Genomic DNA, 72,089 nt, shown 5'->3' with positions numbered 1-72,089 from the left:
TTAGATAATTAATAATTAATATTACTAATAATTATTATTAATAATATTAGAGTAAGTAATATTATAGAGTAATAACCTGCAGTTCAAAAAAGCTCCCCTCCGACAGCCAAACCCATCTGTTCTCTGATTGGATTGTTACATTTGTGATTGACATGACATTGACCAATCAGATGAAAGGAAGAAAAATAGGGTCAAAATTCGTACTTGTAACTTGCAGAGATTCACACGGGGTTTTTTTTGGCTAAGTCCACATACAAATCTTTTTTACACACACACAAATTCTTTTTACACATACAAAAGTAGAAGTACAAAACATTTATAACCACATTCTGAGCCCACAAAGCTGTACGTGAGCTCCACTGCAGTGGCTCGTGCACCGCTGCGTTCACGGCGTTTGCTGTAAATTACACAGCAGTGACATATGTATGTAAAATGTTTACTGAAGTTAGTGAAACAGTGTTTGTAAGGACTATAAGGTCCATAATTACTGAGGCAGTTGGGCTCAGTACACACACACACACACACACACACACACCATTTTTATCTGTATCTAACATTTCCGAGCAGCATGTCTTCATTATCTGTGTGTCTGCACTCTGCAAACACTCTGATTTCTGTGGTTTCAGATCCATTTCTCTCTCAAGGGAAATAAAGGGATTACACGGCCGTCTTTTCCTGTTTCATATGTTAGGCTATGGCTGTATCCTAATTCAGGGTCTGCAGCCTTAAAGGCCGCATTTTAAGGCCGATTACGTCACAGCGACGCGACGAAGGCTGTCCCACTTCGAAGGCTGCTCGAAATCCGGCCCTCAAATGCGTCCTTCATTTTCCTGAATTTTAAGGATGTGGCGGTGTAGACTTCGTGGCCCAATATATCCCAGAATGCATAGCGCGGCAGTGGGTGTGGATAATTTTGGCGGAAAAAAACGGGGGATGAGGGGCGCCCGAAGAGTAAACTTTAAGGCTTTGTGAACTAGGGGGGTTAAGAAAGATATAGATTCACTAAAAATGTCGCTTTTAGTTATTATAATGTTAAATTATTATATTTTAATTTATTTACGTTATTTTACTTTATTCAGAATTAACCTGGCGGTTAACTTTCTTTTCTAGATTTTGGGGGGTTAAAATTAAGCATAGCAGTGATTAAACAGCTCATGTACTCTTTATTAAGCAGCACCTTAATAAAAGAAAGTGCTGATATTGAAAGAACAGAACTACAAAACAAAGTGGTCATGTCTCCATGTTACACTCTCTCTCTTTTTTTTTTTCCTTCTTTTTTCTTCTTTTTCTTTTTTTCTTTTATGGCTTATTAATGCAACTTGCACTTACTATCTTAAACAGTGTTTTTACTTTTACTGTTTTTAACTAATTTCATTTTTACTTTTCTGTTTTTGCTACTGTTATAAATACATACATTCCTCCACTATCACATAGTATGAGGAGGCCATTACCAGGCGACTGTGGCACTTTTTTTTAAACTCTGTTGTTTATTTGTTGTTTATTGTAGAGTGTACTATTTTTTTTACTGCCTATCATGCTTCTGTAACATAAAATTCACTTGTAGGATTAATAAAGGGCTTATCTATCTAGTTAAATACTTGACAACTAGTTTCTTAATATAAAAATTATGTTGGACTTGGACATTTTTTGGGTATATATATATATATATATATATATATATATATATATATATATATATATATATATATATATATGTATATATACTCAAAAAACAAAAAAACTGAGAGAGAGTGAAATGTCAGACTGCAGGCCTCAGCATTTTAAATGCTTAACTGTACAGTTACAAAAAGGACTTTAAAAGTATTGAAAAAAAACTCAAAACAAATGTCAAGATAAAGAAAACACAAGATATCTGGAACAAAACCAGCACATAAGCACAAAAACCCTATACTAACCATCAAGCACAGTGGTAGATGCGCGATGATTTGGCTGTGTTTTGCAGCCCCGGGACCTTGCAGCCATTGAATTAACAAACTCATCTTTATACTGAAGGATTATGAACTGAAATTGAGGCCATCTGTCTATAAGCTAAAAGTACAATGATCCCACACCACACACCAAAAAGTCTACATTAGACCGAATCAAAGGCTTTCAGTGATCCAGTCAAAGTGCTAATCCTAACCCAACCCACCTGCAATGCCATGGTAAAAGCTTAAGAGAGCTATGCATAAATGAATGACCACGAGTCTCAGTGAACTGCAGCAGCATTGTAAAAAATGGATGTTGTTATATGCAAGGATAGATGGAACTGTTGTTTGTCTGTCTCTTGTTTTCCTGGTGTAGGGCCTCCACCTATTGGCCCATTCAAACTTGATTGGTACATGCCTATATGCCTACTGATCTGGACACAGGTGTGAACAGATGTAAAAAACTGATAAAGTTATAGAAACAACAGTTACTTTAACGTATTGCTGATCATTGTAGTTTTGCAAAATGTTGAATGGGTCTACGTGGGTTTTCACACATAGCTTTACTTTTTTTGTAAAATAAATAATGACACTGTGTAAAATTTCATTGTTGTTGTTCAACAGAGGGTGTATGTACCTACGTTTAAGACCTGCTAAGGACTGGATCATTTCTAATTATGTGCTGATGCATAAAAACTTATGTTGATTCCATCCATTTCCCGACAGTGATAAGGCATAATTGTGAGTCCAATGATCTTGGCAAACAAGTATTCCTCAGATTTAGTTGGGATTTCTCTTCCAGTGTTTTGGTTCTAGACTAATTTACACAGAGCTGCCATAATTAAAGGTTGAGATAAGATCTGTTTTGCCCAAAGGTATGGAAAGGATTTAATAATGAGATGTGGTTTGAATGTGTGTGTGAGAACAATAGCAAGCACAAATCTGAATCAACCCTAACAAAATCAGTGATGGAAGAAGATATTTAAGAGCAAATAATCAGGAAAAAAGAACAGGAAACAGATTTATACAGCAACATGTTCTCTGTGGTGCTGATGAAGGTGAGTTCTAATACTCAGAAATCTTGTTTTGTGTTGTTGTCATAAAATCTCGCCATTAGGAATAGATGACTCACAGTTGACACACCATAGCAACACAGAGAGTTATTACACACATGGTGATCAAACTTTAACAACAGCATTTTTGTAGTCATCATGTGGTTAATGTTTTTCTTTCTTTCTTTCTTTTTCTTTCTTTCTTTCTTGCTTGCTTGCTTGCTTGCTTGATGTCTATGGAAAAGCTCAGTCACTCTAGTGAAGTATAGAACTGTGTAAAAGCTTTGAATCATCCCTCATTTCAAAATTTTGCTGTGAAAACGTTGATGTCCAGGCTCTGGGGAGGCCAATCCATGACTGATAGTGTTCCACTGCATTTTTCTATCTGTCTATATTTTTACTGCATTGGGATTTTGTTTGGGATCATTATCATGCTGAAGAATGAAGCTGTTGGTAATCAGCTGCTCTCCAGATGGTCTTGCACGGTGGCTCAAAATTTGATTGTTCTTTTCTGTGCTCATCATTTTAGCAGTTTTGGCAAAATCTCCAACATCTCATCAATGCAGCCGAAACCATGACAGAGTCTCCACTGTGTTTTACAGGTGGTTTTAGACACTCACTGTTGTACCTCTCTCCTGACATCCTCTGTGCATAGTAATAATTAATGCAATTTTTCAAATTTGCATCATCACTCCATCAAACCTCTTCAGACCAGTTCTTGTGTAATTTGGCCTTTCTCCCGGCCTTTCTCCCTGTTTTCCTTCCTTAAGAATAAGTTCTTGACAGCTACCCTTCCACAGAGACCATTTCTGATGGGGCTTCAACTGAAGGACCAGATGTGTCTTTCAGATCCTTTATTGGTCTCTGCTGAAATTGTTTTCTATTTCTTGAGGACATGCCTTTCAAATACTGTTCATCCACTTTAAATAGATTCTTTAGGCCTGCCATTTCTACTTTTGTCTTCCATTTGCCCAGTTTCATCAGTTTTGTAAGACTACACTTCACACCATACCAAGTTATATATCAAGTTTTTGGCTATTGTCTCTTTTGGAATCACTTTGTTGGTGCAAAAATGCTATATTATGATGGTCAAACTGTGTTATCTTTGGTAAAATGGGTTCTTGGCTAAGTTGTGTGTCATGTATATGATTCCTAGGTCAGTGTTAAATGACTTCACAAACAAACAAAAAGTTACTCCCCTGAAAATGGTCAGATATAAGGACTGGGCTAAAAATAAGCAGCCACTGTCCAAAGAAAACCTTTTTTTTTTTTTTTGCCTGTCCCGTTTGGCTCTTTTGCCATCAGAATTGTTGTCTAAAGGCAAAGAAAGATGCCCAACGGATTTACTTTTCCAAACTGACCATCCCAGCCTTGCCGTAATGGTCCATTTGATTCACCTTTTATTGTTTATTTTATTTTCACTTAATGAATACGGGACAGACTTGACTGGAGGAAAGAAGGGGAGAAAGAAAGAGGGAAAGAAACAGCTGAGAAGAGGGACAGGGGAGAAGGGCAAAAGACAAAAACCAACAGAACGGGCAGAGAAAAAAAAATGCATATATCAATCACCTGGATCACCTGCTGAGAAAGAAAAAAGAAAGCAAGCAGAAGAGAACAAGAGTAATAGAATAAACAACATCACAATGATATATGGGAATATGACAGTAAATACTAAATGTTAAACATTATTGTGCAGCACATAAGATCAACAGAACACAGTGTGCTTTGAGGTAGGAGCCAAAAAGGGTGTAGTTTGTGGGTGTGATCGCCCGTGTGTACACCTGTGAGCACGGACGCGCTTGTTTTTTGTTTTTTTAAAAGGTTCCTTCATGTAATAATCTGCTAGAGGGTGTGGGGGGGCCACAGCCCCGTCCTCCAGGGCATGAAGCAGGTGTGGAGGAGATCAAAACTCCAGACATCCAGAGGCCCCCAGAACACAAGAGACCAAGGAAGACCAACAGAGGGGCAGCTGCGCCACTGTCCCGGAAAGAGCTGAGGAGAGTCCCAGATGAGGGCTCACTCAGCAGCCGCGGAGCAGAAGCCAGGGGGAGTTGCAGTGACGCGCCCGTGAGCTCCGCCGGCAGCCAGCTGCGCCTGAGTGACCGAGCCCCAGGCCGAGAGGCCGGGGGCACCCCACCTCCGAAGTGGCCCGAGCGAGCCCCAGGCTCCAGGCCCCGATAAGCGGCCGCCAAGGAGTGAGCCGGTGTGTACCCGGACGCCCATCCCCGGACACAAAGAACCACCAACGCACCGATGTCTGAGGGGGTCCGCCACTGGCAGGGGAAGTGGTGGTAGGGGGAGATAGGCCTCCAAACCTTGGAGGGCCTGAGATGTCCCCAGAAAGGTGGCGCCTGACACCCAACCTGACATATAGACACAGACATACAGGCACACACAGACACAAACATCCATTCCCACCCTCATGCTCTCATATGCACTTACTCCACACTCAACCAACGTGGAGACAGACATAAAGAGACGCTGTACACACGATCACACTCCCCAAGCGTACTCTACAAACCGGGTCTAGGTGCCCCCGCCCCTGGAGGGGGGAACTGCACCCAGACCCAGGTGGTGTTTCCCTTTTCCCTGCGGTGGGGGGAGGCAGACCGCCCCGACTCCGCAGCAGCAGGAAGGCTCCACACTCCAGACCACAGTCGGACGGCCAACTCCTCCTCCTAGTCCTAGCCCCCCTGCTCCAGCAGGTCGCAGAGAACGGGGGTGAGAGAAGACTCCGAACCTCCCTCCACCCGCTCATTGTAATGTTGATGCATGTGTGTTCTAAGGTGCATTTAAAACCCAGGAGGGCATGGAGCTACCTGCCAGAGAGCAGCAGGTAAGCGCATGGTCCCTCCTGCTAGCCCTCAATGTCTACGTGTATTTAAAATGTTACACTCTCACATAGCATTAAAACATATTTTCAAACACATTTATTTAAAGTTGAAAAATATACACAGGAATGTGTAACAAGATTTGGTAGAACAACGTAACAGTGCTTCTGAGCGAACTTGCATAACTTTGATGATTTCATTGCAATGAACCTACTCCTCACCTTCCTCATCTCCCTCCCCATCAACAGAGTCAACTCCAACCTCTTCATAATCCTTCTCTAGAGCTGCCATGTCCTCTCTAGCCTCAGAAAACTCACCCTCCTCCATTCCCTCACCCACATACCAGTGAACAAATGCACGCTTGCCGTACATCAAGCCCAGGCCTCAGCGATGGCGGTGGTGTTGCTCAGCATACACACAGCCCTCTGGACCTTGGCCAGGTCTCCACCAGGAAATGTGGATTTGAAGGGACATTAGTGGAAGTTCAGTGTAAAATGCTGGTAGAAAGAATAGCTGTAAGTGTAGCAGGTAAAACAGGTAAAGCGAAGCAGAGGAAGGAATTGCAGTTAGCAGTTGCTAAGTTGTGGCTGGAGCAGGCTCAGAAGAGGAGAGAAGAGCAGAATGTTAGCAGAAAGTAGAGCCAGAGAAGAGCGTGAGAGAGCAGAGGCAGAGGTGGAGGAGAGACTATAGGCTGAGTCAGCATTGAGTCCAAGGCAGACTAGGCAGGGTAGGAAACAGAAAGTAAAGTTAGTGAACACAAACGTTACAACTACATATCCATCCCTGACACAACACAAAAAAAAAACATATGGTTTTTCTGTAACAGAGTGTGAAGGGCTCTGCTGGGCACACTGGGCTGTCCGCTGGTTAGCAATGTTAATCCAGGTTTTCTCATGCACCTTCACAAGGAAAGGGAGGCGTTGGCAGCATCTGACCAATCAAAAAAAGGGAAATTCACAGATAATATGACTTGTCTTGATGCCTAATAGTGATGGGATTTCCGGCTCTTTTTAGAGATCCGGCTCTTTCGGTTCGGCTCACTAAAAAGAGCCGGCTCTTTCGGCTCCGAACCGGCTCTTCAGGTTGTTTTGTTGCTTTAATTAATTTATTATTAACAATAATATAAAATTATGCACAAAAGGAATTACTAACGTAAAAACAAGTGGTTTTATTTATATATGTTTATATATAAATATATGCGGTGGCCCCTAGAGACAAAACACGTACAAACTCCAAAACACATTTCTAGCATGAACTGAACTTCCAAAGCAGAGCTACTAGATCACTTAAATTACACAATTGAAAGCATGTGTGTATTGTTTGTGTATTTATACACAGGCACTCATATATATATTCAAATAATTTAAAAAAAAGTTCATTTACCTGTTATTACCACACACCAAATCCGGTCGTTGGTACTTGCTGGCTTGTGTAGCCACAAGATAACAAAGGCTCAACACTGCGCCCAGCATCCTGGAGCACTTCTGTTGTCTTTTGTACGTGTTTTGAGTTTTTATGTGCTTCTGAGTTTTTATATGCTTCTGAGTTTTTACGTGCTTCGGAGTTTGTACGTGTTTTTACGTGTTTTTGGAGTTTTTACGTGTTTTGGAGTTTGTACGTGTTTTTACGTGTTTTGGAGTTTGTACATGCTTCAGAGTTCGTACGTGATTTGAAGTTTGTATGTGCTTTGTCTCTAGGGGCCACCGTAAATATACTTTTATTTATTCACTCCACATAAAATGTAATAAATAAATCATATAATACAAAAATCAACTATTCACATTTCAAGTTTTAACTATTTAAATTTTCAGCTTTTTCCTTTCACAAATTTAAAGTGAAAAGAACACAAAACACTGCAAACCACAACACAATTAAATATAAATTATAATATGAAAACTAAAAGAACATGCATATTCACCTGCATGAATAAACTTTCTCAATCCTTTATCATCTGCAACCGAAAATAGTTGTGGATGATTACTATACCTTTCTAATGTTGTTGTCCCTGCCTCTCTTTCTCTCTCTCTGGCTCTGTTCCTGTGCTACTGAGTGTAACTACCGCCCCTCCCCCCTCTGCCCAGCGTAAAGCACAAGGCTCGCGTGCAGAGTGAAGCGGAAAAAAAGTGCGAGAGAGAGGCTGAGAGAAAGAAAAAAAAAAAAAAAAACCCACGTGACGGCTCGCGATAAGGAGCCGGCTCGCGTCGTTCACGTCAAAGAGCCGGCTCTAAGAGCCATTTCGTTCGCGAACGACCCATCACTAATGCCTAAAATGTTTTTATGCTTGATTCAATTTAGCTGTTAAGTGTCTTTTACTCTGCTGGTGCCGGTTAGGTTCCAGATTAGAGATCAGCAGGTATGAAATCACGACGTACTGACCAATCAATCCTCCAGAAAATAGTGTCACTATTCCTGGAAGATCCCTTTGACTTCTGTTGGGGGAGGAGAGGGTCTAAAGTTTCATTTTTGTCTAATGTCTTTGTGTTTCACTAATGAGCATCAGTAAGAAAAAAACGTGTTCTTAGATGCAACTTTTCTCCTTTGATGTTTTTTTGTTGTCAGCAAACAACCACACGATCTGCGTTACAGTTTTTTACAGACGCTAGGGCACATTTCTCAATACTTAGGTCACTTGTGCAAAACTCTTCACACAATTCTCCTAACTGACCCTCAGCTTGGCAAAGCAGTTCATTTCACATTCAAAATGCACTACAACTACCAAAACACTTCATTCAGGTGTCAAATAAACTCATTCTTCCAGAACACTAGCAAAGGTTGACAGCCGACAAACACACTTTGTCACCCACAAAACAATGACCTAAAAAACACTAACAACATGTAGCATTACACAGTGTTTTCCTGTGTAAAACAAGGACACATCTCTGTTTATAATTTCAATATATGTTACTGGAATGAATCAGACATCATGCAGACGTCGGTAATATTTGTTTATGTATTTTTATTTTTTTGCACTAAGTAATCCCAAAATACAAGAATTTGTGTACACGCCATCCACTGATACACATACAATAGTAATGCTAATCTACTCGGTCTTCTCCATTTGGCCACAGGTTCTCATCCACATCACATCTTATGTCATCTAGGGCAATACACCTAGGAAAGAATCTTCTGGCTGCCAGAATTGAAGGAGTTGAAAAATTGAAGGAGTAACACCTGTGTAGATGTTCATCTACAATGAGAATCAGCTGTGGCTGGTTAAACTGCATTTTTAGATTTAAAATATGTTTCAATAAAATATTGCTGTTGGATTTTGCTGTCTTTTCAAGTTTTGCATTGTGTTATTGTTTTGACCATGAGTTTAACAGTTTTGAAAACAGTATGTAAGCACATGCAAAATGTCCTGTCCGTACAAAGATTTTTGGCAGTTGTTGTGTCTGAGTGAGAAGATGATTCATGAAATTTGAGAGATGTAGTCATTGAATGCATTTTGTGCCAAAACAATGATAACTGATCCTCAGTTTAGCCCACATAGACTTCTGTTGTGCTCACTGTGTGAGGAGTTTTGCAAACGTGACCAAAGTATTGAGACATGTGTCCTAGCGTCTGTAAAAAACTGTAATTCACTAACGGAGATTTGCCGCGTGGCGTTAACGTCATTTTAATGAGATTAACGCTGACAGCACTAGTTTTAATATTTAATATATTTAAGGATTTAATTTTGAAATCTTTTTTTCATTTATGTATTTATTTTATTGTTATTTAACTTTCTTTGTCTATTTATGTTTTTTTTTACTTTTATCTCAGTTTTTGTGATGGAAAGCACTTTATTCAACCATGTTGGTTTTAACGTACTCTATAAATAAAGTTGGATTGGATTGGACTAATATGATGAAAGCAAGCCCAAGCCTGAAATCGACTCCTGATCTTTGATCCGTCCTCACCTGGTCGTGAACGTGATGGTCAGCCAGGTATCCAGTTTACCTTTGAGTGTCAGATTTAGGCAGATTTGATTGCTTCCGTTTCATAGTGACAGATTTAAGTGAACTCCTCTGTCTCCATTCCCAGACTTCTACTTTTGAATAAACTTTCCTTTAACTTGCTCCGAGTGCTCTTTTGTCTGCATGGTGTAACTGCAGCCTGGCATGCTGAATAACCAGTGAGTGGACCTTCCAGAAATATGTGATTTTGGCTGTTGAAGCAGGTCAGTCACCTTTGAATGGCTGAATATTTATGGACTCATCAGTTGACGTTCGTTTGTGGAAGTCTGTTTTCACTCTGATAATAAAGAGGATTTATTTATTTCATTGACCAATAATAAAAAGACTGTTATTATATTTTTAACATTATATGATTATATTCACAGTGATGCTTTGAGGAAGACTGCACTGTTTGTCCCAGAATAATCAAACTGCCATGAAATACATTCACTAATTTATTATTTGGAACTAACACACTATTAGTACATCTCAGAGACACCTTCTTTCTCACATGAAGAGTAACAGATTACATCTCTCACTGTGTCCGACCAAACAACTGCTGTGGAAAGTCAGTTATTAGCAGTAACTACACCCGTAAATGAACGTTTGACTGAATGCTGATAAGTGAATACTGAGAAGTTAGGAGGAAATGTTTTCAAATTTTCCTGCAGAGAATCTGATTAAAATGTTTTTTGTGAGCAAGAATCAGTTTGATCAGTGACCTTTTTTCAGCCAGAAACCTTTAAGGTCACACATCCGCTGTAATATTATCATTTGCTGTTCTTTTTTTTAATACACCTTTGTAGAGAAGAAAAACATCTGGATGCCAGAAGTTTTTCTTTCCAAGTTCTTTACAGTGGCTTGCAAAAGTGTTTGGCCCCCTTAAACTTTTCCACATTTTGTCACATTACAGCCGCAAACATGAATCAATTTTATTGGAATTCCACGTGAAAGACCAACACAAAGTGGTAAACATGTGAGAAGTGGAACAAAAATCATACGATTCCAAACATTTTTTACAAATAAATAACTGTAAAGTGCGGTGTAAGTAATATTAGATTAGTATATTATTAGATAATTAATAATTAATATTACTAATAATTATTATTAATAATATTAGAGTAAGTAATATTATAGAGTAATAACCCGCAGTTCAAAAAAGCTCCCCTCCGACAGCCAAACCCATCTGTTCTCTGATTGGATTGTTACATTTGTGATTGACATGACATTGACCAATCAGATGAAAGGAAGAAAAATAGGGTCAAAATTCGTACTTGTAACTTGCAGAGATTCACACGGGTTTTTTTTTGGCTAAGTCCACATACAAATCTTTTTTACACACACACAAATTCTTTTTACACATACAAAAGTAGAAGTACAAAACATTTATAACCACATTCTGAGCCCACAAAGCTGTACGTGAGCTCCACTGCAGTGGCTCGTGCACCGCTGCGTTCACGGCGTTTGCTGTAAATTACACAGCAGTGACATATGTATGTAAAATGTTTACTGAAGTTAGTGAAACAGTGTTTGTAAGGACTATAAGGTCCATAATTACTGAGGCAGTTGGGCTCAGTACACACACACACACACACACACACACACACACACACACTCCATTTTTATCTGTATCTAACATTTCCGAGCAGCATGTCTTCATTATCTGTGTGTCTGCACTCTGCAAACACTCTGATTTCTGTGGTTTCAGATCCATTTCTCTCTCAAGGGAAATAAAGGGATTACACGGCCGTCTTTTCCTGTTTCATATGTTAGGCTATCCGGTTGTTCAGTCTGACGTCACTAGCCGTGTCTGGGTCTAAACTCCGCTGCAGGTCCATATATCAAACGATCACTGTGGCATTACTGAGAGTTGAAAAACTGTCTAAAGTCTTTCATCTTTAATAAAATGATCAGCGTTCTGCTCTACCAGGTGTAACAATTGAGTTTAACATCCAGGCATCCATGAAAACGGAATTTATGACATTTAACGGAGTTAGAAGTTAGCAGGGAGTTAGCTCGCTAGCTTCTATCTAAATACAATATAGCATGTCCTGACTGCGGGGTTTTGGAAACAAATTAAAACATACAGCTCTGCTATCACTTCCAGCATAAATGAAGACAGAAAACTAAACAGCAGTGACGTTTGTAGGGTTACTGAAGTTGGGCTAGCTGGTATATAATGATGTGCTACGTGACCGCTAGCGACATAGCTATGTTAGCATAATATAAACAAGCTAACTTTTTTTTCCACTCGATAAAAGTTAACGTGAGTGTTCTCGGTGGTCAGAAACAAATGTAATCGCATGGCAGGATGCTGTAAAAGGACCAAACTTCAGCCAGGAGAACAACTGAGATAATCCATCCACAATACGAGGTTAGTCATTCATATACTGCTGCATGGGCTGGGCTGTAGTTACATCGTAAGGTTTTAAAAACTGAGCTTAAATAAATGATTAGCGGTAATAAAAGCCGAGGGAGGTCAACAGGGATCACTGACTGTTTTAGGAGCTTTTTGAGATCAAATAGAAGAAAATACATAACATTAAACATGTTAACAACACAAAAGCCATATTAAACGCAGACTACTTTAGACCCGGAAGTAGGATTCGTCGCGTCATCACTGAACAACCGGATGGCTGTATCCTAATTCAGGGTCTGCAGCCTTAAAGGCCGCATTTTAAGGCCGATTACGTCACAGCGACGCGACGAAGGCTGTCCCACTTCGAAGGCTGCTCGAAATCCGGCCCTCAAATGCGTCCTTCATTTCCCTGAATTTTAAGGATGTGGCGGTGTAGACTTTGTGGCCCAACATATCCCAGAATGCTCAGCGCGGCAGTGGGTGTGGATAATTTTGGCGGAAAAAAACGGGGGATGAGGGGCGCCCGAAGAGTAAACTTTAAGGCTTTGTGAACTAGGGGGGTTAAGAAAGATATAGATTCACTAAAAATGTCGCTTTTAGTTATTATAATGTTAAATTATTATATTTGTAATTTATTTACGTTATTTTACTTTATTCAGAATTAACCTAGCGGTTAACTTTCTTTTCTAGATTTTGGAGGGTTAAAATTAAGCATAGCAGTGATTAAACAGCTCATGTACTCTTTATTAAGCAGCACCTTAATAAAAGAAAGTGCTGATATTGAAAGAACAGAACTACAAAACAAAGTGGTCATGTCTCCATGTTACACTCTCACATAGCATTAAAACACATTTTCAAACACATTTATTTAAAGTTGAAAAATATACACAGGAATGTGTAACAAGATTTGGTAGAACGTAACAGTGCTTCTGAGCGAACTTGCATAACTTTGATGATTTTATTGCAATGAACCTACTCCTCACCTTCCTCATCTCCCTCCCCATCAACAGAGTCAACTCCAACCTCTTCATAATCCTTCTCTAGAGCTGCCATGTCCTCTCTAGCCTCAGAAAACTCACGCTCCTCCATTCCCTCACCCACATACCAGTGAACAAATGCACGCTTGGCGTACATCAAGTCAAACTTGTGGTCAAGTCGTGCCCAGGCCTCAGCGATGGCGGTGGTGTTGCTCAGCATACACACAGCCCTCTGGACCTTGGCCAGGTCTCCACCAGGAACCACAGTGGGTGGCTGGTAGTTGATGCCGACCTTGAAACCGGTGGGGCACCAGTCCACGAACTGGATGGTGCGCTTGGTTTTGATGGTAGCAATGGCAGCGTTGACATCTTTGGGCACCACATCGCCACGGTACAAAAGGCAGCAGGCCATGTACTTGCCGTGGCGAGGGTCACATTTCACCATCTGATTGGCTGGCTCGAAGCAAGCGTTTGTGATTTCTGATACAGTTAACTGCTCGTGATAAGCTTTCTCTGCAGAGATGACGGGGGCGTAGGTGGCCAGGGGGAAATGGATACGAGGGTAGGGCACCAAGTTGGTCTGGAACTCTGTCAGATCAACATTGAGGGCGCCATCGAAGCGGAGCGAAGCAGTGATGGAGGACACAATCTGGCTGATCAACCTGTTCAGGTTGGTGTAGGAAGGACGCTCGATATCGAGGTTCCTACGGCAGATGTCATAGATTGCCTCGTTATCTACCATGAAGGCACAGTCAGAGTGCTCTAGGGTGGTGTGGGTGGTCAGGATGGAGTTGTATGGCTCAACCACAGCAGTGGACACTTGGGGAGCTGGGTAGATGGAAAACTCCACCTCCTGTGCAAATCTCCCATCCGGACGTTTATGCCTAAAGGGTTGTATGGTCTAAAGAGATTGTTGATTGAGCATTAAACACCAAGTGTTGTTCTTCTTTCAGCCCAAAGATCAAAGAATTGGGGTATTTAACAGGATCCAACCATCGCCCTGATCAGACATATTCTAACAGGATTGCACACAGGATGCTGCAGAAGCAAAATCAGTTTCCAAAACGTCAATCTGGATATCAGCCTGTTTTCTTTTCCTCATTACATCATGAGCTTTAGAGTATCTGCTGAGCTACTGGGCACAACTTAATATAAGCTGTTTATATTTATTTCTGATCTACAACAAGCAGCACAACTGTTAGAACTGTCACAGCTGGCATTAACTTAGATGGAAACCTACTTCCACGACAGAGTTTACCTCCTATGGTGTCAATATAAGCTCAGACGCATGTTGAATAACAAATATCCACTTTCCCTGCTGCCACCTGCATGAACATTACAGCCAACAGGTGGATTTTCCCGTTTCACAGCTAGCCAAACAACGAGGAAACACTGACTGTTTAGGAGACACAGAGTGAAAGTGGACAGTACATCTTTGGTTTCTTAACATGAAACTCTTTGCTGTAGCCAGGGGGAGCACCAAAGTGACCCCCCCTTAGACTTGTTAGTTTTAATCTTGTTTTCCACTGAGGTTCACTGGTTTTCTAATATAATGTAAGTCTATGAGCCGCAGCCAACCCACCAACCTGATGACGTCACGTTCTGTTGTAAAAACTTCAAGGACTTCTCTCTTAAATCTAACTTCACAGACAATGTTACATCTATGCAAGTTTGTGACAGCAGGGCTTCATGGTGCAAATTAATCTTTATACATGTGGTGTTTAATGTCCACTTTAACTCCAAGTGGAAATTTTTTTAATGACTTTATTTTAGGGCAAATTCAAAACACGTTTGGCAGTTTATTTAAATAATATTAAAATCCCCCATAAGTAGGATGGCAAAGGGTCCAATTTGTCCCAGTGGATGGAAATGCAAGGTGTGAAACTGCAGCGTGGATCATTGTTTTCTATTTTTACATAACTGGGAATGCCCAGCAGGCAGACCCAGGACACGCTGGAGAGATTATATCTCTCGGCTGGCCTGGGAACGCTTTGGTGTTCCCCCGGATAAGCTGGAGGAGGTGGCTGGGGAGAGGGAGGTCTGGGCCTTTCTGCTTAGGCTGCTGCCCCCGCGACCCGGCCTCGGATAAAGTGGATGAAGATGGATGGATGGTGTTGATATTGAAAGAGTCAGTGAAAATAAATTTCTGGGGGTAATAATAGATGAAAAACTGGAGTGCTCACGTAAGATATATTCATTCCAAAGTATCACGAAGCATTGCAGTACTAAACAAGGCAAAGCAGGTATCACACGGGACATCACTTCATATTCTCTACTGTTCACCGGTTCAACTGCCAGATTATATTCAGAGTATGATTTTTTTAAAGGAGTAAGTTATAATTTAAGGGGTTTTTGTAACTTCAAAACAGGGAAGGTACGTGCAACAGGAAAAAGCTTTTGTGTTTCTGTGCATGGAGTGAAGCTGTGGAACAGTTTGAATATGAAATTGAAGCAATATCCAAACATAAAACAGTTCAAAAAGAGTTATAAAGATATGATCTTCTTGAGCTATAAAGAAAAGGGAAAATGTTGAAATTAAGTGAATTGTCACTATTTAGAAAATTTCCTGATGTGATATTATAGTATATATTATATCAGAAATCTGTTCACTATTTTTATTACAGATTATATCAGTAAGGAAGCTGACTAAATGTTGACGGATAACTTATGGCAAAGGGGTGCGATTAAATAAGTGTGTACTTCTTCCCTCTCCCTTTCGACATGTAACTGAATCACAACAGAAGCAATATTGAAATGTATTAACTTTATTTTGTATAGTATTTTTTTCTCTAATTTTCTTTGCTAAATGTACCTGTATATTGTTTACATGATTGAAATAAATTAACAAACAGACCCAAATACAGGAGAAGGACGGCTGAGAGTGAAAAAAAAATCACAAAAATAAATACTGCCAGATTTTCAACTTCGGTCTACAAGAAAATAAGAAGATCATGGGATTAGCCTCGATTGCACTTTGGACCTATTGACGGGATGCGCTCTGTCCCTTGATGCATGTACACTTTCAATTTCTGGTTGGGCTGCTTGGGTGCAAAGTAAGTTTCATCATCAGATGATGAGCTTCATGTAAACATCTGCATGGAAACTGGATGCCTGGACTTCTCTGCTTACTTAGACCAAACCAAACCCTGAATTATGTTTCAAAATATGTGATGTTTTATGAAGGATCACATAGGAAACAACATTTTTTTAGTTGTTTTTGAAACTAAAAAACTATTCAAAAAGTTTTAAATAGTTTAGAAAGGATTTTCATAAATATTCATGGCTGTGTGGTAAAGCTGACTTTATCTCACTTGTAATGGTTCAGATTGGACACTGTGACTGGCCGGTTCTGTGCTCCAGGCCACATGTTTGATACCCCTGGACCCATGCAACGAAGTGTAAAAAAAAACGTGTCCACACTTTGGCTTGTGAAGAGTGAAAGCAGATATACGGCGTGATATCGACCCAAATGCTTCAAAGTGTTCCTTGATGATGTGATAAAGAAGTGGCGTTCCTCCTCCAACCACAAACAGGAAGCTCATGAAGCGAGCAGTGTCAGTGCTTGTACGACACTCACCAGGAGACCTCTGAGCAGGATGGCTGCAGTCGCACAGCTCTGCTTCTCCCTGCTGTTCACTCTCATCAGCAACATTCATGCAGAAGAATTTATCGCCATAAGAGAAGAAGGAGGCTCTTTACAGTTCAAGCTCCCAGATCAAAACAGCTCCTGCATCACCTCCAGACGTGTTGGTGAAGATACTCTGGTCCTGTGGAACATCTCTGACCCCTGGAACAGAAACTTCACAGTACATGAAGACCTGACAGGACGACTCTCATTTCCTGAGACATTTCATGGTTCTCCTTCATTTACTCTCAACAACCTGACCCACTCAGACTCTGGACTGTACCAAGATGTGTGCTGGACTCAGGGCAGCGTGACATATGAGAGAAACATCAGCCTGACTGTGTGTAAGACAGTAAGGGGGGAAGAATCTATCATAGCTTCTGATTCTACTGTAGACGTACAATGTAAAGGAGCAGGTGAGAATCTGACGGTGCGTTGGATCAGACATTACGGGGAGTGGCAACAACAAGCCGGGCTGAGTAGTTTCGAAGACAGAATTTTGAAGGTGAATAAAGTCCAAGAAAGTTTCCTGCAGGTGACAAACACATCACTTCTTCATGTCAACACACAACCAACGTCTTACATCTGCCTGTTGATGAACCAACAGCAGTGTGTGAGCACTTACTCTGTACGTTTGACCAAACATACAAAGCTACGTTATGCTTCAGAGGGAGACACAGCTGTGCTGGAGTGTCCCTTCATGGACCCCATTCATGACCAGCCCCCAGTTTGGTGGATGGATGCAGTTCCCGACATTATTGATCAAGAACTTGGTCAAAACGTCTCGCTGGTACTTCCATCACTAATGTTAAATGATTCAGGTATCTACAGCTGTGTAGGTGAAAAAGTAATACATTCGTACTGGCTTTTGGTGTGCCCTAAATTTGGTCCACCTGCAGTAAAGGTTTTCTCAGAGGGAGATGAAGTCACTATGAGATGCTCTGATGATTGGGAAAATAGTACTTCGGGCTTTATGTTCATTAAGTTGATCCAAACAGAAGGCAAAATTGTGTACGATATTGACTTCTGCAGTGACAATAGAATCACTTGTTCCCGTGACAGCCTGATAATCTCTAATGTCTCACTGGAAGATGCAGGAGAGTATGTGTGTGCAGGTTTTAAGTCAGAGTATGAGTGTGTGTCAGCAGAAACATTTGTTCTGATCCACAGAGAGCCCTTTGGGGTTTACTCGACCTTCTACAGAGTCAGGTGGATACTGCTCAGCGGTCTGCAGGTGATGCTTTGTGTTGTTGTGGTCTGTGTGATACAGAAAACCAGGAGAGGAGAGCAGCTTTCAGCACAAACACACACTTAATATGCTTATAATAATAATAATAATAATAATAATAATAATAATAATACATAGAAGTGATTAAATCAAAATAAAAACAAACAAAAATATTATTGTAGATATGAATCTGTGACCTGACTGGACGGTTCAGTCTCTTATGTGATTATATATTTTAAACATTTAGCCTTTTTCTATCTTTTGACTTAATTCTTCTATATTTCTGCTCATATTTTATTTCAGTTATAGTGATTTTGTGCTTTTTGTTTTATGTGATTTGATGTTTATCCATATCTCATTCATGTATCTCTCAGAGTATCATTTTGAATATTCTTCTGTTTCTATCAGTGATCAGTTCGATCTATAAGAAATGTTAGAAACCAGTTGTAAATGTATTCGTTCTTCACTCTGATGTGAATCATTATCATCTCTCTTGGAAAATGTATTTTGTTAATGTGTTTAAGAGCAGATTCATTACAGCACCATGTTTATCTGCACTATATTGTTTTCATTGTTGTGAATCATTTATATTTGCATTTCAATTGTTGTGATGCAGCAGACTGGAAACATGATTGTCTGATACAGCAAACACTTCATAATATGGACTTTACTGCTTTGATTGTGTTTTTATATTCTCCATTTTTATTAGGAATCATTTCTGAAATAAAAATATCTAAATATAATTTAACAGGCTGAACATTGATGCTCTTCTGTCAATGACTCCGTGATGATTTTTAATTTTAATAAACACACAATCCTCATATTTCAGTGCAGGATGTAGAGCAGAGTATATCAGTCAACTGGATCAGAGCTCATCAGCATTTTGAACTTAATATGCAGCCAACACACTTTAACACGTGTCTGATGTTGAGTGAAACACATCAGGGAAAAATGGAAGACGAGAGAAGCTGCACATGGTTATCATCATTTATTTATTTATTTATTTGCCTGTCCCATTTGGATCTTTAGCCATCAGAATTGTTGTTTGAAGGCCAAGAAAGATGCCATGTTGGTCCATTTGATTGACCTTTATTATAATTGTGTATTTATTTTATTTTATTATCAGTTGTTACAGACGGGACAGACATGACTGGGGGAAAGGACAGGGAGAAGGAAAGAATGAAAGAAAGAGGGAGAGAAAGAAAAACAGAGGGGAGAAGAGATGATGAGAAAGGGGGGAAGGAACAAAAAGAAAAACAAACAAAACACCTGGATCACCTGTATGGAGAAAAAAAACAGAAGAGAAATCAAACAAAGAGCAACATAATCAATACATGTTATCATCATTTATTATTGTGTGGATGCCCTCAATGGGCATCCACACTATTGAGTTCCTGTTTCTCTTTATTCTTTATTATTCCGGGTGTTTCCGTACACTTTTCGCCGTGGAACTACTCCCACAGTTTTCATCCGATTTTCGCCATTCAAACTTTAAAAAATTCTGCTCTTTCTGCTAATGCCGGCTATGACTTTTGTTGCTCATAACTTCTATACTTTTTGAGATATTGAATTTTTTTTGCAATATTTTTTGCCCATTTCTGCCATATCATCAGTGGCCTCACTGATTTTCCTTGCCGGCTTGACCTGTGTTTTAGCTCAGTGAGATGAGCGTCCGTTCTCAGACTGGGTGGCCCGGGTTCAAATCCCGCTTATGGCAACATTTCTTTCAGTCAATACTTAAACTTTTTTAACTCTTTTCAACACAAATTTAAGCTTTTTCACCCCTTTTCAGCACAATTTTGAGTTTTTTCACCACTTATCCTCTTTTCAGCAGAATTCTTCTGATTGAACTCTTTTCAGCAAAATTTGGAGTTTTTTCTGCTGTTTTCAGCACAAATACCAGCTTTTTCAGCTGTTTTCAGCAAAAACCTCTTTTCAGCAGAATTCTGCTCATTCAACTCTTTTCAGCAAAATTTTCAGTTTTTTCTGCTGTTTTCAGAAAAAAACATTTTTCAGCAAAATTCTGCTGATTGAACTCTTTTCAGAAGAAATTTTGCTGATTGAACCCTTTTCAGCAAAATATTCAGAGTTTTCACCTCTTTTCTGCCCAAATTCTGCTTATTCACCTCTTCTGAAACATTTTCAGCCTTTCCACCTCTTATCAGCACAATTCTAAGCCTCTTCTGCTCATTTCAGCACAATTGTCAGTCTCTCCACCTCTTCTTTGTGAGAATTTCTGTGGCGCAGTGAGATGAGAACCTCCCTTGAGTACCAGAAGGGCCAGGTTCGAATCCTGCTCAGGGCAATTTTTTTTTGTTTTTTTTTTCAACTTTTTCAGCTTTTTTCAGCAGACATCCTCAGCATAAAGGCATCCACACAGCATTTTCGCAGGAAATGCAATTTTTTTCTAGTTATTTTTATTTTTTGATTTTTGGTGGTAGAGTTTAAATTTTTTTTTTTAAATATTTTATTTTAATTAAAATATTTTAATGAAAAACTTTGAATTTTTAAGCATTATTTTTTAAAATCTTTTTTAATCATTAACTCTGTTTTCCTGGGTCTTTTCTCATGTGTTTTGAATAACTCTTCTTTTTTTGGCAGCGGTACTGGTTTTATTTTGTTGTATTTATCCTCGACACCTTAAAGGCCGGTCCTTGAGAATATTGTAGGTCCGTGGCACAAAAAAGGTTGGGGACGCTGGTTTACAGGACTGACGGGACTCCAGGAAACACAAACAACGTCAGTGTTTAAGTGGAGACTCATCAACAGACCCGGGCTATCTTTCCATCATCTGGATTCACGTACCCTAACGTTTGTTATCAGGATAAACTGTCACACAGTTTGTTATCAGTTCTCTAACACAGGGTCTTCCCTGCAAGCTTACATGAAAGGGGCGGAGTTTGGCAGGATTGAGAAAAAGATGCCAGCCAGCAGATTCGGATACAACACAACCCACAATGCACTGTTAGCACAATTTGAGTCTACAGCAGCGATAATGTGCAGAGTCTGCAGTGGCGGTACGCTGGACCTGACTTCCCTAAAGGGACCCCACATGACTCCACTCACTCACCTCTGGCAAGCAGAGTGTGTGATTCAGTTGAAACAGCCGTCATGTCAGCTCTGCTGGGCACACTGGGCTGTCAGGTGTCCCTGTCCCTTTTTGCCTGGGCTCCAACAGACTAGTGATGGGTCGTTCGCGAACGAAATGGCTCTTAGAGCCGGTTCTTTGACGTGAACGACGCGTGGGTTTTTTTCTGTCTCTCAGCCTCTCTCTTTTTTTCTGCTTCACTCAGCAAGCGAGCCTTGTGCTTTACGCTGGGCAGAGGGGGGGAGGGGCGGTAATTACACTCAGTAGCACAGGAACAGATCCAGAGGGGGAGAGAGAGAAAGAGAGCCAGGAACAACAACGTCACATTAGAAAGGTATAGTAATCATTAGTGATGGTAAATTTGATTCTTTTTACTGAATCGAGTGTTAATGAGTCACTCACCAAAGTGAATCGGGTGTTTTGAGTCATTTGATTCACTGAGTCAGTTGACCAGAGAGTGCAAACATTTTACATTTTCACTCAAACTTAATTGGTTTCCCTTTTCATGTAAATCCCACTGCTAAGGTGAATGATTAAAAAAAACAAAAACAAAAAACCAACTATTTTATAGAGAACAAAGAGCAAAATCATTTCTAAAATTAAGCAATTTCTTATCAAAAGTGCTTAATAAACATTTATTTTGTTTATTTGTATTTTATTAGTATTTTCCTTAAGTGTGTCAAATATATATTTTCTCATCTAAATGTCCACTGCGCTGTGAGCCAGGGGGCGGTAATGCGCCTTAACATTGGTTGCCAACCAAGAAGAAGAAGAAGCTGTGAGCAAGGAGGGAGGGGGTTGTTACTACCCGATCCGTACCGGAAACCCGATCGGTACCCCGCATGCGCAAATCTTACGTCACTTCCTCTCTTTGCCAACATTGCGACATTCAATATATTTGAATGGTACGGTTAGCGCCCAGTTAGCTCCTAGCATTTCTCAACAGCTCTGCCTCCTTTTCGACTGCCCGGGACATTTAAACAATGGACACCTCCGTATACAAACAAATTCATGCTTTTCTCCTCAACAGAGAGCGTCCCCCGATTGAACAACAGCGCCGTAAAATAAGAAGAATCGCGCCTAATTACAGACTTAATAACATTGACGTGAAGATTCATCAGCCGGATTAAGTGTTTACTGACAATTGACAGTGATAGCGGACATCATCATCACTATTCCAGTCAATCCTCTCCACACAGACAAGCATAAACACACTCGACTTTCACTAAATCAAATTTAACACACGTTTGTAATGACGCCAATTCAGTTTACAATAGGGTTCATTTGCTCGGTCAGCAGGTGGCAGTATCCTCGTACACTGGGGAGTAAACTGCCATTAAACGAACAGAAGAAGAAGAAAACATCTGCACATGCGCGGTACGGATCGGGTAGACCCGATTTGTACGGTCCGACTTTGCACATGCGCAGTAAGGATCGGGGAGTCCCGATCCGTAACTATCTTTTTATTTTTTCGTTTTTGTCTACATTGTACCGAAATGCTTCATTATTGCAAACATTTTAAGATATACTTATTATTCTTAACATCTTAACAGATACTCTGACCCATAACTATCGTAACATGCTACGACCGGAAGTAGACACCTTTCGCGCATGCGGGGTACCGATCGGGTTTCCGGTACGGATCGGGTAGTGACAGGGGTGAGTGAGTGATTCGTTCGCTCGCTCTATGATTCAGCACAGGAGGGAGGGGGTGAGTGAGTCCTGAGTGATTCGTTCACTCGCTCTTTGATTCAGCACAGGAGGGAGGGGGTTAGTGAGTCCTGAGTGATTTGTTCACTCGCTCTTTGATTCAGCACAGGAGGGAGGGGGTTAGTGAGTCCTGAGTGATTCGTTCACTCGCTCTTTGATTCAGCACAGGAAGGGAGGGGGTGAGTAGCTCAAATGTGCTGTTAGCATGTTAGCAGCGCGATGCTACTGTGAACCGAGGAGCTATTTTCTTGATGTTAGCTTCTACTCAGGGGTTTTTCTTTCAGTTCAGAGCAGAAATGCTTTTGTTACGAAACTGGCTGTTGTTTTTCCCCCCACAATTTTAATTATAAGCTAGATATATTTCTACTAATGGAATTAGTTTGCTAACAGCAACAGGGATGAGTCAGTGAGTCAGTTGGGCTTGTGAATCATGATTCACGAGTCAGTAAAGTGATTCTCGAGTATTGAACATCACTAGTAATCATCCACAACTATTTTCGGTTGCAGATGATAAAGGATTCATTAAGTTTATTCATGCTGGCCCATATGACAGATAATGTGCATGTTTCTTTTTGTTTTCATATTTTAATTTATATTTAATTGTGTTGTGGTTTGCAGTGTTTTGTGTTGTTTCACTTTAAATTTGTAAAAGGAAAAAGGTGAAAATTTAAATAGTTAAAAGTTGAAATGTGAATAGTTGATTTTTGTATTATATGATTTATTTATTACATTTTATGTGGAGTGAATAAATAAAAGTATATTTACAGTGGCCCCTAGAGACAAAGCACATACAAACTTCAAATCACGTACGAACTCTGAAGCATGTACAAACTCCAAAACACGTAAAAACATGTACAAACTCCAAAACACGTAAAAACATGTGCAAACTCCAAAACACGTAAAAACTCCAAAACACGTAAAAACACGTAAAAACTCCAAAACACGTACAAACTCCAAAACACGTACAAACTCCAAAACACGTAAAAACTCAAAACACGTACAAAAGACAACAGAAGTGCTCCAGGATGCTACGGGCAGTGTTGAACTTTTGTTACGGAGTGGCTACACAAGCCAGCAAGTACCAACAACCGGATTTGGTGTGTGGTAATAACAGGTAAATGAACTTTTTTTTTTTAATTATTTGAATATATATGAGTGCCTGTGTATAAATACGCAAAGAATACACATATGCTTTCAATTGTGTAATTTAAGTGATCTAGTAGCTCTGCTTTGGAAGTTCAGTTCATGCTAGAAATGTGTCTTGGAGTTTGTACGTGTTTTGTCTCTAGGGACCACCGCATATATTTATATATAAACATATATAAATAAAACCACTCTTTTTTTACATTAGTAATTCCTTTTGTGCATAATTTTATAATATTGTTAACAATAAATTAATTAAAGCAACAAAACAACCTGAAGAGCCGGTTCGGAGCAGAAAGAGCCGGCTCTTTTTAGTGAGCCGAACCGAAAGAGCCGGTTCTCTAAAAAGAGCCGGAAATCCCATCACTACAACAGACTTGAGAATCACCCCTGCAGGTTACATAGGAAATATATAAAACCTTTTCTGCTTCAGCAGAGGATCTTTGTCTCACTGTTTATCACTACTACTGTAACTCGTGTTTTCTGAGAGGTTGCCATCAGTCTGTGAGCTGTACATCTGGACTGCACAGCAGTGGAAAGATCTCGTCCACTATCACTGAAGTAGTTCTGTGTTATCTTAACTGAAACACCTCTTCTGTTTCAAAATACATTTCTAATAAAATCATTTTTAACATTCATGAATGCAGATTATGACTGTAAAAGGAGAAACAACATTAGTGTTCCCATGTTCTAGTTATGGTGCGACTGGATGGCCTTTGAACCCTGGGGCACATACTACGAAGTGATTTCAGCATGCCCAAGTTTTCTTTCCATCATCTGGATTCACTTACACTAACAGTCGTGATCAGGATAACCGCTGGTTAGCAAAGTTAATCCAGGGTTTCTCATGCACCTTCACAAGGCAAGGGAGGTGTTGGCAGCATCTGACCAATCAAAAAAAGGGAAATTCACAGATCATATGACTTGTCTTGATGCGTAAAATGTTTTTATGCTTGATTCAATTTAGCTGTTTAGTGTCTTTTACTCTGCTGGTGCCGGTTAGGTTCCAGATTAGAGATCAGCAGGTATGAAATCACGACGTACTGACCAATCACTTCTCCAGAAAATAGTGTCACTATTCCTGGAAGATCCCTTTGACTTCTGTTGGGGGAAGAGAGGGTCTAAAGTTTCATTTTTGTCTAATGTCTTTGTGTTTCACTAATGAGCATCAGTAAGAAAAAAACGTGTTCTTAGATGCAACTTTTCTCCTTTGATGTTTTTTTTCTGTTGTCAGCAAACAACCACACGATCTGCGTTAATGTCATGGTCCTGGGCCATGTTGGCCCAGTGTTCTTAGTTTTCTTGTATGTTTGTATTTTGTTCCCTGTTTAGGCTCTGTTTCCTGAGTTGCCCTGTTGTGTTGTTCCCTGAGTGCTTTTCCTTTGTGACTCTCACCCCCTGTGCTCCCCTCTGTGTATTTATGAGCCCTCGTCTCCCTTTGTGGTTGTTCCATGTTTCCCCAGTCCGTTATGTCTGTGTTTTCCCCGTGCTCTCTCTCCTCCTGTCTGAACCTCTGTACTTCCTGTTTTACTTTGCCCGTCTCCCGCCAGTGTGGTGTTCACTCCTGCCGTGTCTTGTTATGATTATCAGTGTCACCTGTGTTCCCCGTGTGCTCCCACTTCCCTCGTTAACCCTCTGTGTATTGATGTCTGCGTCTTCCTCGGTTCTGTGTCGCGTTCTCCCTCATTGCTGTGTGGATTCCCTGTGTCTCCCTACAAGTGTTAGTTTATTGATTCCCAGTTTAGTTGAGTTCTGTATTTCCTATGTTCTGCCTGTCAGCAATAAAGCTCCTTTTGAGTTCATCCCCGTGTTTGTGAATCTTGCGATTGGGTCCTCCTCCCGCCTGCCACACAGCCGAATCATGACAGTTAATTCACTAACGGAGATTTGCCGCGTGGCGTTAACATCATTTTAATGAGATTAACACTGACAGCACTAGTTTTAATATTTAATATATTTAAGGATTTAATTTTGAAATCTTTTTTTCATTTATGTATTTATTTTATTGTTATTTCACTTTCTTTGTCTGTTTATGTTTTTTTTAACTTTTATCTCAGTTTTTGTGATGGAAAGCACTTTGTTCAACCATGTTGGTTTTAACGTACTCTATAAATAAAGTTGGATTGGATTGGACTAATATGATGAAAGCAAGCCCAAGCCTGAAATCGACTCCTGATCTTTGATCCGTCCTCACCTGGTCGTGAACGTGATGGTCAGCCAGGTATCCAGTTTACCTTTGAGTGTCAGATTTAGGCAGATTTGATTGCTTCCGTTTCATGATGACAGATTTAAGTGAACTCCTCTGTCTCCATTCCCAGACTGCTACTTTTGAATAAACTTTCCTTTAACTTGCTCCGAGTGCTCTTTTGTCTGCATGGTGTAACTGCAGCCTGGCATGCTGAATAACCAGTGAGTGGACCTTCCAGAAATATGTGATTTTGGCTGTTGAAGTAGGTCAGTCACCTTTGAAGGGCTGAATAATTATGGAGTCATCAGTTGACGTTCGTTTGTGGAAGTCTGTTTTCACTCTGATAATAAAGAGGATTTATTTATTTCATTGACCAATAATAAAAAGACTGTTATTATATTTTTAACATTATATGATTACATTCACAGTGATGCTTTGAGGAAGACTGCACTGTTTGTCCCAGAATAATCAAACTGCCATGAAATACATTCACTAATTTACTATTTGGAACTAACACACTATTAGTACATCTCAGAGACACCTTCTTTCTCACATGAAGAGTAACAGATTACATCTCTCACTGTGTCCGACCAAACAACTGCTGTGGAAAGTCAGTTATTAGCAGTTTTTTTTAGCTACACCCGTAAACGAACGTTTGACTGAATGCTGATAAGTGAATACTGAGAAGTTATGAGGAAATGTTTTCAAATTTTCCTGCAGAGAATCTGATTAAAATGTTTTTTGCACTCAGCCAGCAAGAATCAGTTTGATCAGTGACCTTTTTTCAGCCAGAAACCTTTAAGGTCACACATCTGCTGTAATATTATAATTTGCTGTGCTTTTTTTAAATACACCTTTATGGAGAAGAAAAACATCTGGATGCCTGGTGCTTTTCTTTCCAAGTTCTTTACAGTGGCTTGCAAAAGTGTTCGGCCCCCTTAAACTTTTCCACATTTTGTCACATTACAGCCGCAAACATGAATCAACTTTATTGGAATTCCACGTGAAAGACCAACACAAAGTGGTGAACATGTGAGAAGTGGAACAAAAATCATACGATTCCAAACATTTTTTACAAATAAATAACTGTAAAGTGCGGTGTAAGTAATATTAGATTAGTATATTATTAGATAATTAATAATTAATATTACTAATAATTATTATTAGTAATATTAGAGTAAGTAATATTATAGAGTAATAACCCGCAGTTCAAAAAAGCTCCCCTCCGACAGCCAAACCCATCTGTTCTCTGATTGGATTGTTACATTTGTGATTGACATGACATTGACCAATCAGATGAAAGGAAGAAAAATAGGGTCAAAATTCGTACTTGTAACTTGCAGAGATTCACACGTTTTTTTTTTGGCTAAGTCCACATACAAATCTTTTTTACACACACACACAAATTCTTTTTACACATACAAAAGTACAAGTACAAAATATTTATAACCACATTTTGAGCCCACAAAGCTGTACGTGAGCTCCACTGCAGTGGCTCGTGCACCGCTGCGTTCACGGCGTTTGCTGTAAATTATACAGCATTGACATATGTATGTAAAATGTTTAATGAAGTTAGTGAAACAGTGTTTGTAAGGACTATAAGGTCCATAATTACTGAGGCAGTTGGGCTGTTTTGCAATCTTGGCTCAGTACACACACACACACACACACACACACACACACACACACCATTTTTATCTGTATCTAACATTTCCGAGCAGCATGTCTTCATTATCTGTGTGTCTGCACTCTGCAAACACTCTGATTTCTGTGGTTTCAGATCCATTTCTCTCTCAAGGGAAATAAAGGGATTACACGGCCGTCTTTTCCTGTTTCATATGTTAGGCTATGGCTGTTTCCCAATTCAGGGTCTGCAGCCTTAAAGGCCGCATTTTAAGGCCGATTACGTCACAGCGACGCGACGAAGGCTGTCCCACTTCGAAGGCTGCTCGAAATCCGGCCCTCAAATGCGTCCTTCATTTCCCTGAATTTTAAGGATGTGGCGGTGTAGACTTCGTGGCCCAATATATCCCAGAATGCATAGCGCGGCAGTGGGTGTGGATAATTTTGGCGGAAAAAAACGGGGGATGAGGGGCGCCCGAAGAGTAAACTTTAAGGCTTTGTGAACTAGGGGGGTTAAGAAAGATATAGATTCACTAAAAATGTCGCTTTTAGTTATTATAATGTTAAATTATTATATTTTAATTTATTTACGTTATTTTACTTTATTCAGAATTAACCTGGCGGTTAACTTTCTTTTCTAGATTTTGGGGGGTGAAAATTAAGCATACCAGTGATTAAACAGCTCATGTACTCTTTATTAAGCAGCACCTTAATAAAAGAAAGTGCTGATATTGAAAGAACAGAACTACAAAACAAAGTGGTCATGTCTCCATGTTACACTCTCACATAGCATTAAAACACATTTTCAAACACATTTATTTAAAGTTGAAAAATATACACAGGAATGTGTAACAAGATTTGGTAGAACAACGTAACAGTGCTTCTGAGCGAACTTGCATAACTTTGATGATTTTATTGCAATGAACCTACTCCTCACCTTCCTCATCTCCTCATTTAAAAGGAAAAAAAAAAAAAAAAAGACAGCACAAATTACCACAATGAAACACATGGGCTTAATTTTAGAAAGAGCCATACAGAGCAAAGCAGCAGCAGCTCCCTCTCTAAATGATGTGCCATAAGGTGGGCTGATATAGTGGCAACTAAAATCTCCATCCATTCACCTCTATTTATCCAATTCAGGGTTGAAGGGGTGCTGGAGCCTATTCGAGCTACCATAGGGTGACAGGCAGGATATACCTTGGACAGGTCGCTAGTATGTCACAGGGCTGCCACTAAAATTCATTTTGAGCAATCACTTGTATCGACAGAAGTTTCAAATGAAACCTTAGCAACCCTAATATCAAGCAGAATGTAACATTATTGTATATTGGACTAAATCAGCCATAAGGTTAGAGAGGCTTTTTTGTGGAAGCAAGTGTGTTTCAGGCAGATGAAAAACAGCCCCAAATGAAAAGCTCTTGAACTCATAAACAATTCACAAAAAAACAGAGAAAACATACCAAGTGTTTAAACTGAGAAAATGTACCTTTTAAAGACAAATATTAGCCCATTTTAAATTTGATGGCAGCAACTGATCTAAAAAAAAGACTCTTCTACTATGAAGCCACACTGCTGTAATAGAGCCAGTATGTTATTTATCAGTCTTATGCAACAAATTCTCTGAAAAAATGTCATCAACATTTAGAGCATTGCTCTAAAATCTGTATATAACTATCAGCATTGATGGTGCCTTTCCAGATGTGCAAGTTGCCAATTTCATGGTCAGTAATGCACACCCATACCATCAGAAGTGTAACCTTTAGAAGGCCCATCTCTTCTTTAGTCCAGAGAATTGATCTGACCATAGAAAAGTTTTTCAATTTCTGCATTTTAAATGCATTTTGCCCAGAGAAGATGGTGGTGTTCCTGGACCATGTTCTTCTTTTTCTTTAACTTGGATTTGTCGTTGGCACAGTAAATTATGATTATGATTCACATACAGCAATTTCTGCAAGTGTTCCCATGCAGTGATTTCCATGACACAGGCATACTTTTTTGTAATGCAGTGCTATATTAAGGCCTGAAAATCACAGGACTGCAATGTTGATTTTGGGCTTTGTCCCTTGCGCACAGAGATTCCTCCACATTCTCATAATGCATTGATGATGTTATGTATTGTAGATTATGAGATATTCAAGCCTTTACAATTTTACATTGAGGGATGTTATTCTGATTTTTTTTCACAATTTAAAGACGCAGTTTTTATAGGTTGATGAAACTCTTCCTTTCTAAGATGCTCTTTTTATACCACATTACTGACCTGTCTTTCATGCAACTGAAAAATGTACAAGGAGACAACTTCTCACAAAAACAAAGCAGCTAGTCTGACTAAAAAGACGAAAAAACACGATTTTTCTTCTGTTTTTCTTATCTGTTTGTTAAAAGGTGGTTTGTTTCATGTCCTGACAGTATTTAGTTCAACAAGCGGTGACTTCCGGAAGCTTTTTTTTTTTTTTTTTTTTTTTAAAAAAAAAAAAAAAAGGAAAAAAACGGGGGATGAGGGGCGCCCGAAGAGTAAAGGCTTTGTGAACTAGGGGGGTTAAGAAAGATATAGATTCACTAAAAATGTCGCTTTTAGTTATTATAATGTTAAATTATTATATTTTAATTTATTTACGTTATTTTACTTTATTCAGAATTAACCTGGCGGTTAACTTTCTTTTCTAGATTTTGGGGGGTGAAAATTAAGCATACCAGTGATTAAACAGCTCATGTACTCTTTATTAAGCAGCACCTTAATAAAAGAAAGTGCTGATATTGAAAGAACAGAACTACAAAACAAAGTGGTCATGTCTCCATGTTACACTCTCACATAGCATTAAAACACATTTTCAAACACATTTATTTAAAGTTGAAAAATATACACAGGAATGTGTAACAAGATTTGGTAGAACGTAACAGTGCTTCTGAGCGAACTTGCATAACTTTGATGATTTTATTGCAATGAACCTACTCCTCACCTTCCTCATCTCCCTCCCCATCAACAGAGTCAACTCCAACCTCTTCATAATCCTTCTCTAGAGCTGCCATGTCCTCTCTAGCCTCAGAAAACTCACCCTCCTCCATTCCCTCACCCACATACCAGTGAACAAATGCACGCTTGGCGTACATCAAGTCAAACTTGTGGTCAAGTCATGCCCAGGCCTCAGCAATAGCGGTGGTGTTGCTCAGCATACACACAGCCCTCTGGACCTTGGCCAGGTCTCCACCAGGAACCACAGTGGGTGGCTGGTAGTTGATGCCAACCTTGAAACCGGTGGGGCACCAGTCCACGAACTGGATGGTGCGCTTGGTTTTGATGGTAGCAATGGCAGCGTTGACATCTTTGGGCACCACTTCGCCACGGTACAAAAGGCAGCAGGCTATGTACTTGCCGTGGCGAGGGTCACATTTCACCATCTGATTGGCTGGCTCGAAGTAAGCGTTTGTGATTTCTGATACAGTTAGCTGCTCGTGATAAGCTTTCTCTGCAGAGATGACGGGGGCGTAGGTGGCCAGGGGGAAATGGATACGAGGGTAGGGCACCAAGTTGGTCTGGAACTCTGTCAGATCAACATTGAGGGCGCCATCGAAGCGGAGCGAAGCAGTGATGGAGGACACAATCTGGCTGATCAACCTGTTCAGGTTGGTGTAGGTAGGACGCGCGATATCGAGGTTCCTACGGCAGATGTCATCTCGTTATCTACCATGAAGGCACAGTCAGAGTGCTCTAGGGTGGAGTGGGTGGTCAGGATGGAGTTGTATGGCTCAACCACAGCGGTGGACACTTGGGGAGCTGGGTAGATGGAAAACTCCACCTCCTGTGCAAATCTCCCATCCAGACGTTTATGCCTAAAGGGTTGTATGGTATAAAGAGATTGTTGATTGAGCATTAAACACCAAGTGTTGTTCTTCTTTCAGCCCAAAGATCAAAGAATTGGGGTATTTAACAGGATCCAACCATCGCCCTGATCAGACATATTCTAACAGGATTGCACACAGGATGCTGCAGAAGCAAAATCAGTTTCCAAAACGTCAATCTGGATATCAGCCTGTTTTCTTTTCCTCATTACATCATGAGCTTTAGAGTATCTGCTGAGCTACTGGGCACAACTTAATATAAGCTGTTTATATTTATTTCTGATCTACAACAAGCAGCACAACTGTTAGAACTGTCACAGCTGACATTAACTTAGATGGAAACCTACTTCCACGACAGAGTTTACCTCCTATGATGTCAATATAAGCTCAGACGCATGTTGAATAATAAATATCCACTTTCCCTGCTGCCACCTGCATGAACATTACAGCCAACAGGTGGATTTTCCCGTTTCACAGCTAGCCAAACAACGAGGAAACACTGACTGTTTAGGAGACACAGAGTGAAAGTGGACAGTACATCTTTGGTTTCTTAACATGAAACTCTTTGCTGTAGCCAGGGGGAGCACCAAAGTGACCCCCCTTAGACTTGTTAGTTTTAATCTTGTTTTCCACTGAGGTTCACTGGTTTTCTAATATAATGTAAGTCTATGAGCTGCAGCCAACCCACCAACCTGATGACGTCACGTTCTGTTGTAAAAACGTCAAGGACTTCTCTCTTAAATCTAACTTCACAGACAATGTTACATCTATGCAAGTTTGTGAGAGCAGGGCTTCATGGTGCAAATTAATGGCCTGTATTTATATAGCGCTTTACTAGTCCCTAAGGACCCCAAAGCGCTTTACATATCCAGTCATCCACCCATTCACACACTGGTGATGGCATTGTAGCCACAGCCACCCTGGGGCGCACAGCCAGTAATCCTCCCCCTTTACTAAATTATAAGTTTGGTGTATTTTGCTTTACTAAGTATTACTTCTTAGGGCTAAATGCCCGCAATGTGCTGATGAAGGGATGCAGGGATCAAGAGTATGGAGGGTCAGGAGTGACAAAATTAATTAATTAATACACCATTAATAATTAATTAAATGTGGCAATAATTAATAGATACCCATTAATTTCATTTATGTATTCAATTTTTAATTCCATTCATCCATTCGCTTCCGCTTATCCTTTTCAGGGTCGCGGGGGGCGCTGGAGCCTATCCCAGCTGTCATAGGGCGAGAGGCGGGGTACACCCTGGACAGGTCGCCAGTCTGTCGCAGGGCCAACACACAGGGACAGACAACCATTCACACTCACATTCACACCTAGTGGCAATTTGGATTATCCAATTAACCTATCCCCACAAGCTCAATTTTTAATTAATTATACAAAACATTTAATTCATTATTTAATTATGTTTTTTTTTTTTGTTCATTTTGGCACTCCTGACCCTGCAGCTGTGTTCTTGATTTATTTTTATCCATCAGCTTCACCCATCAAACTCAGAGGGCGGGGTTAACGCTGTTTGAGTCAAAACCATTGCTTCAGGCTGGTGGCCATTCCTTCAGCGGGTGTGATAAGTTTGTAGCATAAACCTATTCACTGGAACGTTAAGGACAATTCAACTACACAGAAAAAAGCATTAAACACCAAGTAGGCAAAGTTCTTCACGTTACTCATGCATGAGGGAGAGAACCACGACAAGCGCCGTTCCTTCGCTTGACCCCAGTCGCTCTCGTCCACTCCCCCGTAACACTGCTCTTTTATTGAGGTTACATGAATATACATAGGTTCATTAACATATGACGTCTACATACACACAAAGAGTACCTTGCCTGTGTGTGTGTGTGTGTGTGTGTGTGTGTGTGTGTGTGTGTGTGTGTGTGTGTGTGTGTGTGTTGTCAGAGTGTGACCCCATAAACGACTTCCCTAACCCTGCTGGTTTGGAAGTCCAACAGTTCATCTAAACAAAAGGCACTTAGCCTAAAACAGATATAGACACGTTTATCCGACCATAAAACAATAAGAGAAGGTACGACCTCTCCCATGCTCCCAGAATGTAGGTGTGAAAGCCAGAACACTCTGGAATGCACACAAAGCCTTTGCAGACTATTAAGGATCACACATCCTATCACTACACAATCGATTATACACCTCTAAGCATATATGGTTAAATATTTCTAAGCATAAATGACAATAAATAATACAAATTTAACAGGGCGTTTCTCAGCAACAATTATGAACATGTAGAAAATAATAATAATGGATACTTTATTGATCCCCATGGGGAACTTACTTGTTTTTCTCTGCATTTGACCCATTCACTCAGTGAAGCAGTGGGCAGCCCACTAAGCAGGCGCCCGGGGAGCAGTGTGTAGGGACGGTACCTTGCTCAGGGGTACCTCAGGGTAATCGTTAAGTGGATTCGAACCGCCGACCTTCCGATCATGGGGTGACCACTTTACCTACTGAGCTATCCCTGCCCCCTAACTGAACTGTGCTTTGAAGTACTCTGTTTGTGTGTCACCAAATATACTTTTAATATTTTTTTAGCCGAGGATGTAGCGTTTTTTAAGATAGAGCCTCTTTGCAGAAGTGCTGATTTTGTGGATTTCCTGGATGTCTGCCCAGCCCAGCTCTCATGACCCCAGCTGACGGTACACCGGCTTCATTTCCTAGGGTTATATCTACTTGTTTCAGTCGCCATTTCTGAATTATAACGAATATTAAAAAGGAGGAGAGAGCAAATAAATCAGATTAACACCTGATCTTTGTGCTTTCTGTTCAATAATCAGCGTGACCTGTGTATACACGTGTAAACTTTATTAAAAGAGATAATATTGGTGTTTCTGTCATGTAGCAACTCTTAGGTTTAACTTCATCAGACTTGTTTGACACTGTGAAACCCATCAGTATTAGTTTTCTTCTAACATCCAGAAGTCTGCACGATGTGTTTTGTCTTTCATAGTTTCTAAGAAGCCTTTGAGAGTTAAAAGGAACATGAACATCATTTAAAAAAAAGAGAGAGAAAAAGAAAACACCCCACACAAATCAGATGTTACTCTGATTTTATTTTTATTTTAGTAAACTCAGAAAATTCTACAGTTGAATAAATATTAAACAGTGGATATTTCTGGACAGACTGGAGTCTTCATGATCAGCATGCTGGTTCAGATGCTGCTCCTCTCGGTGGAAAATGTGCTTTCTCGTTCCTCTTCTGTCCTCCGTGAGTGGAGACACACACGCTGCAGTTTTTACTTGCAAGGGCGATCACAGAACGCTCACACCAGAGTGGGGGCCCTGCGATGTGCGCTCTGCCACTGCCCTGGTTTTTATTTATATGCAAAAGTAATACAATAGTGAATAGACAGAGGAATGTTGGTGCGTATGTATGTGCGTATGTGTGTGTGTGTGTGTGTGTGTGTGTGTGTGTGTGTGTGATTCTGAAGGACGCGGCCCCTCTTCTTGTGAGGGAGCGCTGATAAAAGTGTCCAGCTCTCCTCTTCCTGGTAGGAGATAAACTGCTTGTTCAGCTATTATCGCTGTGGGAAAGAATTTATAAAACAGAAACAAATCTTATAGTGGACAACAGTCTAAGTCATACAAAGGTCATCATGCAGTGTTCTATCACATGTAAACTTATATCATTAAAAGCTTATACTGACTACTAAGTACAATTTTCCATTGACATCCTCGTATAAAAAAGATTTTTAATGTTAGTTTTAATTCAAAATTCACGATTAAAAAGAAAAAAACGTAACACATACGAACACCAGATAAAGAAAACCGAATGTTTCAGTCTAACATGTGTGCCAGTGAGACAATAAACTTCAGTAAAACTACACAGTCATGAAACTTAACTTTAATCTGTGCGAAACCGATTTGCTCAGCTGTAAATAAAACAGCGAAGTAAGCGAAACCTGACAGACAGAACCTGAGTGAATTGAGTCCAATGTTTAACCACTGAGAGCTAAAACTCAGTGGTTTTAAAGCTGTGTGCCAGTGATTGGATAATCAGCCACTGATAAAGTGCTCTGTAGTTTTCTAACTGCCTTTTAAATCCTGTTTGTCATCTTTAACCCAGGTCAGTCACTTTATGTTAATCTTCCCAGTTATTGTCAAAATCAGCTAAGCTAGAACACCGGGGCTGTGAGCTCAGTACACTCTGTCAGCTGACTGTTAGCAGAGCTAGCGACATCACCGAAAACATCGCCTGTGCTGAATTTTCACAACCTGAACAAACGTGAAGATTACATTACTACATTTGTGGCTAAAAAATTATTAAAAATGTAGTTGGTGACAGAAAAACGCGGTATTTTAAAACTTTACTTACATTTTAGGGCGCCAGCACGATTGCTCCAATGACTGTAGAAAACATTGTGTTTTGAAATGCATTCTGGGATACCTGGCTGCCCCAAGTCCACACACCAGTTCATAGCAATTGATTATTTAGGCCCTGTCTTCACTTACTTTGCAGGGTAACCAATCAGATGTTAGACAAGCTGCAGTGGCAGCATTAACCCCGCCCCCTGAGCTTGATGGATAAGGCTGACAGATAAAATGAATTCATGAACACAGATGTATGACAAATTCATCATTAAATAATTAATCAAACGTGTCAATAATTAATTAAAAATTGAAATAAATAATTTAGTAAATGTTGTAAATGAAACGAATGGGCATTTAATTAATTATTTAATGGTGTATTTAATTAATTCATTTTGTCACTCCTCACCCTCCACAGCAGAGAGGCCTGCTGCTGCATTTTGTCTTTTAGGTACGTGTAAATGTTAGAGATTTTGTGTTATGTTTATAATGAGTTCGTCACCTAAGGCGGCACGTTAAATAGTGTTTTCAGCTATCCTGGGAAAAGTTACTTTTTTATGAATATGTGTTTTGTAATTGACCCATCTTAGTGAAGATTTAAATATTTTGAGTAATTATCAGTAGTTTATTTTTACTATACTTTGCTTCATACTTTCAGTTTTACCCCACTATTACGTATGATTTTGAAGTGGCTGTTGAGGGAAACTGTTTGTCATTTTTATGTTTTTCATTTATTGTGGGCCAGAGTTGCATGGACTCCACACTGGGATGAACAGATCGTTCAGCATCGCCTCAGTCAAAACACGCGATGGGTGCTTTGACTTACGAAAATTTTCGACTTACGAAAGACCCTCGGGAATGAATTAATTTCCTAAGTCGGGGGTTCCACTATAGTTTTTAATGTTATTTTTGCACAAACTGGCTGGAAAATCCTCAGTACTATAAATTTAGGTCTTTGACATTTAATGAGAAAAGGGATTTCATTCAAACACTTGATTGTTTTTAGGAAACAGCAACTAATACACAAAGCCTGTGAGTGCTCCGCCAGGGCTGGGTATCGTCACTGATTTCTAGAATCGATTCGATTCTAATTCACAAGGTCCTGATTCGATTCGATCCACGATTTGATTTGGATTGGGGAAATTGTGCCTCAGACAGTCAGAAATTATTATAATTCTGATCATTTATCAGTACATATCCATATTTTTACATCTATAAAAAGAAAGCTGACACTTGTGACACTTCATCAGAGGTGTAAGCATCACAGCAGATGCCTTTGCGTCAAAGTAACTGAACATAAAACACAGACAAAGATGAAGGAGATTTTCCTGGCCTGGCTTTTTAAAGCAGATAACCTAAAAACTATTCTGCAGTAGAAGAAGACAGTTAAATAAAAATTTAAAAAAAACAGCGGCCAACAGTGCTGTACACAAAGGTAGACTGGTGTGGAATAAGCAAGCGAATAATGCAGAAAAGAGAGATGTTTAGATGGGAAACTGTTCTTGAAGTACACTGAGAGAGAGAGAGCTCAGCAGGAAGTGGGATTTTATTGTGGTGGTTCAGTAAAAGGACTAGATGTTACAATCCCTGATAATGCACTGCTTCGAATAGCGAAAGTCTTGAGGGATGGCTGTTATGAGGAAAGGCAGCCCATAAACTTTACCAGCAGGACACATCGTTGTATGCCTGAACTTAACAGGGTTTTTTGGTCTTTTACCCAGGCTAATCTGCCATTTTTTAACCTTCCTTGGTTATGTGTAGGGATTAGAGATCTGATCTAGATTATCATATTCAATTTTGGGACACATCGTCAGTAGTGGACCTTGGAATCATCAGGTGTTTCGGCCTTTATCACTAGACACCCTCATCCAAGGAGGCTCTGCCAGGGTTGATCAGGCCCTGGAGTGTGTCACTGGTTTATGTTAAATTGTTTTTTCTCTTCTTTCTTCTGTTTAGTTTTCTACAATTTATTTTCTTCTATCAATTCCTTGCTACTGACAAGTAATACTTACCTCTTTAACATTTATGGAGGCTCACTTCTTTAAAGGGATAGAAAAGGTGATGGAGAGAAGTAAAACAAAAGAGACAAGATAGGAGAGAGCAGAGAGGAGAGCCGGAAGGGGGGCGCCCAATCTGGCTTCCCATACCTCTCCACCAGATCAGGCTGTACACTCTACCTCCCCACTGCCTCCCAGGAAAGAGAAGAAGAGCCCTCTACTGAGGCATGCCCTCCACGGGATGATCCATCCTGGGCATGTGTGCCACGGTTAGCTGACTGCCTTAGCTGCCAAAGTGATGTCAGCCCTTTTTAACCATAGCCAGTGACTGGTCCTCTCAGCAGTGTTAGCTAATTCTCTTATAGCCTGCCATTGCGCTGTCCTCTGATCCCAATCTCTCTAAGCAGTTTTGCTGTTGTACTGGCAACAAAGCCCCTGCACCCCACTTCCACTTGGCGCACCTTGATCTTCCAGCCTCTGTCCTCTGCCTCAGCTGCCAAGTTGGCATACCGCAGCTTCTTACGCTCAATTGCTTCCTCCCATGGTACCGTCAGCTCAATGACGTACGCAAGTTTTCGGGAGTTGGACCAAAGGATGAGGTCTGGTCTCTGAGTAGTTGTTACGATGTCTGAGGGAAACATTAGCCTCTGATCCAAGTCCACTTGCATCTACCAATCCCTGGCAACCTTCAGCGGGCCCAGGTCCGGGGTTGAGGGGCTATTCCTCGGCTTGTCTCCCTCCCGGACAAATGTTGATGAAGGCCGACGATCCTCTTGGTTTGTGAAAGGTTGAGTGTTGATGGATTTTCTCTTGCACTCAACTTTCTTGGCTAGACACCTGAGGACCTGGTTGTGTCTCCATGTGTCTCTGCCCTGAGTAAGGCTAGTCCTACAACCAACCAAGATGTGCTTGAGTATTGCTGGGACTGTACACAGGGGGCAGGATGGGTCCTTTCCAAACCACAGCTGCAGATTTATTGGGGAAGGTAGCACATCGTATGTCGCTCAGATGATGAAACTTAGTCTATTAGACTCCATTCCTCAGATTTCACTCCATGAGAGTTCCTCTTTTCAACACTCTCCCAATTCATCCAGTGACCCTGCTTGGCCAGCGCTACGGCTCTGGCATGTCTGGCTGTTTCCTCCTGTTGACGCACCTCCACCATCACCATTTTCCGACGTTTGGTTACGGATGCCTGTTGCCACAGAGGTGTTACTGTTCCAAGACCAAATCCTCCTCTGCCCTGTTGGATGTGACCCACCACGTCACGATGGCGAAGAGCAGATTTGGCCTGTAGCACAGATGTGGCTGGAGTCCACTTCCTCCCCTTTCCAAGGTGGGAGCAGTGCCTCTCACTATGGGGTCCCGGGAGTCCATGAGTGACATCTCAAGCCTCACTTTTGCACATTTAAACTCCTCTACCAGACTAGCAATAGGCAATGACAGTATCCCGTCGCTGTAGAGTCTAGCGCTGCGGAGGCATTTTGGAAGGCCGAGCCACTTCTTAACGTAGGGAATTCATGACGGTGTTTATGTGACGCGAATTGTGAAATGTAGTTGGGATCTTCTTTTGCTGCTGGTTCAGTTAATTTTGGTTGGAGAGTGATAAGACCTGCAGCTTCAGAATCTAGCGCAAAAAAAGACGTAAACACAAAGTGTAGAGCCGTCATCAGAATCTGTGAGCTGTCAGCTTTCCATCCCGACGGCATGTCCATGTACGCGCCGTTGGGTGAGAAAGCCGACATCTGTTTCATCACTTCTTTCTCCCAACAGTTGCCATAAGAAGTCTGTGTTAGCTGCTTGTGTTTTGTCCTGTGTTTTAAGAATTTCTGCAGGTTGTTCCTCTACTGAAGTGCAGTGGGCTGCTGATTGGACCATGGATCACGTACCTGGGTTGAAAAAGCCCCTCCGACAGCTGCCGAGAAAGAGAGAGAAGCGAGTGCTTCTATAACATCGTCTATGACATTAATATCATATCTATAAAATGCAAACAAGATACTTACTCAAGGGTATAAACTACACCTTGGACATGCATTCAAAAGCACAATCACGACTGTTATAACTGCTGCTGTTACACATTTACATGTGACAGTTATATACTACTGATTTAAGAAGTGTGGATGCTCCGCAGCCTGTTTTTTATGGTAAAGTTGTTTTCTCTTTGACTTTATAATCTGATACTTTAGAAAATGACCCTCTCACACACACACACACACACACGTGGCTTTTATCTGTTTCGTACACTTTCCCACATGCAGTTCTTCATTATCTCTGAAAACATGTTTACTTCAGTGGTTTGACGTCCGTTTCCTCCCACATATCCTCCACATTGTCCATCAATCCTTTCTCTGCAACAAATGACCTTAATTTTTTCCACTTGTGTAGATTTGGTATAAATCCCTACAGATACAGGAACAGGATGTATTCAGTATGTGCCACATCTGATCCTGGGCCTCATAGTGAGAACAACAGGAAACACCTGGAGTGAAAGGCAGTTGAGATCCTAAGTGTTATAGAAGAGTGCCAAAAAAGGAATTCTATCTAGCCGCCACGAACTGTAACTGACGCATGTTATGTTATCTGCTTACTCATGAAGGGGCGTGCACCCCGAAAAATAAAACAGTAGATTTCATGTGTTTTTCTTTGAGAGCGACACAGAGACTGGTATTTTGTACTTCTCCCATACATGTATGATAATAAATAATTGTTGATTGACTGGACCTGCTCTGAGTATTGGTTGTTTGTTCTCAGCCCAACATCAAAGAATTCGGGACAGCCTAAAACATATTAACTATGTATTTCTTCTAAATGCTGCCAAGATAATATAATTGTCACATGTGTAATGCCATAGTTCCGCAGCGACCTAGCGCCCCGCCATCTTTCTGTCTTTTTTGTGAAAAAAAACGATTCAAAAAGTTTTAAATAGTTTAGAAAGGACTTTTACATTTTCATAAATATTCATGGCTGTGTGGTAAAGCTGACATTATCTCACTTGTAATGGTTCAGATTGGACACTGTGACTGGCCGGTTCTGTGCTCCAGACCACATGTTTGATACCCCTGGACCCATGCAACGAAGTATAAAAAAACGTGTCCACACTTTGGCCTGTGAAGAGTGAAAGCAGATATACGGCGTGATATCGAGCCAAATGCTTCAAAGTGTTCCTTGATGATGTGATAAAGAAGTGACGTTCCTCCTCCAACCACAAACAGGAAGCTCATGAAGCGAGCAGTGTCAGTGCTTGTACGACACTCACCAGGAGACCTCTGAGCAGGATGGCTGCAGTCGCACAGCTCTGCTTCTCCCTGCTGTTCACTCTCATCAGCAACATTCATGCAGAAGAATTTATCGCCATAAGAAAAGAAGGAGACTCTTTACAGTTCAAGCTCCCAGATCAAAACAGCTTCTGCATCACCTCCAGACGTGTTGGTGAAGATACTCTGGTCCTGTGGAACATCTCTGACCCCTGGAACAGAAACTTCACAGTACATGAAGACCTGACAGGACGACTCTCATTTCCTGAGACATTTCATGGTTCTCCTTCATTTACTCTCAACAACCTGACCCACTCAGACTCTGGACTGTACCGAGATGTGTGCTGGACTCAGGGCAGCGTGACATATGAGAGAAACATCAGCCTGACTGTGTGCAAGACAGTAAGGGGGGAAGAACCTATCTTAGCTTCTGATTCTACTGTAGACGTACAATGTAAAGGAACAGGTGAGAATCTGACGGTGCGTTGGATCAGACATTACGGGGAGTGGCAACAAGCCGGGCTGAGTAGATTCGAAGACAGAATTTTGAAGGTGAATAAAGTCCAAGAAAGTTTCCTGCAGGTGACAAACGCATCACTTCTTCATGTCAACACACGACCAACGTCTTACATCTGCCTGTTGATGAACCAACAGCAGTGTGTGAGCACTTACTCTGTACGTTTGACCAAACAAACAAAGCTACGTTATGCTTCAGAGGGAGACACAGCTGTGCTGGAGTGTCCCTTCATGGACCCCATTCATGACCAGCCCCCAGTTTGGATGAAGGTAGCAATTTCCTACGATGCTGATCAAGAAATTGGTCGAAACTTCTCGCTGGTATTTCCATCATTAACGTTAAATGATTCAGGTATCTACTACTGTGAAGGTGAAAAAGTAATACATCAGTACTGGCTTTTCGTGTGCCCTAAATTTGGTCCACCTGCAGTAAAGGTTTTCTCAGAGGGAGATGAAGTCACTATGAGATGCTCTGATGATTGGAAAACTAGTACTTCGGGCTTTATGTTCATGAAGTCGATCCAAACAGAAGGCAAAATTGTGTACGATGATAAGTTCTGCAGTGACAAAAGAATCACTTGTTCCCGTGACAGCCTGATAATCTCTAATGTCGCACTGGAAGATGCAGGAGAGTATGTGTGTACAGGTTTTAAGTCAGAGGATGAGTGTGTGTCAGCAGAAGCATTTGTTCTGATCCACAGAGAGCCCTTTGGGGTTTAATCGACCTTCTACAGAGTCAGGTGGATACTGCTCAGCGGTCTGCAGGTGATGCTTTGTGTTGTTGTGGTCTGTGTGATACAGAAAACCAGGAGAGGAGAGCAGCTTTCAGCTCAGACACACACTTAATTCTTCTATATTTCTGCTCATATTTTATTTCATAATGGATTGGATTTATATAGCGCTTTACAATGCCACAATTCATTCACTCTCGCATTCACACACTGGTGGAATGCGCCATCGGCCCCCTCTGGCTAACAGCAGTAGGCGGTAGGGTAAAGTGTCTTGCCCAGACAAGATACGCTTCCCAACCCCCTGAGCCACGGTGGCCCCAGTTATAATGATTATGTGCTTTTTTGTTTTATGTGATTTGATGTTTATCCACATCTCATTCATGTATCTCTCAGAGTATCATTTTGAATATTCTTCTGTTTCTATCAGTGATCAGTTCGATCTATAAGAAATGTTAGAAACCAGTTGTAAATGTATTCGTTCTTCACGCTGATGTGAATCATTATCATCTCTCTTGGAAAATGTATTTTGTTATTGTGTTTAAGAGCAGATTCATTACAGCACTATGTTTATCTGCACTATATTGTTTTCATTGTTGTGAATCATTTATATTTGCATTTCAATTGTTGTGATGCAGCAGACTGGAAACATGATTGTCTGATACAGCAAACACTTCATAATATGGACTTGACTGCTTTGATTGTGTTTTTATATTCTCCATTTTTGTTAGGAATCATTTCTGAAATAAAAATATCTAAACAACAGGCTGAATGTTGATGTTCTTTTGTCAATGACTCCATGATGATTTTTAATTTTAATAAACACACAATCCTCATATTACAGTGCAGGATGTAGAACAGAGTATATCAGTAAACTGGATCAGACCTCATCAGCATTTTGACCTTAACATGCAGCCAAAAACAGAATGCCGGCCAACACCTTATTGAGTTAAATAATTTAAGGGATGGTTTATGGTGTCTGCTTTATTTCTTCACTAATTTAGATTTCACTGCAGAATATGAAGTAGGTTAATTGAAATAATCTACTGCAACAAAATAGTGAAGAATACTTTAATGAACCAGTACTCATGATCATACTTCATGATTCTGCACAATATAAAAGTATTATTGACATTAAATATAATTTGATAGTAACTCTTTTGTACTGTAAATATGATTATTGCTTCTGTTTGAGTAAATTTTAAAATGTTTGTGTGTGATGTCACAGGGCCGCGAGTGGGAGAAAAAACATGGAAGAAAACGGAAGAAGGAGAAGAAACGCAGTGAATCAGCCCTCCTTTCCCTACATCGTTATACTGATCTGAGTCCGTACTAGTGATGGGATTCCCGGCTCTTTTTAGAGAACCGGGTCTTTCGGCTCAGCTCACTAAAAAGAGCCGGCTCTTCAGGTTGTTTTGTTGCTTTAATTTATTGTTAACAATAATATAACATTATGCACAAAAGGAATTACTAATGTAAAAAAAATGGTTTTATTTATATATGTTTATATATAAATATGCGGTGGCCCCTAGAGACAAAGCACATTTCTAGCATTAACTGAACTTCCAAAACAGAGCTACTAGATCACTTAAATTACACAATTGAAAGCATTTGTGTATTTTCTGTGTATTTATACACAGGCACTCATATATATTCAAATAATTTAAAAAAAAAAAGTTCATTTACCTGTTATTACCACACACCAAATCCGGTCGTTGGTACTTGCTGGCTTGTGTAGCCACAAGATAACAAAAGCTCAACACTGCGCCCAGCATCCTGGAGCACTTCTGTTGTCTTTTGTATGTGTTTTGAGTTTTTGTGTGTTTCTGAGTTTTTATGTGTTTTGGAGTTTGCACATGCTTTGTCTGTAGGGGCCACCGTAAATATACTTTTATTTATTCACTCCACATAAAATGTAAGAAATAACTCATATAATACAAAAACCAACTATTCACATTTCAACTCTTAACTATTTAAATTTTCAGCCTTTTCCTTTTACATTTCGTTCGCGACCGACACATCACTAGTCCGTACTGTGAGCAGACAACCAGCAGGAGGAGGACTGCGGAGCTCAGTCACTTCCGCACCATGTGAGCCACCGGGACTGGAGCTCATTTGCTCCCGCATGAACTCCACATCCTCCGGTATAGAGAAACAGCACCCCGGCACAGCAAAGACTTCCGCACCCCATCATCAGGGCGCTCTAGTGGGAGAAAGGAGGCCCGCAGCTCAGTGCACGCAGCGGCCACGCACAGGGATTGTCCCCGGCTGGGAGCACGGACCGGCCGGCAGCATGTCTGCGGACGTGGCGGTGTCTTTGGCGGTGCTCGCGGGGATCGTCGTGCTGAGCGACGTGACCCGCAGGTTGCTGGCTCGGGCCCTAGCAGACACCGGGCTCTCCGAGTACGTGGTGGAGCTCGTGTCCACCTTCCAGCTGTGCTGCTGCACCCACGAGCTCAAGCTGCTGTCCGAGGTGGGCGGCATCGAGCCTGGTCTCGCGCTCACCTTCACGTATTTGGCGTCGGTGGTCCACGGGCTCACCTTCAGCGGGGCGATCGGGAACCCCTCCGGTGCGCTCGAGCGCGCCTACCACGCCAAGTTGTCGGGCTCCCGCGCCCTGCGGAGGATCGCGTGCCAGTTCGCGGCGGCCGCCGCTGCACGCGCTGCGGTGCCGAGGCTGTGGGGGGTCGGGCTGTCGAGACTGCACGCGCGACACAAGCTGTTCGGGTTCCGATGCACCAGCCCCATCCACGCGCCCCTGCACGAGGCCGCTGCGGTTGAGCTCGCGTGCGCCTTTGCGGTTCAGACTGTTATCACGCACACGCAATCGGTGCAGGAGAAATTCCGCGTGCACGCCGTGGCTGCGGTCATCACCACAGCGGTTTATGCAGGTATGATAACTCTATATGACTGCTGCAGGGAATCAAATCCGGCTCCACCGCTAATTAATCACGTGATCGGAAATCACGAGCACATCAGAGTATTTACATGGTGCCGGGGTCTGTTGGGGGAGACACGAACCGGGCACTAATCATACACTTCAGCCACGAATACATAAAAATCACCTAAATGTGGCTGAACAGTGGCTCAGACCTCCTGCTCTCATAAACACGCATTAGCGGTGTGAGGGTCGGAGCCGCATTGGTTGTGTAGTTTTCATCATATTACACACAAAAGTGTGCAGCTTATAGTTATGTGGCAACGTGTCCCACCTCAGGGTAGTGCAGGCATCAAAAGGCAGTGACACGTTACCCTGCGGGAGAGCCATCATAACGGTCTCTCTTCACAAACACTGGGGCTTGGAAAAGCCTCAGTCCTAAAGTGTTAAGAATGGGAGCCAATCAGGTGGCAGCGTGACCGGTGAACCTTTACTCTGAGTGTGTGTAGAGGGACACATGTTCACTGTGTGTTTATATAGAACAAGCAGACAGGGACAATTATGATCAAGCCAAACTCAACGCTTAAAATCGACTCCTGATCTTTGATCCGTCCTCACCTGGTCGTGAACGTGATGGTCAGCCAGGTATCCAGTTTACCTTTGAGTGTCAGATTTAGGCAGATTTGATTGCTTCCGTTTCATCATGACAGATTTAAGTGAACTCCTCTGTCTCCATTCCCAGACTTCTACTTTTGAATAAACTTTCCTTTAACTTGCTCCGAGTGCTCCTTTGTCTGCATGGTGTAACTGCAGCCTGGCATGCTGAATAACCAGTGAGTGGACCTTCCAGAAATATGTGATTTTAGGATTTTATAAGTCATTTGGCTGTTGAATGAGGTTAGTCATCTTTAAAGAGGTGAATATTTATGGAGTCATCAGTTGACGTTCGTTTGTGGAAGTCTGTTTTCACTCTGATAATAAAGAGGATTTATTTATTTCATTGACCAATAATAAAAAGACTGTTATTATATTTTTAACATTATATGATTATATTCACAGTGATGCTTTGAGGAAGACTGCACTGTTTGTCCCAGAATAATCAAACTGCCATGAAATACATTCACTAATTTATTATTTGGAACTAACACACTATTAGTACATCTCAGAGACACCTTCTTTCTCACATGAAGAGTAACAGATTACATCTCTCACTGTGTCCGACCAACCAACTCCCGTGTAAAGTCAGTTATTAGCAGATTTTTAACTACACCCGTAAATGAACGTTTGACTGAATGCTGATGAGTGAATACTGAGAATTTAGGAGGAAATATTTTCAAATTTTCCTGCAGAGAATCTGATTAAAATCTAAGCAAGAATCAGTTTGATCAATGACCTTTTTTCAGCCAGTAACCTTTAAAGTCACACATCCGCTGGAATATTATCATTTTCTGCTCTCTTTTTATACCTTTATGGAGAAGAAAAGCGTCTGGAGTCCAGATGCAAATATGACCTGGATGACTGAGAACCTTCACAGACTTTAACTTTCTAAGGCAGATTCAGGAATGCATTCAGCTGCTTTGTGCTGTATAGCAGATTTAAATGATGAACAAATGTGAGTTCACTGATAAAACTGTGCATGTGTGTCCAGGTGGCAGCGTGACCGGAGCTGTCTTTAACCCAGCGCTGGCCTTCTCCACACAGTTCCCCTGCGGTGGACACTCCTTCCTCGAGTACTGCGTGGTCTACTGGCTGGGCCCGCTGCTCGGTGAGACTAACACACCTGACAGAGACGTTAGAAAAATCTCAACTTAAAGAGATCACAAGTATTTTTCCTGCTGCCGACTGAAGCCAGTAACATCAGTTTGAAAATAGTTTTTATTTGGATTTTTGCACAAACTGGCTGGAAAATCCTCAGTGCTATAAATTCAGGTCTTTGACTTTTAATAAGGATAAGTGAAATTTCTTCTGGCTTTTCATTTTGTTTATAAACACGACAGCTCAAAAAGTCCTGAATGAATTCTGATAAAACTTTGAGGGGGTGTAGCGTGGAGTCATGTTAACAGTCCAGTAACATTTGCCTTACATGCTATTTGAAAACAGACAAAAAGCCTTTTAACTAAGAAACTATGATTCTTACAAGTGTGGTGTGTATCGTCAACATATAGAAAATACCATATAAAGGTTTAAAATATCATATCACATTTGACCTCCGACCTTTCCTTCAAGGTCAGTTGATTGCTCTGAATGTCAAAGGGATAATAATAGAGCTATTTAAAACTATGTTTCTTACTGTCATTGTATTTTCATCGTGTCGGCGTATAGGGAATGATAAATGGGGTTCCTGAATATCACTTTATTTTGGACCTTCTTTCTGACCTTCTCAGTCTTTCCATGTTCTGTGCAATATTTTGGTCTCAGTGAAATTACCATCCCCACCCTAAATGACCATAGCCCCTCCCTTATTCATTTATTTATTTATTATATTGTATAACTGTCCTTGTATACTGCCCCACAATGTTTCTGTTTCAATTTTTGTATGCACACACCGTGGAGTTTACATATATATTTACATATACATATATACATACATATACATTTGACCTCTGACCTCACTTTTACCCTTCACATCTGCCTTTCTTTCAAGTTGAGTCCAAAACGTGGTGCAGCCTTAAAGACAGTTTCGTCTTTATATTTCCAGGACAGATTCAAGATAGAAAATATTTTTACACGACGGTACACAGAAATAAAGAGCTGTGGTCATAAATGACCCCTCTTTGCCACGTGGATCACCAGTAAAGGTTTTAGTTGAACTGTTAGACAGAAGAAACCACATTAGCGATGAGCACTGCTACGTTTTAGTGCCTGCGTCTCTGGCAGCCAGCGAGCCAGTTGTGTTCAAAGTGTTGACACAAATCTGATAAGCTGCTTAAATATTAAAATCTCATGACTCATTTGTTTGAAGCAAAGATGTGTGTAATTTACCTTCGCTGGCAGAGCGACGAGCGTCTAAAAATATCTCTCGGTGCTTCAGGAATGACATCGTTTGTTTAATGGAATAAATCCCATGATTGCCGTTTCAGGATTCAGGCACATTTAATTTGATGCAACAGCAAAACTCAAAAACGTGAGAGAGCACACATCAGATTTTGGTCGATGAAATATTCCAGTTTTTAACTGACATTTGTTGTGTAGTTAAAAAATAAGACAGCTTTGGGTACAAAGCACCTCGAGGTGACTGTTGTTTGGGAGTTGTTTCATTTATCTGAGCGGTGTGCATCGCTTCACAGTAACACCTTAAATGTTTTATTCAGAAGTTTCATGGTTGACATACAGAAAACAACTTTTGTCTTAAAAGTTTAATTTTTTTCCTCTTCTTCTGCATCGTGGTTCTTTCAGGGATGATGAGCTCGGTGCTGCTGTTCGACAAACTCGTCCCTGCGCTCTCAACAAAACCGTCACCTCGCCATCTTCCCACGGAGAGCAAGAAGAAGGCGTGAGCATTGCTGGACGGCGATTTTCAGGTGAAGCTGTTTGTGACGGACTGTCAACCTGCTGCTGAGAAAGAAGGAAGAAGAAGAACCGCACGAATGCACTTCTTTTTAAGGGATACCAGAAGCACATCTGAGAAGTTCAACACAAAATTAGCTTTTAAATTTGTGAACAGGGCAACGCCAACATTTTACTTTCAATCAAACCTGTAGAACTTTTTGTATTTAATCCTGAGTCAACACACTGACCTTTTTTAGGGTTACTAAAATAATGTTTGCATGAGTTTTTTTTTTTTTTTTAAAAGACTGGAACCACAGAGCTGATATAAAGGATACAGATGTGTTGTAACCCTGCAAACAAATGTTATACAGTAACATACACTTAGCCCCTATTTTATGTTTCAATCACTTTTTAAGCTACTAAACTAATCTGACAACTGCAAACTGAAAATGTGATGTAGCATAATATTGCAACAACCTCATTAGTCTGTCTTTGAGTAAATGATCTGTGTATTTTAGTCATATTTTTACCTAATGCAACATTCCTGAGCCATGCACAGTGTAGGAGTGTACATGCACATGTCTGTTAGTTTTTGCACAAATGCAATTAGTGCCTTTGAGCTCTTTGTAAATACTGTACATGCAAACATAAATAAACAGTGTAATCAGTGCTGATTGGTTGTTTCTTTGATCCTGGGAAGGGTTCAGCAAAAACATTAGTGTTTCCAAAGAAGCCACGAAAAGTTATTAGCTTCATACTTCATATTAGCTTCATGAAATTTTGCACATTTCAGGGCTGAAAAACACATTTCAGCCAAATCCAAGTGTCAGTCTGAACACATCTGTTGCTGTTAAATATGCATCAGTTTTATGTTGATACCATAAAGCAGGGGTCTCAACCTTAAATGAGCTGTGGGCCACTGCTGCGCTGCCATCTTGTTGGAGGGCCACTTTAGTGTTCAAGTAGTACCAGGAAAACAAGAAACATCGCATAATTGTGTTTGTATTTAACAAAATAAAAACGCAGACATAAGTGTGCACATCAGTTTTTGACTCTCTCACTGGACTAACAGCCAATCCCTCAGCATGTTTGTGCTCTCCGCTCTTGTTGCCTTCATATTAAAAAACTTTTTGCTTTTTAAAGAACTCACTTTAACAAGGACCAAATTCCACTGTATTTCTTCACGTCAATATATGGGCCGCAAATAGGTGTGACGTGGGCCGCGAGTTTGAGACGCCTGCAGTAAAGTTTGATCCGTTTTCTGAAGATTAACTGAAGGAAACTTCGAAAAGGGCGTTTTCATTTCACCGTGTGGGATACATGGCTGCTCAAATAAGTTAAATAAAGATATTTTTGATTTCTTCTGTGCAGATAATCTGCAAGATGGAAAACTTTTACAAGCTGATGCAATAATTGGCTCATTCACTATTTTATGATTACCGTTTTTTGATAAAGTCCATTAAACATTTGCAAAATTCAAGACTCAATCCAGTGTCAAGATGCCCATCAAGAAAATATAATTTTGTGAGATTACACTTCCTCTTTTGACTGACCTTAGTGAGACCATGCAAAGCTGAAAATTACTCAGAAGCTTCTATCATATATAAAATCCTTAAAAAATTGCCACCAGAGGCTCCTGGCGCTGCTCCTCGCATATCCAAATGAGTAGGCATTCACTGCCTGTTCAATGATGGCTGAGGAGGAAGTGCAGGCTGTTTACCATTATTGGAAGGCTGGTGGTTTAATGGTCAGCTTCTCCAGATCCACCAGTATGGTCTATAGAATATAATGCTATGGAACTGTTCCATTTACAAACCATGTAAAAAATGATGCAATCCAGCGGTCCCCAACCTTTTTTGCGCCACGGACCGGTTTATGCCCGACAATATTTTCACGGACCGGCCTTTAAGGTGTCGCGGATAAATACAACAAAATGAAACTAGTACCGGTACCAAAAAAAAGAAGATTTATTCATAACACACGTGAAAAGACCCAGGAAAACCGAGTAAACGATAAAAACGATAACAAAATAACACTGAAAACCGATAAAAACCCCGAAAACTATACATTTCACACCTGAGCCTCAACTCTCGCAGCCCGGTACCAAACGACTCACGGACCGGTACCGGTCCGAGGCCCGGGGACCGCTGATGGTTCAGCTTTTTTAGTTTGTAGGAAATAAATCACATCTATAACTCACACAGCTGACACCGACTTTAACCAGGACCGCTAGAGCTGCTGGCCTGAGAACAGCGCCTTACAAATGAACTGTTGATGCTCAAAAACAGGACTGAAGACAAACACCTCAAACTGTTGTGGTGTTTGAAATTCTGTGATATACGAATTAATGAGCAGCTCCAGACGGACAAACTTTGGTGCTCCCATCCACATTGAGTTTCACTGTTATCTGCACTAACACTGAAATAAACAAGCTGATACAAAAACTACTTGTTTATTGACAATCACATACAAAGATCCACTGTCCTCAGCAAAAACATCAAATATTCAATTGGTCATTAGGTACAAAACAAACAAAAACTCAGCGTTAGTTGGTTTTACAAACACGTTCAGGACTGCATCTCAAAAGTCCAGAGTAGCTTTGTTACAGAAGTGCCTGACAGTATGTCGATGTGACCGTTATCGAATTAACAGAAACCACACGATGCGGCAGAGCAGATGTCGGAAGCTCAGCGGTAAAAGGTTTCACAGAAAAGAGAGTAAGAGCTTTAAAGAAGTGCTGTTGTCCTTGTCTTCAATCCCACGATGCAACACTGATGCTTTGACCGGCTGCAGACACGATTTCCATCTACAGAAAGAGTCAGAACGCACACGAATGAACCAAACTGCAAACGGGCAACTTTTCTGTGGTCGCAAGTTCACGACACGGTTAATCAATGCAAACACTGATTGATGATTAGCTCAGTGGGCCGTGTGCAGTATGTTTCTCATCTCAGCACATTTTACATTTTATTCTGCATATGATATTCTGTATATATTATCACTGCCTTTTTTAAATGGTAAATGGCCCCTAAGGACCCCAAAGCGCTTTACACATCCAGTCATCCACCCATTCACACATTTTTAGTTAAACAAGTGGTAGTGTAGTGTGAGTGTAGTTACATTTCACCGGCATGGTGAGATTCAGACGGTGGATCTGGACCCAAAAGATCATCACATGATCTTTTGCAGCCATTATAAATGTAATTGTACTTATTTTTGAAGCATGACGTAAATGAATTCTTATTTCAGTGCTAATTAAAATCAGCACTTATAGCATCACCTGTTAAATCAGATTAAAATGCTTAAAAGTGTGCCGCCTTTGCCCCAAAATGAAGTTTTAAAAAGATTTCCACCCTCAAGCTACTGTTTTACCACCACATTTTTCACAGAGCTTTCTCTTTCTCTTCATAACGTCTGCTCTTTGGCCAGACTGCCTGTTCCTGCTTCTAAAGGCCAATTCCTGCAAATGCTGACCGACACACTGAGACCTACCAGTGCTCTACGTCAGCATCCTCGAACTGACCCGCCTCCATCGCTGCTGTGTCCACCTCCATCCCATCTGTCAACATAAATGTACACACCAGAAATAAATCTTAAAATAATTGATCCTCATCTTGCAAATCATCCAGAAATACTTTAATTTTCACTGCACAGAAAAGATTTTTGAGGAAATGCAAGTAATTTATATTTGCTCTACATTATAAACTGAACAGTATATTTATTAGTCTCTCATTGACTGGTTAAAGCAAGAAAAACATAGGATAGTTTCATTTTTAGTAACAACTGTACAGGTGATGATAACTCATACCAGAGCTTAAAGTTAGGGACTGGCTGCTTTGATTCACAGGTGTGTCACCACAGGTGTAGCTGCTAGCTGCCTGCTAAGCTTCACCTCCACTCTGTCTATGCTGCTGGTGCCTCCTGAAGCATTTTAATGAACTTATCTGACAAATACAGTTCGTTGAATAAACCAACATGGTGGCAACCAAAACACTAATGCTGCAAAGTTCAGATAGCAATGGATGACAGCCAGGCTGCATGCTGATCAACCATCCGCCTTCCCGATACGCATCAGAGCAACGTCGAACATGAGTTGACCTTTTTTGTATCTACGGTCTCATCGTGCTCCGTGTGTCATGCCATTACTTATTAAGACTAAAACACAAAGAGCGACAGGTCGAGGTTTGTGCGACTCTGACCTTCAAACTCGGCTTTTGTTTCTTCCGTCCGGACTCCAGCCATGTGGTACTGCTGAGCGACTGACTCAGCCAGCATCCCCTCTAGCCTCTCCAGCGTGGCCTGACCCTCCTGCGTTAGCGCCGACAGGCCCTCGTCGCAGGTGTAGAAGGTTGGGATGTCAGCGTGACCGTGCTCTAAGCAGGTGGAGGAGAGAGATGGTGATTCAGCAGCAACAATTTAAAGACAAATTGGACCTGGATGCAGGGTTCACACATCATCACTTAACAACAGGATAGCACAATCCCCTCACTCTTATTTTGAAAGTTCAGCTGCTGATAACCATCTATTCTCAGTCCTGCTGCTTCTTCAGTGATTTAAAGACAGATTTACAAAGAATACTGTTTAATCCACCTGTCCACACTGCACTGCCATAAACATCAGTTACTCTGTGCTCATCTCATTTAAACTTACCAGCCTCTGCAAGCAAGCAGTCCGAGTCACCAGTCCGTGAAGTGGAAAGAGAAAAGACAGAAGGAGAAAAATGAAAAGACTTTTACATTCAGACAAAAGAACTATTTTATCAAATGTTCTTTACAGTAAACTATTTAAACTGGAGCTATTTGGTAATCCTTATTTTCTGTCATATATGCAGCTACAATGGTGCGTGCTCAGAGTAAAACAGCCACCATAACAAATCATGAGATCACCATACTAACAAGTAATCATTATGAGCTTTTAAGCGCTTATTAATGAGGATTAGTTTATAACCTGGATCTGTCTAATCTCAAACATGGGGACATCCATAATGTGGCTAATCAGACCTTCTCTTTGCTAGACAAAGCTAATCAGCAACAATTTCCCTTGTGGGATTAATAAAGTATCCATCCATCCATCCATCCATCCATCAGAAGGAAGCTTACTTAAATGGGAGGAGCTAAAGGAGATAAATGGGAGGGGTTTGTGTCAGACAAAGGAGGATCGAGGATGAACTGTGGTGCTGTCGGAAGGAGGAATAAAGTAAATATGAAATGTGTTTAAAGATAATTTAGTGTCCAAGAATAAAACTTTAGGTTGGAAATGAGCAGAACAGATCAACTTTACAAGAACAGCCATTGGTGATGTAAGAAATTCACTTCAATAGAAATACAATTAGGCACAAAGCCATTTCTACTCTGTATTCTCAAATACAATAAAATGCTTAAAAAGAAAACTTTTTTTTCTGGAAAGATTTTCTGCTTGTTTTGTGTTTCTGAATGAATTTGAGGATTTATATCACTGTTTGTTGGAATGCGAGGAGCTGTTGTCTTCTTTGTGTCTGCTAAAGAGACAAAGAAGTGCATGAAAAGAGGATCCTAAATCATCCAGACTGAAATCAGACCCATTTTTACAGGCCACTCCATTGTAACGTTGAGCCAGGTGCATTCTGCATCTATGCGTTTGAGTTTTGCCTCACCGGCTTCCTCCACGTCGTACTCCTCTCCTTCAAAGTCGTTGTCCGAGTCGTCATCCTCGGGATCGGGGTGGAGCGCCTGGCACTCGCACATGGCTGAGAACATGGACTCCACTGCAAGTAAGGCACACAAAGGTATAAGTGTGATGCTGCGCCATCTCCAACTGTCGTTTATACAGGATGTGCAGCCTGCTGCTCATCCTCAGCGAGGTCACTCACATGCCGCTTTGTCGCTGGGAACAAATCGAATCTCTGTGATCGCCCCTTCGTCTTCATCATCGTCACCACCATCACTGCTGCCGTCATCATCATCATCAGCTGCTTTCTCTGCCATTTCTGCCTCGTTCTCTTCTGTAAGGAAACAGGAGAAGTCAGCAGTGACCCAAAAACTCCTTCAGAAACTGTAAAGAAACTATTTGTACACAACAGGTCAAACACGCTTTAACAACCCTGAAGACTGGACTCCCCTCACCCCCCAAAAACTACATATTTTTGGGGGCCTAAACAAGTAAAAAGAGATATAAAGTTCAGATGTAAACTTCGCCTCACTGTTGAGTTTGCCGTTGACCATGACGTAGAGGTGTTCCTGTGGGTAAGCGCTGACGTCTCTGGAGATGGCGTGCAGACCGATGGAGGGATACTCCAGAGAGAAACCCAGGCCTGAGCTGTCAAACCACGACAGGCGCCTGATAAAAAGAAAACAAACTGCTTTAAACAACAGCACTAAACAACTTTTAGATGCTTTTAAATGTCTGCCAAGCTTATTATCTGACTTTTCTGGCAACGACTAATTACGGTCTCAACTGACTATTAATTTATCATATGATATTTTAAAAAAATGTTACAAAATGCCAACTAAATTACTTTAACATTGTTTGCTTCTACTTCCTAAAAGTAAAAAAGTGCTTTGTAAAAAAATATGTAATAAGAAAATATGTAATTGTAATGCAACAGCGAGGGTCTGTGAGAAACATAACACAGCTGTAAAATCTGAATTTACACACACACACACACACACACACACACACACACACACACACACACACACACACACACACAATGTTTCCTTCCCAGTTTATTGCTGTTTTGTGCTTTTCCAAAATTTTTTACTAGCTTAAGAAAAATAAATATGAAATTAAATTAAGAATTGAATAACTGAAATAATATAACAACACGAAGACAACAAGAAGAAAAAGAACGCAAAGACAATGTAAAAAAGGAAAGAAATAAAATGATAGCACAGAAACAAATTCCAAAAAAATTAAAATAAAAAATACATTAAAAAAAAAAAAACATGAAAAAAAGGAAAAAGAAACTCGCCTTTTAACATTACCGAGAGTCCAAGTAATACCAAAACACACACAAAATATATCATGTTTACGGAGAGGTACCAGAAAAAAAATGTAATATAAATAATAAGTAGACATATTTCTAATACTGGATTTAAAAGAAGACATCCACATTTTGTTCTGCAATGTATTATTTTGAAAGAGTGCGCTCCGGAAGTGATTTCAGCGCGCGGAGCAGACCTTTATTTTATGTCTATAATGTAAACTGGTGTGATTTCCAATGAAGTGCGCGTGAAATCCCGATAAGAACCTCAATAAACACGAGCCTGAACCCCAGACCCACGAGCCAAAGAGCAAAACACGCGCCACGTGCACCACTTACGTTTCTGCGACGTAGAGGGTGCCGCAGCCGAGCCGCTGGCCGTCCAGAACCGCCGTGGTCTCGGCTTGTTCGTGTCTCACTCCCTCGGTGGGAGGGTGGAGGTTTTTCAGTAATACCATAGTCCTCGGTCCGCTCGGACGGAAAAGAACAGAAACCGGTGAAAACGCGCAGCTGCGTGACAAATTTTGTGCTGGCTAAAGCTGGCTAATTTTACCCGGGGTAACTTCTCAGTGCTAAATCAAAGTCCGACAGCTGGAGGCGAGTAAACGTCAGCCGTGCTATAACGCCTCTTCCCTTGGATTAGCAGATCCGGGACAGAAAGCTTTGAGTGCGAGAACAGGCGTGACAAAAACTGAAAACAGGTTACAAAGTGCTTGTTCAGGGTGACGTCACGCTAAAGTATCGCGACAACACAGAACTCCCAACGAGAATTCACATACTCCAGATTGGCAGTTTAAAAAGCTGTCGCGAGATGGAGCTGTTTCGTAATCTTTTATTCCTAAAGATGTAGAAACATAAATTCTTACATTATTTACCCCCCCCCCCCCCAAAAAAAAGTTAAAAAAAATAACATTCTAACAAAGACTGAGCATATAGACAAAACAAACACGATTTTTTAAATAAACAAGCACAAATCAACAAGGTAAAAAAGGGAAAGGACACACTGAGTAAACACCACTGATTTTATAAGATTTTTTTTCTTTCTTTTTTCACTTGTTGGTAAAGACATTAACTTAAGGGCTTTATAAACTGATTTAAACACTGACTTAATAAAAAAGAATCATTAATATTCAAAATAGTAACTCATTACGTTTGGATAATTGATCCTCGTTATATCAGTTTCTTGAAAAATAGTTTGGAAACAGAATAAAGACAGAGTTTGTTTGTTTTTGTTGTTTTTTTTTTTTTGTTTGTTTTTTTGCCAGTCCCATTTGGTTCTTTAGCCGTCAGAATTGTTGTCTGAAGACCAACAAGGATACCCAATGGATTTACTTTGCCAAATGGATCATCGTGGCATTGCCGTATTGGTCCATTTGATCGACCTTTGTTTTTATTGTTTATTATATTTTATTTTCAGATGTTACAGACGGGACAGACATGAGTGAGGGATAGGAAAGGGAGAAAGAAAGAGGAAGGAAAAGAAAAACAGAAGGGGAGAGGGACAGTGAGAAAGGGGGGGAGAAAAAAATCTCCTGGGTCACCTGTTGAGAGAAGAAGAATAGAAAACAAGCAAAAAAAAAAAAAAAACCAAAGCAACATACTAAACACAACACCATTGCATTAATCTAGCTAAGTGTAAACAACAGTAAATACTGAATATTCAATGTTGTTGTGCAGCACGCAGGACAGACAGCGCACAATGTGCTTTGAAGTAGCAGCCAAGAAAGGTGTAATTTAAGTCTACGAGCAGTGAACACCCGTGTGCATACCTGTGTGGATCAGCGCGCTTGTATTCAAATGGTTTCCACATGTAATGGTCTGCAAGAGGATGTAGCAAGCCATAGCCCCGTCCCCCAGGGCATGAAGTAGGCATGGAGGAGATCCAGGCCCCAGACATCCAGAGGCTCCCAAAGCACGAGAGCCCAAAGAGGACCACCGGAGGGGCATCCGTGCCACCCTCATGGGAAGGGCTGAGGATCCCCAGACGAGGCGTCACCCAGTAGCCACCGAGCAGAAGCTAGAGGGGGCTGCACCGGCGTGCCCGCCGGCTCTGCCGGCAGCCAGCTGTGCCAGAGTGAACCGAGCGGCAGGCCCAGAGGCCCGAGGGCCCCCCGCACCCCGGAGGAGGCCCGACCGAGCAACAGGCGCCAGGCCCCGCCAGGTAGCCACCGGGAGTGAGCCGGTACATACCTGAGTGCCCAGCCCCGGACACCAAGAACCACCAATGCACCGACCCCTAAAGGCATCAGTCACCGGCAGGGAGTGTGGTGAGGGGAGATAGGCCTTGGAGGGCCTGGGAGTTCCCAGAGAGGTGGAGTGTAAGACCCGACCTGACATAGACACAGAAAAACAGGCACACACAGACACAAACATGCATTCCCACCCTCATGCACACATATACAAACACTCAGCACTCACCCAACGTAAGGATTGACATAAATGGACATGTACACACAATCACACTCCCCAAACATATTCTATACCCCGGGTCCAGGTACCCTCGCCCCCAGAGGGGGAAACAGAACCCAGACCCAAGAGATGTTACCCTTCCCCCCGGGGTGGAGGCAAGCAGACCGTCCCAGGCTCCGCAGCAGCAGGGAGGCCAATCGGACAGCTAACATCTCCTCCCAGCCCCCCCGCCCCAATGGCTAGCAGAGAACGGGGGTGTGTGAAGACCCCATACCTCCCTCCTCCCGCTCATGTGTAGTGTTGCTGCGTGTTGTTCTAAAGTCTAAAGTGCATTTAAAACAAGGGAGAGCATGGTGCTGCTGCCAGAGAGCAGCAGGTGTTAGCACGGCCCCTCCCGAGAACCCTCAGTGTCTACATGGATTTAAAATTGGGAGGTGGGCACCAGCGCCAGAGGTAGGTTTGAGTACACAGACCGTCCACTGGACGCCGTTAACGTGCCCACCCTCAAGGCCCTATATATATGTGTGTGTTATGAGAGTGTAAGTAATGTGGATGTCTAAGTTGTGAGATAAAATTGAGGCACAGGTGGCCAGAAGGGGACGGGGGGGGGGGGGGGGGGGATGTCTCCCATGCACCCTTGTGACACACCCGCACCCCAAGGCCCTACCTGTGTGGGTGAGTGTGGTGGAGCGGGAAGAGGGAGGTAGCCGGGGATGGGGAGGAAAAGGAGGGAGGGGAGGATGCCCCTCCCTAGGGCCAGCTCCCCCGCTGACCCCAGTAGGCACCCCCGTCCTCTGGTACCCACCAAGGCAAGGGAGCCCAGGTCCATCCAGACCGGGGCCTACAGTAGCAAAAGACAGAGTTTGTAAGGACTATAAGGTCCACAAGCACTGAGGCAGTTATGCAATTTTCTAATCTTGCCTCAGAACACACACGCACACACACTGATTACTCATTTTACATCAAAGTTTGGGAGCTCTGATCCGGTTAATTAAATCCTGCACTGAAATATGAGGATTGTGTGTTTATTAAAATTAAAAATCATCATGGAGTCATTGACAGAAGAACATCAACATTCAGCCTGTTAAATTAGATTTAGATATTTTTATTTCAGAAATGATTCCTAATAAAAATGGAGAATATAAAAACACAATCAAAGCAGTAAAGTCCATATTATGAAGTGTTTGCTGTATCAGACAATCATGTTTCCAGTCTGATGCATCACAACAATCGAAATGCAAATATAAATGATTCACAACAATGAAAACAATATAGTGCAGATAAACATGGTGCTGTAATGAATCTGCTCTTAGACACAATAACAAAATACATTTTCCAAGAGAGATGATAATGATTCACATCAGAGTGAAGAACGAATACATTTACAACTGGTTTCTAACATTTCTTATAGATCGAACTGATCACTGATAGAAACAGAAGAATATTCAAAATGATACTCTGAGAGATACATGAATGAGATATGGATAAACATCAAATTACATAAAAGAAAAAAGCACATAATCACTTTAGCTGACATTAAATGAGAATATATGAAAAGAGATCATCAAGATGTACATCAAAGAATTAAAAAAAAAAGGCAAAATATAATAATAATAATAATTTATAACTTATATAAGAGAGTGAGCCATCCAGTCAGCTCAGAGCACAGATTCATATCTACAATAATATTTTTGTTTGTTATTATTATCATTATTATTATTATTATTATCATTATTATTATCATTATAAATGCTGATGAGCACATTAAGTGTGTGTCTGAGCTGAAAGCTGCTCTCCTCTCCTGGTTTTCTGTATCACACAGACCACAACAACACAAAGCATCACCTGCAGACCGCTGAGCAGTATCCACCTGACTCTGTAGAAGGTCGAGTAAACCCCAAAGGCCTCTCTGTGGATCAGAACTGTTTTTTCTGTGAACTTGCACTCTTCAAAAAAGTCTAAACCTGCACACCAGTACTCTCCTGCATCTTTCTGTGAGATATTAGAGATTATCAGTTTGTCATCAGAAAGAAGGATTCTGCTTTGATTTTCAATAATCTCAGTAAACTCAGTGATTTTTCCTTGTGCCTGGATTGACTTCATGAACCACCTTGTGAGCCATTCACTTTTTTGTGAACATCTCACAGTGACTTCATCTCCCTCTGAGAAGACGTCCACTGCAGGTGGACCAAATCTGTGGCACACTACAAGCCGGCACAATTGTTTTATGGTTTGACCTCCACAGATGTACCAACCTGAATAATTTAACATCGTGATGGAAACACATGCGAGTAGTTTTGCCCGGCTTTCTTTGATCCAAAGTAAAGGTCCACCTTCTCCCAAACCGGTGGTTGGCCATGACTGAAGGGACACTGCAGCACAGCTGTCTCTCCCACTGTGTGATAGATGAACATTATTGCTTTGGTCACATCTATAAAGTGAGTGGTCACACACTGCTGTTGGTTCATCTCCAGACAGATGTAAGATGTTTGTGATGTGTTGAATACATGCAGAAGTGGTGTTTTTTTCACCTCCAAGAAACTTTCTTTTAAACTTTTCACCTTCACAATTGTTGTCGTTGTAAAAGAATTTCTTTGCCGTGTATCCCCCTCGTATTTGATCCACTGGACCAGCAGATTCTTATTTGCTCCCTCACATCGTACCTCCACTGTTGCTGTTAATAGAAACCACAATCGCCTTCCACCTCTCATTCATGTGCGTGCTAAGGCTCCGCAAGAGCCAATGAGAAACTGGAGGTGCTCAGCATAGAAATTATGCTGTGTGCAATGTATGTGAGAAGACAGTTAAATACTGTGGCAACACAACAAAGCCTTGAAGAGAGGATGTAATGTGTGTCAGTATGTAATAAATTTCCCAAAGAACTTCCAAGCATGCCTCCGTCGTCAGTTTCGAGTTGATCGCTGTTGATGATGCACTGCTCAACACTTCTCCAAAAAAGTAATCCAGTTACTAAAAGTTAAAAGTAGTTAGTTGTATTGTGAGGTTAGGACTTTGGCACTGGAGAGGGTGGCTGAGACTTTCATCCTGATTTGCTCTGCTTCTGTTTGTGATAATTCATTAATCCGTATGGCGGTTTCTGTGGCTGTGATGAGGGCCACTATGGGCAAATGTTGAGGAGAAATGGCAAAAATGAGTCCTTTGGCCAACACTTTCTTTTCAGGTTCAGTGAGATTCCGGTCAGAAAGGTTCTTCACCCATTTTTCCTGACTGTCCTCAGGTGTGTGTTCTTCTCTGAGTTGTGTAGATTCAGACTGAGGAGTGAGTGTTTTTGAAAGCAAGCTGTGGATTTTCCTGCATTGTCTTTCTTTTCCTTTAAAGTGTTGGCCCGCTGAGCCTTGTCCACAAACTTATAAACCTCTTCTAGGATAGGAGAGGGTAGAAGGGTTTGTCTAATCTTGCTCTGGAGGGCATCTATAGTGACATGGACCTGTCTTATCCACCATGTGACCCTAGAACTGAAGAAGCTTCTCGGAAGCTTCTCGGATGAGAGGTGAAACGTCTTCAAGCAACCTAAAGAAGTCCAGACGACTTTCTTTACAAGCTCCTTAATCTCTAGTTTATGTTTTTGTTTCTCATGCTGCTGCTCAAAATCACGTTCTTGTACCTCTTGTCATAGTTGTTTCATCGTTCCTCATTGTGGTCACGGTTTGTCAAATTATTTAGTTCTCCCAGTTTAGGTTTTAGTTTAGGCCCAAGTTTGATCTCGCCTTGATTTTTGGTTTCTTGTGTATCAGCCCCCAAAAAGGTTCGCTCTTTGTTTAACTTCAGTTCAGTTCTCCCGTGTCCGCATTTGGGTCTGTACCTTTAACACACTGGCTGCTCAGCAGTGACAACTGCATCTTTAATGATTTTTTTAACAGTCTAATTATTTACGTAGCACTTAAAAGTGGGAGAAATACATTTTAGTTATGAAGATAGCTGTTAGTTTCTTGAGTTTTTCTGAATTTGAAAAGAGTATAAAGATTAGTTTGAGAAATTTAATCAGCTTATCTGGAAGAAGTTTAAAACATCAATCTCTGTGTCTAAAAAAAGACTAAAAAGACTAATAACTGACTTTCCACAGCAGCTGTTTGGTCAGATACAGTGAGAGATGTAATCTATTACTCTTCATGTGACTTCCTGAGAAAGAAAGTGTTATGATATTTTGATACCACGGTAAGCATCTACAGGATATTGTTTTATACAGGAAAACTGTTACTCAATATGGCCCATCTACTAGTTGTTTTTCTCTTTCTCTGTGACCCAAGAATTAATGTGTAGGACTCACAAGCTGGTACCCCAAGGTCGAAAACACCACAGAGATGAGACCACTTCCTTACTCCCATCCTCCCTTTTTCTTTATCTCCTGGAAAAGGCTCGTTAAAGGCTAGGTGGTTCGTTTCAGAATTCACTAATGAAAGAACTCTGTATTTTATGTCTAGGAGTGTATTTTGCTGGGATGATCATAAATTATAGCTGAACTGATAAACTACACACAGGATACTTCTTTGCTCACAAGGCAGGAAGACGTTTCCTTATTTAGTCTGTACCGGTTTGAACTGGGAAAGCTGACACACGAACCTTTTTTTTCATCTATATAAACTGCTGTGTATCAAATAAACCTTTGAGTTGATTTGGGAAGGCAACCTGAAGCAGTCTGTGTTTCCTTGTTCTCCCAAGCTGCTCCCGGCGCTGTAACTAACCCAGCTGAACGGCATACCTGAGTGTTACTTTAAATAATTAGGAATCTTAGAAGGAAAGGACAAAACTCTGCTTATCGCTCACGCCACGGAGGAAACCCGGGACGGCAATTTCCTTCAATTTGGTGTCAGAAGTGGGATAACTGACAGAAGGTAAATATGCGTCTTTCATATTTATATAAAGACCTATTATACCTCTCTCAGTGATCGATCCATAAAGAAACGGGATATGCTGACGAAGTTTCACTTAGTGATCCAGAGAGATACACTGACGACTTCCTCAGTCCCCGAATAAAGTAAATTAACCCTTGTGTGGTGTTGGTGGACACAGGAAGTTGCCTGTTGTCTTGAAACGTACGTTAAAAAGTGAGAAGTTGCTCACTCAGAAAAAGTGACATAGGAAGTTGCCTGTTGTCTTAAATACTTCTCGTTAAGTGAGAAGTTGCTCACCAAAGAGTGACACAGGAAGTTGCCTGTTGTCTTGAAACGTACGTTAAAAAGTGAGAAGTTGCTCACTCACAGAAAGCTAGTAAATAATTAAATTTAATTTTGTTAAAAAAAAAAATAAAAAAAAAAAAACGAAAGAAAACTGAAAACGGGTCTCACAGACCCGATTACCATACAAGGGTTAAAAGCAGTAAATTAAAAGCAGAAAGACACAGGAAGTTGCCTGTTGTTTTACGAGAAGTTGCTCGTTAAGCGAGAAGTTGCTCGCTAAGTGAGAGTTGCTCACACAAACAAAAAATTGCTAGCAATAAATTTAAAGTGACCTCAGCTGTGCCGCAGCGAAAATACTAACCTAAATCCTCCTAGCGTGTAAACCCCTCTGGAAATCACTGAACATGAGTCAGAATAATTCAAAGACCACAGACAGGTCCGATAAAAAATCTAAAGTACCTGTAAAACCAAAAATTAATAAAATACAAAATAAAGTCTCAAATAACGGCTCAGTACAACTCCCATTTCCGGTTACGTGTAACCTACGTCCGCGAATCGGTGAAGACGTCCATGATCACGTATCCAGAACATGCGGGAGTGCTTATGTGACTGACTTTGTTTACAACTTAAGAAGTTCAATGCATTCTAATTTATTTCTGGAGCCTTATCCCGAACGATTATCGCCAGAAAACAGGTCAGTAGAAATGTTGAATATCATTTGTGATAAGAAAAGTAGTCTGCTTAAAAAGTCCTGTAGAAAATATATGATAGAATGCCGCGACGTGATACATCAAATGTTACCACTATGGAAAAAGGGACCGGAACCAGGTGTAGATACTTTTACATCAAATAAAACTAGTGCAGGCTCTGGCATAGAAAATAAACCTACCGCAGGAAAAGCTAGTCTTGCATGTTCAGCCGTTCAGCCTACAGCCCCGCCGCCTTACGATGAGACCGAATTAATAGTCGCTGTAGCAGCTGCACGTAAACAATGTCAGCATTCTGATCCAACCAGCTCAAAAGAAAGCGACGAAAAATCTGAATCACATGCAACGGATCTTAGCCATCTCTTTAAACAAGATCAGGAAAAACAATATATACGCCGCAAGGAAGAATTAGCAGAACATAAAAAAAAGAGAAAAACTTTTGAAAGAAGAATGTGAGGAACTTATGAAAAACAATTTAGACGACTATGAAGAAAAACTTTTGCATCAGGCAGTGTCCACAATAGACACCCACATGAAACGCCACGATATCGTAGCTAGAGGTTTAGAGGTAGCTAAAGAAATACCTGTTACCCGAACTTTAATAAAGACTTATCTAAAAGGAAAAAAGGAAAAACAAAGCCGGAATGACAAAGGTCCTCACGCCAACACTCGCGGTAGTAAACAAACAGACCCAAAGCATGATAAAGCATCCACAACTGCAGAGTTTTTGTGGGTAAATAATGACAAAATCACCAATTTCTTTAAGAATCTAAAGAAATTCCTGCTAACAATGTCCAGAGACAAAATTGACTTAAATGCAGTAACTATGTGTAAACAGAAGCCTGATGAATCTATCCTAGTATTCATAAAACGCTTTATGCACTGTTGGACAAGCTAGAGGTGCAAATTTAGCTCAGTTTTCCAGCAGCCGCAGACACCCAAAGCAAAAATGAATTTGTGTATTTAATTTAACACAAAGGGTGAAATGTTTGCTGACACTGATAACAGCTTATGTTTTCTCTGCCCTATGTACCGACATGATGGAGAAGGAACATCCTCTGTGTCAGCTGGACCCTCAGCAGAGAATGAACTCAACATCCTTTTTGTCCGGTACTGTATGTCACACACTGTGCCAAAAAAACGTGTACAGACGCCACTACCAGGTAATCCCATGACTGGGAGCCACACTTTTGTTTCTCTCACACTTTTCAACAACATGATAACTGCTCACACAAGTGAAGGTCAAACAGTGATTTTGTCACATAACTCAGACATAGGTTATGATATAACTACACCATGTCGTCACATAGATCTAACCTATCCTATCCACTGTACTATTTCTGCACTTATGTTGCCAGCTGAATACCAGAATATGACATTGTGGTCTAAAAGTGAGAATGATATAGGATTTATTGACTGTACACTTTATCACGTACACCTATTAAAACACAACAAGCCAGTATATGTCAAGCAACATCCCATTTCTGCCGAAAAAGCCGCAGCCCTAGATGTCATGATAGGAGATTTATTGACTACAGGAGTAATAAAGCCCACACTCCTGTCAATCCTGTGCCAAAGCCTAACAAACCTGGCGTATGGCGTTTCATACAAGACTTAAGGCAAATTAATGCAGTCAACATTCCTCTGCCACCTCTCGTTTCAGATGTTCACAGCATATTGACATGCATTGCATACACATTTTACCGTGGTGGATTTATGCTCCGCTCCTTTTTCTCAGTACCTGTGACACACAGCCGTTATTTGCATTCACACATAGAAATAAGCAGTACACTTGGACTCGTTTGCCCCAAGGCATGATAGACAGCTCTGCTGCTTTCTCAATGGTGCTTCACTCCTCCAGGGCTGCACCCTGATCCACATGTGGATGACCTCCTCCTCTGTGCTGAAAGTGAAAAACTGTGTCAAACTGCTACACACATGCTTCTCCAGCACCTCCAAAAGACTGGCCACAAAGCATATGCAAAGAAAATGCAGTACTGTCAGACTTCTGTTCAATATTTGGGATTCACACTGTCTCACGGAAAACGTTCCATGACTGCAGACAGGGTCAAAGCTGTGACCTCTGTCCCTCGTCCCACTACACAGAAGGAAATGTTGTCCTTCCTGGGCATGGTGAACTATTGCAGACAGTGGATACCAGACTGTTCTTTTCATGACCACATTCTGCGTGACTGTTGTAAAAAAGACAAGCCTCCTCGAATACTGTGATCCACAGAAATGACTGCCTCTTTCAATGCATTACAGGGAGTGCTGACCTCCGCCACTCAAAGGTGCTGCCTGAATTGTTCAGGAATGCCGGCCTGCCTGAGGGCAGTAGCAGCTTGCTCTATCATGATAAGGGACTGCGAGAAGCTCACACTCTCACATGACACTATTCTACACACCAATCACCAGGTCACGACCATTCTAGCAAACATAACTAAACAACATATGCAAATCTCACATTTATTGATCCTATGCTGTGTTCTTCTGACCGACAGGATGGCTCAGACAGGCTTGACGATCATGACTGCATGACACGTATACAGGAATCCACAGCACCACGTCCAGATTTAGAGCAAACACCTATCTCAGACTCAGCCACGGTTTATGTGGACGGGTCCTGTTCAAGGCCGAATGACAACTCATTTCTTTGTGGCTATTCAGTGGTGACATTGCCTGACATCATACTAGAGGCTCACTCATTACCATTTCACTCAGCACAAAAAGCAGAGCTCATGGCTTTAATACGCGCCTGTGAGCTACATTTGGATAAGCATGTGACAATTTACGCAGACAGCCGCTATGCATTTGGCGTTGTGCATGACTTTGGCACATTGTGGAGACAGAGAGGATTTAGATCTGCTGATGGAAAATAAATTGCTAAATTGTGATTTTGTTAAAAGACTTTTTCAGGCTATACAGCTGCCATCGGCCGTTGCAGTTGTAAAAACGAAAGGACACAGTACAGCTGACACAGACGAAGCAACAGGTAATGCCTTAGCAGACGTGACAGCCAAGGCTGCAGCTGCATCACAGCTCCCACCTCCGCAGGAAGTATTATCTGTGCCCCTACAGCTGCCACTTGTTACACTCCCAGACTATTTAGACACAAATGTTGATTTAAAATTCATACAAGAGCAAGCCTCTGCATGTGATTACACCTATTGGGAGAATAATGACTGTACCTTAGATGACAGAGATGGCCTATACAAAATCTTAAGGGTTTGATTGCCCTCCCATATTCCCTGATGCCAGTCCTTGCCCGACATTTTCACTGTGTGAGTCATGTCGGACAAAGAGGGGTAATAGGGGCAATAAAATCAAGATTTGTAATTGAGAAAACATTGCATGCAGTAAAAAGCATATTAGCAACCTGTCTAACATGTGCGCGAACTAATGTAGGGAGACCAAAAGCAAAACATCAGCATTTACCACAACCAGATTTTCCATTTCATACATTACAAATTGATTTCACACATATGCCAGCACAAGGAAGCATCAAGTACTTACTGGTAATAGTGGATCAATTTAGTAAATGAGTAGAAGCTTATCCAACCTCAAAAGAAACTGCAGAAGTAGTCTGTCAAAAGTTGTGCAATGAAATAATACCCAGATTCGGAATACCTCACCAGATTAACAGTGATAGAGGATCTTCATTCACATTAGAAGTAATTCAAAAGTGTGCTAAAACTTTAATGACCTGGGTCAAATTACTTACTCAAGTCCTGTGTGAGATTAGAATGACTCAATCTGCAGTAACCAAATTATTTCCATTTGAAATAAGACTATTTCCAACACCATGGTCAGCTTCCAGAGGGGCACCGCTAGTAGAAGGTGATGTATATTGCATTGTCCACTGATGTTCACAACCTGGTAGAAAAACTGAATAATAACTATCAGAAAGTTTGTCTCTCTCAGCTTTTCCCCTCCACAGTTCCACCAGTGGAGACAAGGAGATGCATGTTGGAGAAGCCACTAAAACCAAGGACTCTCTGGGAGGCCGCGCGTGTTCCAGCCCCAGACTGTACTGGCAGTGACGAAGAACCAGCATCCTCACAGACGGACAACCTCAGTGGATTCATGCCAGCAGGGTTAAGACCAGCCCAATCGGACCATCTCAGGCGTCGGATCAAGCAGACGACATCTCCGGCGAGCCAGCGCCCGGAACTAGAGCAAATAAACACACACGGGTAGATGACATCTCAGGCGAGCCAGCGCCCGGATCCAAAAGTTACATACACACACGCAATCACTGATTAACACACAACGTCTGAAAGAACAACAACAAGGTACTCAAACATCCAGCAGGAACAGAAAGCCAAAAGTACCACATGATGTCTAACCTGATAAAGCCAGACTCATTTCATCCTGATAATGGAGAAAATGAAATGCCCATTGTCATCATACGACGCTTATTCTGTGTCTCTCGAACCTGGGACCAGGCCAGGAGACGACTGAAGAACTGTCTTTCTTATATATTTAGGTTATTTATCACATCTATCGCAGTAACCTTAGGATTTCTCTTTGCTATTTTGTATTGTAAACTGCAACCATGTTCACATTTCTGCAGGTCATATTTTGCTGACGATACCTCATGCTCCATTTTGCAAGACACCTACTTAATGCACTCCTCACGCTCCCTAAAATCAGTATATAGCAACATAGACGCCACTAATAAACCATCTTATGCGCCCTCTAGAACAGGAGCTAACGCCTGGTATGAAAATGCCAGAACAGCCGCTCGTGATTTAGGAAACAGTAACTGTTATGTCTGTTCAAAGGCTAATCCAGAACAGGTAATAGTAGGATACCCCATATCCGGTTTCCCCCTCACTGAGGGACTAGAGAAAATCGGCGGAGATAATGCTCTCTTTAAAGACGCTTTACAGTTGACTCTGAGCCCTCTCGACTGCCTACTTAGACACACACACACACCAACTAACCCTGAGACTCCATTAGGCGAATTATTGAAGTTATCTAATGACACCGCAGGGACCTGCGCCCCAATGAAACGCCCTAAGAATAGGTTAAAGCCCTCACTGCCCTTAGGACAGATCCCTCTCCATTTTAATACTAGTATGATATGTCTGCGCAGACTAAAGTTAACTGGCCCAGACACACACATAGATTATACAAAGGATAACTATACATTCTTCTCTGACTCCCCAGGTGCACGCTGTAATGAGACATGGCTAGCTGTCTCTGTGGCTGAAGTTGTATCATATCTGGAGGAACACACACACAGTTCAAGTTCGAGCAGAGAATCGATCATTGTTCCCCCAGACGGTGTATTAAATGACACTGACTGGGGGGAGTTAGTTAAATCACACATGGTCACGCGCCTAACTAGAGCAATCCCACATGCTTATTGGATGTGCAATAATACTCTTAGATTAGCTTTACCTGTTAATTGGACCGGTACCTGTGGTCTAGTAACCGTTGATGTATGCTGTACTTTCATTCCCAATAATACCGCTCCTAACGGTTCATTCACACAAGCTATGAATAAACTTGAAGCATTGCAGATAGAACTAATTGCCAATGCAGGTCACGGTCAGTGGCTACATAAGTGGCTACAGGACACGTTTGGAAGATGGAAGAAACTAATTGTAGCCTTTGTAACCGTTGCAGCATGTTTTTGATGATTATTGTCTGTTGTGTGATACCATGTATACGCTCTCGGAATTTTTGATATTAAGCTCACTCGAAGGACTAGTTACATTTATGATTTGTTTCACATTTATGATTTATCTTTATATTATGTTATTACATTCTGTCTTTATACTATGTTATCATTTCATGATAAAAGGGGAGAACTGTTATGATATTTTGATACCACGGTAAGCATCTACAGGATATTGTTTTATACAGGAAAACTGTTACTCAATATGGCCCATCTACTAGTTGTTTTTCTCTTTCTCTGTGACCCAAGAATTAATGTGTAGGACTCACAAGCTGGTACCCCAAGGTCGAAAACACCACAGAGATGAGACCACTTCCTTACTCCCATCCTCCCTTTTTCTTTATCTCCTGGAAAAGGCTCGTTAAAGGCTAGGTGGTTCGTTTCAGAATTCACTAATGAAAGAACTCTGTATTTTATGTCTAGGAGTGTATTTTGCTGGGATGATCATAAATTATAGCTGAACTGATAAACTACACACAGGATACTTCTTTGCTCACAAGGCAGGAAGACGTTTCCTTATTTAGTCTGTACCGGTTTGAACTGGGAAAGCTGACACACGAACCTTTTTTTTCATCTATATAAACTGCTGTGTATCAAATAAACCTTTGAGTTGATTTGGGAAGGCAACCTGAAGCAGTCTGTGTTTCCTTGTTCTCCCAAGCTGCTCCCGGCGCTGTAACTAACCCAGCTGAACGGCATACCTGAGTGTTACTTTAAATAATTAGGAATCTTAGAAGGAAAGGACAAAACTCTGCTTATCGCTCACGCCACGGAGGAAACCCGGGACGGCAATTTCCTTCAGAAAGTATCTCTGAGATGTACTAATAGTGTGCTGATGCTTTCTTTGTGGGTAAAAGATGAGGCGCATGAAACCGGTCCAAGTAGTTTCTGGTCCTGTTTCTCTTTTCATGTCACAAACTGGACGGTAGATTAGTGAATGTACTCTAGGACAGTTTGGTTCATGTGTTAATGTCAGACATCCCGATCCCTCGCAGCACAGATTCACAGACTGTGACTCTGAAAATCAAATGGATTAGAAAGAAGATGGATGTTTTTTTTCCTCAGTTGATTATTTTCCATCAAGTCAAACCAACAAAAACATTTTTGTGTTTTCAGATTTTTTTTTGTTTGTCCTGTTGGTATTTTTGTCAAGTGAGAGAGACAAAAATTTTACAAATCAGTTTGATCCTCACTATACCAGCTTCTTGAAAAATAGTTTGGAAACAGAATAAAGACAGAGTTTGTAAGGACTGTAAGGTCCATAAATACTGAGGCACTTGTCACATAGGAGGAAATCACAGCTGATCCTAATTCACAATATGAAAGGGAAATACAAGCTGAACACAGTTAAGTCACACACAGATCTCCAAAGTAAAACAGGAAGTTCCCAGACAGAATACAAAATCAGAATAAAACTAAACATGAGAAAATAATCAAAACAACAGCACTGAGTCCACAGACTCAGGACCATGACAATTATATAAGTTTACATGTATACATTATATACATCAAATGCATTAAATATACAAAGGTTTCATATAAATAGTCTATAACTTAAATATTTTCTTTAGCTTAGATAATTAAAGATTTCAGTTACATAAAAAATTAGAATTTTGATTTTATGTTTTCTATTCTCTATATAATGTGGACTTCAGGAAGCACACAGCTCCACTCCCCCCATCATCCTGTCTGACACCCCCATCACCTCTGTGGACTCATTCCGCTTCCTGGGTACCACCATCACCCAGGACCTGAAGTGGGAGCCCACCATCACCTCCGTCATCAAGAAAGCCCAGCAGAGGATGTACTTCCTGAGGCAGCTGAAGAAATTCAACCTGCCAACACGGACGATGATGCAGTTCTACACTGCAATCATCGAGTCCATCCTCACCTCCTCCACCACCGTGTGGTACGCTGGAGCCACTGTCAGGGACAAACAGAGACTGCAGCGTGTTGTGCGCTCTGCTGAGAAGGTGATTGGCTGCAGACTCCCATCTTTGCAGGACCTGTACACCTCCAGGACACTGGGGCGTGCAGCTCGGATCTCAGCTGACCCTTCTCACCCTGGACACAGTCTGTTTGACCTGCTCCCCTCAGGCAGGAGGCTCCGGTCCATTCGCACCAGAACCTCTCGCCATAAGAACAGTTTCTTCCCCTCTGCTGTTGAACACATGAACAATAACCGTATGACTGTTCCCACCACTAACACATGACCCTACGCTGTGTCACTGCATCATTCCATGTTTGGCACTGATCACCACCTGCACTCATGTATATATCATGTATATATCTATCTACTTAGCACTTTTAATTCTTATTCTCATTTTTATTTTCATGTCTATTTAAGCGTAATTTATGACACTATGTTTGCACTGAAGCACCGCAGCAATTTCCTAATGTTGTAAACCTGCTCAACATTTGGCAATAAAACCCTTTCTGATTCTGATTCTGATTCTGATTCTGAATAAA

At 41.2% G+C, this 72,089-nt stretch overlaps 2 protein-coding genes and 1 pseudogene across 5 annotated transcripts; 1 reads left to right on the top strand and 2 right to left on the bottom strand.

The window, feature by feature from the left end:
• Window positions 1-12,828: 12,828 nt before the first annotated feature.
• Window positions 12,829-38,522, bottom strand: LOC146694603 (uncharacterized; annotated as a pseudogene).
• A 5,813-nt stretch (window positions 38,523-44,335) lies between these two features.
• Window positions 44,336-49,389, top strand: aqp11 (aquaporin 11). Of its 3 annotated transcripts, XR_014914916.1 has the most exons (4): window positions 44,406-45,243; window positions 45,698-45,875; window positions 45,973-46,063; window positions 46,879-46,943. XR_014914916.1 is itself a non-coding variant. In XM_085430858.1 (3 exons), exons 1-3 carry the CDS (start codon window positions 44,478-44,480, stop codon window positions 48,725-48,727), a joined length of 984 nt encoding a protein of 327 aa, XP_085286984.1. In that variant the 5' UTR covers window positions 44,336-44,477; the 3' UTR covers window positions 48,728-49,389. The 3 variants fall into 3 exon arrangements, 1 of the variants encoding a protein (XP_085286984.1); XM_085430858.1 differs by lacking the exons at window positions 45,698-45,875; window positions 45,973-46,063 and adding an exon at window positions 48,627-49,389 and having other exon boundaries at window positions 44,336-45,243; window positions 46,879-46,995; XR_014914915.1 differs by having other exon boundaries at window positions 45,698-46,063.
• A 1,766-nt stretch (window positions 49,390-51,155) lies between these two features.
• On the bottom strand, window positions 51,156-56,425 carry clns1a (chloride channel, nucleotide-sensitive, 1A). Of its 2 annotated transcripts, XM_085430860.1 has the most exons (7): window positions 56,020-56,424; window positions 54,898-55,034; window positions 54,568-54,699; window positions 54,352-54,462; window positions 52,919-53,092; window positions 52,212-52,278; window positions 51,156-51,525 (listed from the first exon to the last, which is right to left on the bottom strand). In XM_085430860.1, coding segments are annotated over exons 1-7 (741 nt in total). In that variant the 5' UTR covers window positions 56,139-56,424; the 3' UTR covers window positions 51,156-51,524. The 2 variants fall into 2 exon arrangements, with proteins under 2 accessions (XP_085286986.1, XP_085286985.1); XM_085430859.1 differs by lacking the exon at window positions 51,156-51,525 and having other exon boundaries at window positions 52,208-52,278; window positions 56,020-56,425.
• Window positions 56,426-72,089: the final 15,664 nt, after the last annotated feature.

This window comes from Copadichromis virginalis, linkage group LG14 (assembly GCF_057382275.1).
Source record: "Copadichromis virginalis isolate Kocher_CV1m ecotype Utaka linkage group LG14, C_Virginalis_male_GT1.1, whole genome shotgun sequence".
Taxonomy (NCBI): Eukaryota; Metazoa; Chordata; class Actinopteri; order Cichliformes; family Cichlidae; genus Copadichromis; species Copadichromis virginalis.
The sequence above is the reverse complement of the archived record's forward strand: the minus strand, read 5'-3'. Positions and strand labels throughout refer to the sequence as shown.

Excerpts from the sequence above, each read along its gene's own strand:
- aqp11 (XM_085430858.1), top strand. The coding sequence starts at position 44,478 with ATGAACTCCACATCCTCCGGTATAGAGAAACAGCACCCCGGCACAGCA. Across the intron at positions 45,244-46,878 it reads CACCACAGCGGTTTATGCAG|GTGGCAGCGTGACCGGAGCT; the intron begins GTATGATAACTC and ends ATGTGTGTCCAG. Across the intron at positions 46,996-48,626 it reads CTGGCTGGGCCCGCTGCTCG|GGATGATGAGCTCGGTGCTG; the intron begins GTGAGACTAACA and ends TGGTTCTTTCAG.
- clns1a (XM_085430859.1), bottom strand. The coding sequence starts at position 56,138 with ATGGTATTACTGAAAAACCTCCACCCTCCCACCGAGGGAGTGAGACAC. Across the intron at positions 55,035-56,019 it reads ACCCTCTACGTCGCAGAAAC|GCGCCTGTCGTGGTTTGACA; the intron begins GTAAGTGGTGCA and ends TCTTTTTATCAG. Across the intron at positions 52,279-52,918 it reads AACAAAAGCCGAGTTTGAAG|ATGGGATGGAGGTGGACACA; the intron begins GTCAGAGTCGCA and ends TTATGTTGACAG.